General features: G+C 33.1%; 10 protein-coding genes and 1 pseudogene across 16 annotated transcripts; 7 read left to right on the top strand and 4 right to left on the bottom strand.

Moving 5' to 3' along the window:
• Positions 1–422: 422 nt before the first annotated feature.
• LOC100807847 (receptor-like protein kinase FERONIA) lies at positions 423–5,117 on the top strand. Of its 2 annotated transcripts, XM_006603526.4 has the most exons (2): positions 423–1,299; positions 2,878–5,117. In XM_006603526.4, the coding sequence occupies exons 1-2, from the start codon at positions 945–947 to the stop codon at positions 4,947–4,949; spliced, it is 2,427 nt and encodes an 808-aa protein (XP_006603589.3). In that variant the 5' UTR covers positions 423–944; the 3' UTR covers positions 4,950–5,117. The 2 variants fall into 2 exon arrangements, with proteins under 2 accessions (XP_006603589.3, XP_040868126.1); XM_041012192.1 differs by lacking the exon at positions 423–1,299 and having other exon boundaries at positions 2,077–5,117.
• Positions 5,118–8,866: 3,749 nt separating this feature from the next.
• LOC100777930 (uncharacterized) lies at positions 8,867–9,604 on the top strand. Its single transcript, XM_003552544.5, has one exon. It carries the CDS (start codon positions 9,030–9,032, stop codon positions 9,387–9,389), a length of 360 nt encoding a protein of 119 aa, XP_003552592.1. The 5' UTR covers positions 8,867–9,029; the 3' UTR covers positions 9,390–9,604.
• Positions 9,605–12,764: 3,160 nt separating this feature from the next.
• Positions 12,765–15,328, bottom strand: LOC100807313 (PI-PLC X domain-containing protein At5g67130). The gene is made up of 7 exons (XM_003551717.4): positions 15,251–15,328; positions 14,346–14,483; positions 14,134–14,232; positions 13,695–13,998; positions 13,363–13,586; positions 13,174–13,260; positions 12,765–13,075 (listed from the first exon to the last, which is right to left on the bottom strand). Exons 1-7 carry the CDS (start codon positions 15,326–15,328, stop codon positions 13,040–13,042), a joined length of 966 nt encoding a protein of 321 aa, XP_003551765.1. The 3' UTR covers positions 12,765–13,039.
• A 9,695-nt stretch (positions 15,329–25,023) lies between these two features.
• LOC100776868 (receptor-like protein kinase FERONIA) lies at positions 25,024–28,109 on the top strand. The gene has a single exon (XM_014770334.3). It carries the CDS (start codon positions 25,271–25,273, stop codon positions 27,878–27,880), a length of 2,610 nt encoding a protein of 869 aa, XP_014625820.1. The 5' UTR covers positions 25,024–25,270; the 3' UTR covers positions 27,881–28,109.
• A 2,468-nt stretch (positions 28,110–30,577) lies between these two features.
• Positions 30,578–31,218, top strand: LOC100500577 (uncharacterized). Its single transcript, NM_001249401.3, has one exon. It carries the CDS (start codon positions 30,635–30,637, stop codon positions 30,989–30,991), a length of 357 nt encoding a protein of 118 aa, NP_001236330.2. The 5' UTR covers positions 30,578–30,634; the 3' UTR covers positions 30,992–31,218.
• Positions 31,219–34,188: 2,970 nt separating this feature from the next.
• On the bottom strand, positions 34,189–37,495 carry LOC100806782 (PI-PLC X domain-containing protein At5g67130). 2 transcript variants are annotated; one of them, XM_003551716.5, is made up of 8 exons: positions 37,245–37,495; positions 37,017–37,139; positions 35,765–35,902; positions 35,553–35,651; positions 35,114–35,417; positions 34,782–35,005; positions 34,593–34,679; positions 34,189–34,494 (listed from the first exon to the last, which is right to left on the bottom strand). In XM_003551716.5, the coding sequence occupies exons 1-8, from the start codon at positions 37,326–37,328 to the stop codon at positions 34,459–34,461; spliced, it is 1,095 nt and encodes a 364-aa protein (XP_003551764.1). In that variant the 5' UTR covers positions 37,329–37,495; the 3' UTR covers positions 34,189–34,458. The 2 variants fall into 2 exon arrangements, with proteins under 2 accessions (XP_003551764.1, XP_025982471.1); XM_026126686.2 differs by having other exon boundaries at positions 34,782–35,417.
• Positions 37,496–38,514: 1,019 nt separating this feature from the next.
• Positions 38,515–39,364, top strand: LOC100806251 (probable serine/threonine-protein kinase PBL7). The gene is made up of 3 exons (XM_041011857.1): positions 38,515–39,028; positions 39,107–39,267; positions 39,356–39,364. Exons 1-3 carry the CDS (start codon positions 38,515–38,517, stop codon positions 39,362–39,364), a joined length of 684 nt encoding a protein of 227 aa, XP_040867791.1.
• Positions 39,148–43,074, bottom strand: LOC100776336 (isoflavone 7-O-methyltransferase). The gene is made up of 3 exons (XM_003552541.4): positions 42,199–43,074; positions 41,664–41,938; positions 39,148–39,533 (listed from the first exon to the last, which is right to left on the bottom strand). Exons 1-3 carry the CDS (start codon positions 42,958–42,960, stop codon positions 39,422–39,424), a joined length of 1,149 nt encoding a protein of 382 aa, XP_003552589.2. The 5' UTR covers positions 42,961–43,074; the 3' UTR covers positions 39,148–39,421.
• A 3,548-nt stretch (positions 43,075–46,622) lies between these two features.
• On the bottom strand, positions 46,623–51,283 carry LOC100805727 (putative disease resistance protein At1g50180). Of its 3 annotated transcripts, none has more exons than XM_006602885.3 (3): positions 51,139–51,283; positions 49,363–50,388; positions 46,623–48,374 (listed from the first exon to the last, which is right to left on the bottom strand). In XM_006602885.3, exons 2-3 carry the CDS (start codon positions 50,372–50,374, stop codon positions 46,627–46,629), a joined length of 2,760 nt encoding a protein of 919 aa, XP_006602948.1. In that variant the 5' UTR covers positions 50,375–50,388; positions 51,139–51,283; the 3' UTR covers positions 46,623–46,626. The 3 variants fall into 3 exon arrangements, with proteins under 3 accessions (XP_006602948.1, XP_006602949.1, XP_006602950.1); XM_006602886.3 differs by having other exon boundaries at positions 49,363–50,391; positions 51,139–51,254; XM_006602887.4 differs by having other exon boundaries at positions 49,363–50,384; positions 51,139–51,254.
• A 928-nt stretch (positions 51,284–52,211) lies between these two features.
• LOC100775786 (receptor-like protein kinase ANXUR2) lies at positions 52,212–56,408 on the top strand (annotated as a pseudogene).
• A 657-nt stretch (positions 56,409–57,065) lies between these two features.
• Positions 57,066–59,366, top strand: LOC100775244 (receptor-like protein kinase ANXUR2-like). 3 transcript variants are annotated; one of them, XM_006601721.4, is made up of 3 exons: positions 57,066–57,215; positions 58,095–58,764; positions 58,922–59,366. In XM_006601721.4, the coding sequence occupies exons 2-3, from the start codon at positions 58,113–58,115 to the stop codon at positions 59,206–59,208; spliced, it is 939 nt and encodes a 312-aa protein (XP_006601784.1). In that variant the 5' UTR covers positions 57,066–57,215; positions 58,095–58,112; the 3' UTR covers positions 59,209–59,366.
• Positions 59,367–60,948: the final 1,582 nt, after the last annotated feature.

Below are 60,948 nucleotides of genomic sequence, written 5' to 3'. Positions count from 1 at the left end.
AGAAAGATAGAAATAGAAAAAAAATTAAAGTCGTTAATGAGGTGTTTGATATTTAAGAGTGTTGAAATATAAACAATCTTTCTTAGTATGAATATTTTTTTATAGACAATAATATATCATTAAATGAGATGTTCCACATTTTTCCTATAACTTAATAAAATAACACGGTGCTTTCGTCATCTAAATGATAAAATAAAATGGAAGTTTCTTCTATATCCTAATGACACAATAAAAAAGTTCTTTTTCGTTTTTAAGATAATTTATAGAAATTTATATTTACAAACAAATAACAACATAAAAGTAATTAAATAAAATACCGATCTACCATATTCAATAATGTTAATTGTTTTATGTTTAAATAATGCATAAACAAAAATCACAACAATTTTTTTTTTCTCTAACAAGAAAGGCTTAGACTAGATATTAAAGAAACGAGGAAAACTAACACCTATATGAAGCTTCCCACAAAACACCTATGACTCAGGCAAAAATCACAAAACTCATATACGGACACTCTAATATATATAGGTTTTTCCTATTTGACATTTTTTAAATCTCTTTATTTTTTTCTCTCTCTTTCTTTTTTCTTAATTAATGTCTATTAACATCGTTGTCTACAAATCATATATTATTCTTTTTGTCGTGGCTGAAATTTCCACACACAGTCGCTTGACTTGTAGCAGCCAGTTCATAAAACAAACAAACAAAAATCAAAGGCAAGCGTATACTTGAAATCTCATGCTTGCTTAGAACGAAAGAAAAAAAAGACACGAACAATCCTGCACAAGTAGTAAAGGAAATCTTGATAATTTTGAGCTCACTGTTTTGCAACTGTGTGCTGCTTCGATTACAGCTTATTTCCATGGACACAACTAGCACCCAAATTGCTTCAGGGACCATCCTCTTCCTTCTGTTGCTGTTCTTTCCTTATCTTTCCATAGCAGATGTTATTTATAGTCCCGTTGAACTCTTCAGCATCAACTGTGGCTCTAACAGTAGCTTGTCCACTCACTCGTTTCTCTCACTCCCAACTCACTTACTCTTTCCCTGTCTCCACTGGCCCAAAGTTTCTTCGCCTCTTCTTCTACTCAACTTCCTACCAAAACTTCCATCGCTCCAAAGCCTATTTCTCAGTCAAAGCAGGCCCATACACCCTCCTTCAGGATTTCAACGCTTCCCTCCATGCTGACGCTGGTAACGACCCTGGCGACTACTTGTTCAGGGAGTATTGCACCAACCTCAAAGATGGCGATCGGCTCAACATAACCTTCATTGCAAGCAAAACATCTCAGAATCCAGATTCGTACGCTTTCATCAATGGAATAGAGATTGTTTCAATGCCCCCTTTTACTACACCAATCCTGACGACGTCGACATCACTGGATTGCCTCAACTCGTTGGTGTCAATATCAGCGGGAACAAAATACTCTTAGATTCTTATATATTTAGTTGATTGCTTTTGTTAACATGTTTATTAAATATATTAAAATATTATTATTATTATTATTATTATTATTATTATTATTATTATTATTATTATTATTATTATTATTATTATTATTATTATTATTATTATTATTATTATTATTATTATTATTATTATTATTATTAAAAATCATATTTTATTTTTAATTATAATAATTATTATGAGTATGTTATTATCTGCGAATTCAAATTGAATTCTATTTTATTTTTAATTATACTAGAAAATAAAACTTTATGGGAATCAAAATTATTAAAAAAAGCTACAAAGACTAAAACATAAAAAAAAGTTTTAAAAATCCCAAACCATTTTTTTATGTTTAAATAATGCAACATACACAAAAATCACAACAATTTTTTTTCTCTAACAAGAAAGGCTTAGACTACATATTAAAGAAAGGAGGAAAACTAACACCTATATGAAGCTTCCCGCAAAAGACCTATGACTAAAGCAAAAATCACAAAACAGATATCCGGACACTCTAATATGTAAATAGGTTTCTCCTATTTGACATTTTCTAAATCTGTTTATTTTTTCTCTCTATTTTTTTTAAATTAATGTCTATTAACATCGTTGTCCACAAAACATATATTATTCTTTTTGCCGTGGCTGAAATTTCCACACAGTCCATTGATTTGTAGCAGCCAGTCCATAAAACAATCAAAAATCAAAGGCAATCGTAGACTTGAAATCTCATGCTTGATTACAAAGAAAGAGAAAAAAAAAAAAAAAAAAGACACGAACCGCACTGGTAGTAAAGGAAATCTTGATAATTAAGTATATTCATACTTCATAGCTGATTTCTATCGTTTGAGCTCACTGTTTTGCAACTGTGTGGTGCTTCGATTACAGTTTATCCATGGGCACAACTTGCGTACGATTTGCTTTAGGAGCCATCCTCCTCCACCTCCTATTCTTGTCCCTCCCTAACCTTTCCATAGCAGATGTTGTTTATAGTCCCGTTGAACTCTTCAGCATCAACTGTGGCTCTAACAGTAGCTTGTCCACGCGCGATGGTCGCAATTGGACTGCAGACATCAAATTCCTCTCAGAAAACAAGGACTCAGTTGCTGCTCCTGCACTCACACCATCTACCCTGGAAGGTCCTTACACCGATGCTCGTTTCTCTCACTCCCAATTCACTTACTCTTTCCCTGTCTCCACAGGCCCTAAGTTTCTTCGCCTCTTCTTCTACTCAACTTCCTACCGAAACTTCGATCGCTCCAAAGCCTATTTCTCAGTCAAAGCAGGCCCATACACCCTCCTTCAAGACTTCAATGCTTCCCTCCATGCTGATGCTGATGATGACCCGGAAAATACCTTATTAAGAGAGTATTGCATCAACCTCCGAGATGGTGAGAGGCTCAACATAAGCTTCATTGCAAGCACCGAAGATTCGTACGCTTTCATCAATGGAATAGAGATTGTTTCAATGCCCCCTTTTCTCTACTACACCAATCCTCACGACGTCGACATCACTGGATTGCCTCAACTCGTTGGTGACAGTATGAACCTGCAGTTCCCCATTGAAAACAACTTTACTCTGGAGACAAAGTATCGGTTAAGAGTTGGAGACCAAGAAATCCCGGCCTCACAGGACACGGGTATGCTCAGGTTCTGGGATGTGGATAGCAAATATGTAACGACTCAAAGTGTACTATCTCTAGATATTTCCACTGGAATTAAGCTGAGATTCACAAAGAAGACTCCTAACTACACTGCACCAGACACAGTGTACCGATCCGTAAGGAATATGGGAAGTAATGGTACCTTCAACATGGGTTTCAACCTCACATGGCAACTTCCCGTTGATTCAGGCTTCACCTACTTGCTAAGATTACACTTTTGCCAGCTTGACCCGAATATTAGCCTTCCTGGTGACCTGAGCTTCTTCATCTTCGTTCAGGATCAGATGGTTGAAAAGTGGGCAGACATTCTCGGTTGGAGCGATAAACAGAAGGGTGTCCCAGTGGTTAAACAGTATGTAGTTTTCATCCCAGGGAATCAGCAGGAAACGCTTAATCTTTCACTGAAAATGCATCCTAACCCTCAAAGCTTGGCCAAGGACGCTCAAATAAACGCAATTGAACTCTTCAAAATCAACAACTATAACGGTAGTCTTGCTGGGCGAAATCCAGACCCAAACCGTCTTCCAGAAACCCCCATTGTTCCCCTTCAAAGACCAAACAATAAAAGCAGCGGCACCACAAGGAACCTTGCCGCCGCCGTGGCAGGTGCAGTTTCTGCTGCCGTTTTGCTCTCCTTTTTTGTCGCTTTCTTCCTCATCCAACGCCAGAAGAAGATGGGTTCCAAGAAAAAAGACGAAACTCCTCTGGGCGGTGGCTTATCATCACTACCAACCAGCCTTTGTCGCCACTTCACGATTGCGGAAATCAGGGCCGCCACCAACTACTTCGACGAACACTTCATAGTTGGCATGGGAGGCTTCGGCAACGTGTACAAAGGCTACATCGACGACGGTTCAACCCGAGTCGCAATCAAAAGGCTCAAACCGGATTCTCGGCAAGGTGCGCAGGAGTTCATGAACGAGATCGAAATGCTGTCTCAACTTCGCCATCTCCATCTTGTCTCCCTCGTTGGTTACTGTTACGAGAGCAACGAAATGATACTGGTGTATGATTTCATGGATCGCGGAACCCTCCGTGAGCATCTCTACGACACTGATAACCCTTCCCTTTCATGGAAACAAAGGCTCCAGATATGCATAGGTGCTGCACGAGGACTCCACTATCTGCATACAGGTGCAAAGCACACGATCATTCACCGTGACGTGAAGAGCACCAACATCTTATTGGATGAGAAATGGGTCGCCAAGGTTTCAGACTTCGGGTTATCCCGAATTGGGCCCATTGGTTCTTCAATGACCCATGTGAGCACTCAGGTGAAAGGTAGCGTTGGATATTTAGACCCGGAGTATTACAAACGACAGCGTTTGACTGAGAAGTCTGATGTGTATTCCTTTGGGGTGGTGCTCTTGGAGGTATTGTCTGGGAGGCAACCTTTGCTCCGTTGGGAGGAGAAGCAACGAATGTCACTTGTTAATTGGGCAAAGCATTGCTATGAGAAGGGAACTCTAAGTGAGATTGTGGATACAAAACTGAAGGGCCAGATAGCGCCTCAGTGTTTGCAAAAATATGGTGAGGTTGCGCTGAGTTGTTTGCTTGAGGATGGAACTCAGAGGCCTTCCATGAACGACGTCGTTCGGATGCTGGAGTTTGTTCTGCATCTTCAGGAGGGTGCTGTTAATGAAGTGATGGAGAGTGAAGATACCGAGGACGTATTTAGCAGTAGCCATAGTAGTCTACATTTTTCGGATTATAGTAAGAGCACTGCATTGAGTATGGCTACAAACGTTGGAGATTGTAGCTATGGAAGTAAGGACTCTGAGGAGAGGTCGATCCCGGACAATGTTTTCTCTGAGATTAAGGATCCAAAGGGACGATGAAGTTAGAGCAGTCTACAAGTTCAGATCCTGTTTGATCTTTTAGGTTAAAAGTGTTTGGATTGTTTGAAGCATGTAATTTGTTTTTGTTTTTTTTTTTTTTGCAGCTTGTATGTAATTTGATATTTGATGAATGTGAATGTGATGAGTAAAAATCTAGAAGTTCTATAATTTTGAAAAGTAGAAAATATTTAGAAATTTGTATTGATTAGGAAGATTGTAAGAAGACAAAAATTAGAGTTCTCTAATACCTTTAAATATTATCAACTTATCTATATATTTTGCAATTAAAATCAAACAAGTTTGAGTTCTCTCTTAAGAATTTTCCTTTACTGGAACAAATTATCATAAAGAATTGTATAATACTAGAAAGAAGAGTTGATCGAGAGATGACAAACCATTACTAAACTATTTTTCAATTTTCTTTTCTTACAAAACATAATTGTGAAAAAATATATTTCTGGGCGAAAAGTTTACTGGATTTAAGAGGTTTATAGGATTGTAGAGAAAGACTATGATAAGCCATAAAGAGAGTGACTAACGAGATCATAACGAGAAGAAGAGTGGCTATGATAAAACGGAGGAGCACAGGAGAAAGTTTTGTATTTGTAGTGAGAATCTGAGAGAGTTCATAAAGAACGTGCAAAAGAGAAAAAAATAAAATAAGATTCTTCCATATCAAATGTTTCTTAGAATCCTTTGGTTTTACATTAAATATTAATTCTTTGTAAAATTTTCATTATTTTTAAAATTCTTTAAGTTTAATTGCTAAAAATAAGACATTTTAATATATGATTTTAAAATTCATATAAAAAGTTTAAGAAATATTTAGTGATTTTGTACCTCTTTCTTGAATAATTGTTTGGTTGTTACAGTACGTGACATATTTTAAACATTTACTAATATAAAAACTAGGGAGTTTTAATAACTCGATGCATTATTGCACCTATAATAAAATTCATTAATAATTTATTTAAATGCATGCAAAAAAATTGTTAAACTAATCTACAATTAAAATGTTAACATCAGGAACAAAATTGCGTTTTTGTTAACAGTCCATGCAAGCCTGATTGTTTTACGTTTTGCGTGTGATTAGTCAACGAAACAAACTTTGGCCGACACACAGCGACAAAATTTTAAATATATTAAACTGAAACAAGCATCCCAATAATTTAGGTTAAATAATAATAAAAAAAAGACTGATGCGTAGTATCTAATAAAAAAAAGTGATGAAATTGAAATGTATACATGTACGTTACATATTTCATCAATATCTTTTTTCTTATATCATTTTATTTATTATACTTACATTTTTTTTCTTCTTTCTTTCTCTCTAAGGAATTTGTTTTACAGAGTAAATTGTTATTTCCATTAATCATATTTCTAAAAATTTTATTTTTGGGTATATTTAAAAATGTATTTGATTACATTTTAATTTTTTAGAATTATTTTTTAAACTTTAAAATAATTTAAATAAAAAATAAAAATGAAAGTTACATGTTTACATATTAGGAATAACTTCTCATGTTGTCATGAGAATATCACATTCTCATCATCTTCATGAAAATAAAAGTATAGGAAAACATAATAAATAAGGAATCTACAATATTGCAAGAAATTAACAATGCTTATCAATAAATTTTAAAAACTTTTAACATATATAAGAATATTAATGACAGAGTATATCTAGATCCTATGAGTGTCACAAAAATATTCATAAGCAGAAGGAATAATTACGGGTAATATTGAGTTTGGATACAAGATGAATATATAATATCCAACCCACACACACATAATTTATTGTGAAAAATAATTATTTTTTATGACTAATATTTCAAATCTTTAATCTCTAACAATATCACTATCATTATCAGAGAATGAAAAATATTAAATTAAAGTTTTTATCAAAGATTGTAATATTAACTTTAATAATCTTTATGTTAAATAATTATTTTTTTAATTTTATTTATTTATGGTTTGAATTTGGATGAATCAATGTTATAATTGTTAATATTTGTTTATTTTTTATATTAAATGTGTATGTTTTTAATATTATATTTAAATTATTTTAGAATGAAAGTATTATGATTATAGTAATTATTTTAATTAATTGAGTGTGTTAAGTATAAGTATATAGATACAAATGAATATGAGAGTAAAAATTAAAAATGCTATCCGGATGTATGAAACCGAATACAACAATTATTTTTAAATGGCAATATGAAAGCAGATACTATAGGTATAGGAATATAGCATCCTACCCAAATCTTAACCATTACCAATTTACCATTTCTAATATCACATTGTTTACATTTTCGATTACAAACTTTTAATCCACAAAACAAACAAACTATCTTCATAAAACATTTTTCAATATAGTCAACAAGATTTACTGTGCTTGGTTTGGCTTTGTTATGCACTTTTGCATGCTTTTACTTTCTTTCACGCTAAATGTCTTAAAAAGACTTAGAAGCTACCTGGTGACTTCAATGATATATATATGAATCATCAGTAGTAAATTAACAATTAAAGATATCATAGTTATTTGATAATGGCTAAGTAATTATGAATTAATAGTAAATAATTTTTCAAATTTTGGCCTGAAATTAATTATTTAACAGTTATTTGTGATTAAAAGTTGAAAAATTAATTAAATTGAATTTTTGGTTGCAGGTATGAAAATTGGAGTTACATTAAGCAAAAAAGGCAACAAAAAGTGAAGAAAAAGAAGAAGTCTGAAGCAGGCCCAGCCCAACACGCATGCTAAGCATGCAAGGCAGTACATGCGCTAAGCGAGGCGTTAAGCTCGAAGATGCAGAATCCGTCACGCACGCTAAGCGCGAGATCCAACAGAAACACACGTTAAGCCTGCAGCGCGCGCTAAGCGCGAGGTGTTGCGCTAAGCGCGCTTACGAAGGCCGAAAGTCCACTTCAGCAGCTATAAATAGAGAGTCACTTCAGCAGCTATAAATAGAGAGTCAGTTCAAGAAAAACAACACATCTCGCCTTAGAACAACACATCTAGGCCTAAAAAATCAACGATGTATGATATACTTCAAGAGTTATCAATGCAAAGAGGATTCATTCCAGGTTTTTCTATTCTAATTCTTTTCTTTTAATCTTGCATTCATTTCTTGAATTTCTTTTGGGTTTTATTCGCTCGGGAGAAGGTATTTCCTAATAAGGGTTTAAGAATTAATGCATGCATCAGTTTTAGGGGTTATACGCTTTGGAAAGGGTAACACCTAATAGAACATCTTAAGAAAAGAATCATCGGGTTAGCATTGCTAGGCATAGAATGATAACTCAATGTCCACGCATTTAGCAACATCTAGAATGTAACCTAAATGCATTTTAATTATTGAATCTTCGCAAAGACATTTGGAAGATAGGTAGTTAAAATAGGCTTGTCATCGTGAGGCATTAGGGACAAGTAAAGTTAATAGATGTGGGTAGAACTAATACAATTGCATTGGTAATGAATATCATATTTACATGCATCGTAGGCCAATTGGGTTTGTCCGGTTTTGACATTTCTATTAATTATCTTTCTAAAACTATTTGATCTAGTAATAGCAATTTACTTTTGCAACTATTTCTGTTTTTACTATTTGTTCTTTACTTACAAATTGAAAAGTATTCGATAAAGTACAATAAATTCCTGTGGAAACGATACTCAAACTTTCGAGGTACACTTATCAATACCTCAACATTATCATACATAGATAATGAATATTTCGAATGAAATAATTGTGTATAATAAGATCCATCATACTATGGATTAAATTAATCATTCAGTAAATAATAATTCATTGAAACATCTGTACTTATTATTAGAGAATTATAAATTTATTATCTCATTTTTACACTTATGAAACATCTGTACTTAATAAAAAAAATCTTCTTAATTCTTTAATCAATGTTCGGACAATGATTATCATTTCACAAATAATAATTTGCTTAATTAACTCGCACTCGAATGTAGCGGAACCTTGGTAGTCCATATATCAATATGAAGGGTGGATATTATACAGTGTGGAATTTATGAAAATAGAATCTCTCAAGACTTTCTAGCTAGCAGACATGAAGAAGCAATTAGCATCAAGGCGTTTCCTGATGTGGGTTATGGTACATTTGAGCATTTCAGGAGTGTTGTCCAAGTCCAACCACACCACAACTTCTCTAGTGTGCGATGGCTCCGTAGAGAACTGCCTCATCGTCCACCACTTGGACTCACAGCTTCCCACCATCTCCAGCTCCCACTTCCGCAGAATCCTCGCTGAAGGATCATGCCCCTCTCCGACTGGAGGTACAAGTAATCCCGGTAATGCCGCCGCCTGTTCGGGTCCCAGCGGTCATTATGTTAGTAATGGGGCCAAACCTGATTCGGTTATACCCAGCGCATGTGCTGATCCATATGCCTACCACAGGGGTTGCTATTAAAACAAGCTATTTATGTATTATTTCTAATGCTTTTGCTTCCTCCCTCCCTCTATCCACTGTTGTTGTCCTATGTCTCTATTGTTGTGCATGTTTTCTTTATTGCAACAATAACATCCGTCCCCTGAACTGGACAAATTCCGGGGAAGAGATTCTGAACATGTATATGCATGTATGCTTTTCTGCTTTCTATTTACTGATGGCTTATTGGATTCTAACTTCTACGCCTCAATCTCATGACGAATAAGTAAGGGAAGAAATAAAAAGGGCTAGATCGAACTTATTTTCTAAATGGCTCCTGCTTAACCACCATTTAGAGAGAAATATGCTTAATTATTTTATTTATTTATTAAATTTATAACACTAGTCAGAGAAATTAATGCTCAGTTAGAGTTTTGATAAAATTTAGTGTTGCTATATTTATTAATTATGGAATAACGGTTAGAGATCTCTCACCTGACTATAGAAACCAGCATACATTCTACACGATTCTAGTAAAACTTTCTCCCACCCGACTTAAATATGATTAAGCAAAATTAACTAACTTTGCATTTGCATTTGCATTTGCATTAAGTGAGCAAGTTGGTTAATGTTATTTGATTTTATTAATCTTGTTTAAGAGATAAACTTTTTTGTTCTTTCTAAAATGTGTCATTTGTTAGATCTTCATATCAAATATAACAGAGTCATTAAAACTAAAATTACAATTGATTGGAATGATATAATTAAATCAGATGAAAATAATTAAAATTACTTATATATTTGAGTCTATTTTTTAACTGTTTATATTTAAGTTCGAAGTAGGACAGATTTAAAAACAATCTCTAGTGTTTATCTTGTGAAAGTGAATGGTTTGATAAGAATATCCTTTTATAAAAAATGTTTGGAAAACATGCACTATAACATCTGTACATTTTTTTTAACATACTTTCTGTTATTAACTAATGAAATTTATTAAAAATTAACATTTTTAATATTTTTACTTTTAATTAGTGTCTCTTTTGATTTAAAATTTTAAATAAATTTTCATTAACAGTAAATGTTAGAAAAAATGGGTTAAAAGACTGTATTACCATAATAGTCCTTAGTAAGACAGAAACAAACATCTAATCCTCTTAATTTGGTAAAGGAAGTATTAGGTGAAGACAAATTGTTAGGTTCATGTAAATTAATTAATAGATAGGCTATGTTTAAGGAAAATAATTGTTGAGTTAGTTAAAAGTTGAAAGTTAATTAAAAATTGAAAAATTAGTTTTAAATTAAAATTTCAAAATTATTAAGTTAATTTACTGAATTAGATCAATTTAATAAAATTAATTATTAACTGGCTAGTAAATATAATATACATATAATAACATATTTATATTATTGTTAATATATCTTTGACTTTTTTTAGAAAACATTGTTTTAAAGTGAATAAATTTTGGGTTTTTAGTTCATTTTGAAAACTTGTTATTTTGTTAGAAGTTATATTACAAATTAGAAGCTTAAGTAATATAATAATTAAAATAAATAATTTAATATTAAAGGATAAACTTGAATAAAATAAATACTGAAATGTTACAAGAGGCTAAATATATAATTTTATTAAAAGTGGAGCTTCAATTGTTTGATAACAGTGGAGCTCCATGGACCATGGTCATCCAATGAGTGGTAGGTGACCACCAACAAAGTAATTAAGCACTCAACTAATTAAGCAATGTGTTCAATTGACAGATTGTGAAAACACAAAGGAGATCGAGAATATAACTTATAGCAATTGAAAGAGAAATTTATCTCGGTGTTATAATATAGTGATTTAAAGATAGTTCTTGTCAATTTGCATACCAGCTAGGGTCGTCTACGAATAGAAAGAGAGTCAAGACTCAAGGCACATCTCCATAAGAAAATATTTTATATAAAAAATGTTGGAAATGTATTAACTAGAAATTATAGTGGAGTACATTAATAATATTTTCTTAATAAAGTTATTAATTAACTTTTAATCTTTTAATTAATTAATCTCGGTGTTATAATATAGTGATTTAAAGATAGATCTTGTCAATTTGCATACCAGCTAGGGTCGTCTACGAATAGAAAGAGAGAGTCAAGACTCAAGCTTAAGATACATCTCCATGAGAAAATATTTTATATAAAAAAATTAGAAATGTATTAACTAGAAATTATAGTCGAGTACGTTAATAATATTTTATTAATAAAGTTATATATTGATTAACTTATAATCTTTTAATTAATTAATGTTATAGACATATTGCTTAAATCAAAATAAAAATAATAAGATGAAGGTGCCTGGTCGTTTATTATTGAACTAGGCTAGCTATATTCTATCCGCCTACTTCTTATCGCGCATATTTTTTATTTTTCCGGAAAGGAACCAAACACATGTGAATTCAAAAACTTGTATGTGCACATGTAAATCTCAACAATGAGTTTTGTCTTGACCTCTACTGCTTTTTTGGTAGGTCTTGAGCTCTACAAGATGATTATGCGTAATAGGCCAAAAAATGTATTTATATAAAATAAAATTATGTCCATGAAAGGCGTCTTAAAGTCTTTCGTTGGGAAAAAAACTTTTAATTTGAATTTGTTAGATCATGACCATTTGTTATTTGAAATGCAAAACAAACTTGCTTGCATGGACTTTAACATACAACTCCGTTTGGTCCTGATGTTGACATTTTACCTGTAGAATATAAGTTTAAATTTTTTTTGCATGAATTTAATAAAGCTTTTAATTGATTAATATTTTATTTTAGATGCCATGTAGTGAGTTATCAAAAGTTTCTAGCTTGTTAGCTTTTAAAATAATAAAAAAAAAAAGATCCTAGCTTATATATTAGATGTTTAAAATATATAACGTTTAAAAACAAAAAATGTATTGATGAAAAGGAGCTTAACAATCAGTGAACATGCCATAAACTATCATGTTTTAGTGTAAATAAATTTTCTGTCAATTTTTTTAATTATCTTTAGAAAGGAAGGAATTCAAATTTTGAGAGGATTTAAATTATATCGTATATTAATCGGTTTTGTTTGGATATCAAATTTAGAGAATCATTACTATTATGTAATGATGAGAACTTAAGTTTTTTTAAGTAAAATGAAAATATTTCGGTTAAAATATACTTTTGATCATTTTTCTTATTTGTTAAAATTTGTTTTAGTCCATTATTTTTATAAAAAAAATATTTTAGTTAACTTTTAAATTTGAGTCAATATTTTCTTCTTTGCTAGTTCAAAAATAGTAATGGTTTTTAGTATAACAGCGATTTTTAACTTGCCACTTTAATAATTTTATTTTATTGATGTGTGACTATGTAATGGGCCTTTGAATTTAGGAAATTGCTATTTGTATAAGACAAGAAAGTCTGCACGAAGTTTATCCGTGATTTCTGTCAAATTACTAGTAATATTTTTTTAATCACAAATAACCAATAAAATAAATACTTTTTCATACGAAATAGCACTGCTCTTGAATTTAATACCAAGGTCATTTCGTCAATGTAATGGATGTTCTAATTAATGCTGCCTTGGATTAGAAATCCTTACCAACGAGATCATGACAAGCAACAATGGTTTTAACAACTGAAAATTGACAACAATCTAATGCCTGAATTATTTCCAGATGGTCGGTCTTGTTACTATGATTTTTCCTATGATTGAGAGCAAGCTTCTGATGTTGATCCAGGCTGAAACATTAAAACCAACAGTGTTAGTAGAATTATACACTAACTTAATTGTGTAAGTGGGTTTATGCGTTCTAGAAAAGAAGTTAAAATTGCTATACCACGCATGTATGAACATCATCACATCCACATAGTAGCTTTCCATTGAGAGTGTCTACTGCTTGAAACGATCCTCCTCCCTCACTCCTCTGCATAACAACCCCCCATATTATAAGAATATAAAGATATTAAGGGTCAAAATTTGTTGCTTTGGCAACAAAATTTGGAATAAAATTTTCCTAAAATACTACCTTATAATAATCAACAGCAACAAAATTGGCCCACCGGTTGCCAGCAGCACCAAAACAAGTTTGTAGCATGTTAATTAGTTCTCCTGAGTTATCTTCACATGTGATTGGTTTAATTGGAGTTGATCGAAAATAGTTTACCAACACCAAGGATTTGCTTTTGTCGTTAAGGGGAGATGATTCTGCCCTATTTGGACAACTTCCTGCTTTTCTACCACCATCTCCATCTATAAAATTAAAGATAAGAACCTGATCAAAGAGTAAGTTGACAAGAGGAAACAAAAATAAATTAATTCTTAAGAATGAAATAGGTTTAATAGATGGTATCCTCTTACACTGATTTTCAACCATGAAATTCCACTGGTAAGCAATGCCTTCACTTTGTTCCTTAGACGCAATAGAAGTGAACACTAGTAATCTTTGGTTTTTGGCAACCATATCACTCACTAGAGGCCAATCTTGACCATTTCTTGGCATGCTTGGTAATGGAAACCAATACTTCATCAGACCGGCATCAGTGAAGACCTTTGTCAAACCATTTGGTGCATCAACATAATCTTCCAAGATGAGTGTGACAATTTCTGTTGGATTTGCTGATAGAAAAGCTTCAATTTCCTTCAATGTGTCTAGGGCAGGTTCCTACTTGTTAATCACAAGTTAGAATCTAGTACAAGTGATCCATTAATGATTTTTCACATCTTTTACTCCAAAAAAAAGTTCAGAAAGCATACACCAAAAACAAACATATATAATTGAGTGGATGATGTTACATACAAAAGCTGTGAAGTCATGGCATTGGCCTTCAAATGAATGGCATAACCACACATCTCCGTCAAAATCATATGTATCTAGCATTAGTCCACGTACTCCATTCTACAAAATAACCATTGTTGAGACACAAGGGTGACTTAAACATTGTTTATGAGAACCCAAGCATTGATATTTTAAGCTATAATTAATAGACTAATAGTACTGATATAGCATACATTTAGCTGTTGGGTGACACTGTCTTCCTGATTGGTAAAAGTTACTCGTGGCACGCCTGTGTGAGATGGCTCCCCATCAATGGCATAAGCGTTGTGCGTTGTCAAAAATGCATATTTGTTGAATGGAAGAGAATTATTCTATACGGAAAAAAGAAGCAATTAGCAAATAGATTAAGATCAAACACACCTATTTTTTCCCTCAACATGTAGAAAAAAGAAACAATATATTCATTCTGGTAATTATTTTCAAATTTATATGGCTTCATAAAACTATAATTGCTTATTGATATAATTTGTTTGCCTTTCTATATATTTCTAAGTAGGCCGTAAGCTTTTAAAAACTGGGCTGGCCCATGATCATTTTGAAGTTTCCGCGACGTTAGGTTACTTTGGGAGTGTTGCTAGGTGCACCCAACAAAGCTCTTAAATGGCAAAATTGTCCCTACTTGTTTTTCTTCTTACGGATCAAGGTGATCCGTACGTTGATCCGTAAGACACTTACGGATCAAGTTGATCCGTAAGAAGAAAAACAATTTATTAATTAGTTTGTTATATATAAAAATCTATTTTTTTAGTTGAGATTCTTGTAATTGAAAACGATTATGCAATACATGAATTCAAACAGTACATTAACTTCAACATAGTCAAACGAAATTAAATTTCCATAAAATACTACAACTAACTAACTCATGCTAATTTTGCGACAAGGACAACTCGTCTTCCATTTGCGGTAAAGGTTTACTGAAAACAGCTAAAATTTCTATTGGCTCAATCTTTTTCCAGTAGTTAGACTCAATGAGCACCTTCATCACGTCCTCGTTGGTTTTGAGTTCAATTATTTCAAATTTTATAACTTTTTCTGAATACTCATGGTGACTTGGTTTCCGAAAAAACAATTGTGTTACCATTTGTGTTTCATCAACACCATAAGGGGGAATCCCACGAGGCGCAACTTGTTTGATTAAATCCTTTAGTTCATCCATGGTACATCCGGTGGAAATGTCAAAGTTTTTGAGATTTTTTCCTGTGAACGAGTAACCTACAAACTCATTTTGGCGTGACATGTTCCACCTACCATTGTAATATAGCAGAGCATCATGAGTAGGGGTCATAGTAGTTTCAAGTAAGTTTAAAATACCATCTGGGGTTCTAGCAATGCTACATAATAACTCAATCGGACCAACAAACGAAAATTCATGATTACACATTAACATTGTGTTAACATCAGCATCATCTTTCAGTTGCATACATTGAAACCGAAATTGATTACCTGCATACGTGAAAGGCTGCCGATAGTAAATTTCATCCAAAAATTGCTTGTCGATTAGCTTAAGGGTATTGTGTATTCTGGTTTTTAACGTTTGAAAATCACACCCGTTAGGTACTCGAATGGGAACTGGAGTGGAAGCTTGGAAGGAAACACCACTGTCATTGTGAACAATGGATCCATTTGGAAAAATAAAACCTAATGTGGAGTTCACAACTGTCTGACTGTTTGTCTCTCCCAAGAATGCCATAGTTTTTTGTAAGACTTGGGTTGATACTGAAACTTGTGCTTTCTTACAAGGTTAGGTTGTGCCATATATATAGATGAGTTTTAATATTAGTGCTGCATTTTTTAAAGATTGAAAATATGCATGCACATGCTTTCTGTATGTGTTGTCAACTACATGAATGACATGACATGCTTTAGCTTGCATCAGATCTGCATGTGTAGTCATGTTGTGCAGGGTCCTTTCACGTGCTTTATGTTAATGCAGACAACAATTTATCAAACACGATTTTTCACAATGTGTAGTCAAGTCAGACAACGATATATCATACATGTTTTTTTAGAATTAAGTAATAATTTTGTTGTGGACGTAACAAATAAATTACATGTTCAAAACGATCAGGCATTTATAAATTACATGTTCAATCATCATTTAAGTCAACATAGTCTCTCTTGAACATCATGAAGTTCTTGTAATGCTGCATTCTGCTAATATATGAATTTGGTCATGACTTCGTTTGCGGATGACAATTCCTAGACCATAACAATGATACATGTGCTAAGGGACAACGTTCTTTTAAATAAACCTGTTGTGTATGCGAAAAAAATGTTAACTCAATCCTACAAAAGTCATTGCATAATCATAAAAAAAAAAAAAACACTTCATATCTACAATGTACCTCAACAAAATGATTGTCATACACATGACCGATACAAATTATACGATGCAATGAAGAATTTATCAGCAGTTGACTTCTAAGGGGAAAGAATGTCATGCTTTGTTGTTTAGACAAGGATACAACGATTACGTTATACCTTGATGCAATGACATGTCCCATGTCCGTTATATTCATCCACTTATCCGTTGTCACCTGAATATAACAAATATACACGTCAAACTTAATTTCAAACTAAAGTCTTAAAAATCAAATTCATAAATTACATACCTTGGTTAACCCATCAACAAGTAGTGACATCCTTAATTCCTCAAATCTCTCCGTGCCACCAAAGAGCTTGACATAGTCTTCTGAGAAATTGGCAAGTTCTTTAAGCAGATGGTTGCGGACCACCGACCAAGAGTCTTGACCCATACCTAATAAACCGGCAACCAGCCGATATCCACAATTACCATCACCTTTGACATCAACAATCTTATCAATGAAGTCGTGCATAAATGGCTGAAACTGGTCCAACATGGGCATCATCATTCTTCGAATCGGTTGCTCAGAGGATGATGCAGTACGTCTCACGGACGAATTGCTATTTTGTTGTGATTCAAAGGCATCTACATACTCCCAGTAAGATGGATCGCGCTTTGTTGACCTTGGGTTCCTACTCGTAGTTTTCTTCGGTGCCCCCTTTGTGTTAACCTTTGCTGGAGGAGGACACATCGAATTCTGATCAGGGTGTGCAATTTCCCAAAGTTTACTTCTTAGAGTAAACTTGCCACAAACATCAAGTTCTTCGAATTTTTGGTATATTGTTTCCATTACGTCCTTGATGCCCACCTCGGGCTCAGATAACTCTTGGTCTGAAAAACTGAGTCTCCTCCAAAACATATGAATTGAATCAAGTGGGATGCAACCACCAACATATTTGGATAGCTCACAAGCACAAGGAAGACCAAGCGTGGTTCTCACCACGCAACCACAACTTGAGGGATTCTTGCCAGCATAGTAAACACGCTCAAATTCAACAGCAATCTGATTTAAAGCATACCTTGAAACCATTCCAAGCAGCCTCCTGTATAAGGTTTTTTGGAACACATGTCCAACGACATGTGTACTTGTTTCAAATGATGCTTTAATCTGTGTGTGCTGCAACGTAATCATGTTGTTCACGGCATCCCACACACTGCATAAGTCTCCAATGCTATTTTGTAACAGTCTTTTTAAAGACGAGTGAGCAGATTCAACCCTACATTTCAAATACACAAATAAAAATAAACATATACAATAATACAATTCCATAAATTTTTCAACGTTAATAGAAATAGTTGAACAGTTTCATACCTGTTTGTTGTTGTGTTTCCTAAGTGCATCACCTTATTAGTTCAGGCGGAAACAAATTTTTCCTTGTGTGGTATTATCCATGTTTCCTTGACATAGTCAACAAATATTGGCCAAGGTGCGCAAGCTACTTCGAACTTCTTCAGGTATTCATCAAACTGCTATTCTGAAGGACAATCAGTCAGAGATCCCCAGCAATCCATGACATAATCCCAAGCATTTTTTTGCGCAATTAGTGATTTACATTTAGCCTTCACATTCTTGTTTATGTGAAAGATGCACAACAAATTTGTGCATTCAGGGAATACATCTTTCACTGCATTCATCAATGTTTGGTCTCTGTCAGTGACAATAACTCCAGGGAGGGCATCACGCTTTAAAAAAAGGCCTCGGAAGCGTTGTAAAGCACATACCAAATTATTAATACGTTCACCCTCCACATATGCAAAACCGGCAGAGAATGTCATCCCAGTCGGTGTCATCCCAACAAAATCGAGCAATGGGAGTCTATACCGGTTTGTTTTATAGGTGTTGTCTATCAAAAACACCAAAATGCATGCGTTGACTAACTTCACTGAATCAAGGTGACACCAAAAGATATCACAAACCACGTCTTCATCCTTTATTCTGTGCCAATAAATATATTGATCACGTTCAAGAAGCTTCATCAGATGTTGCATTTCAAGATCGCTTCCTCTTATGGAAGAACGGAATGCACTTCTTGCATTGTATATCTGTTTAATAGTCGTACAGCTATTGGCATTGTGTTCCTTCAGAGTTAGCAGAATGTTTCTTGGCTTCACCATGGACTTCGTCATATCAGCAATAAGTGTCTTTTCAGCTTTAGTCAATCGCCCCGCATATGGATGTTCAACTAATGACTTGGCCAATTCATGATTATGCACTCCACAAATCAACTTCACCATCCAGCCTTCTCCTCCAGCCACTGGCTTACAACGAAGCTTGAAGGGACACACACATTTCCTAGTCCCAGTGTCTCTTCTGATAAATTCTTTTTTCCTACACTTATACTCGTCACTCCTTTCACAGCCAATTAACATAAATGTACTTCTTCTTCTACTACCTGTGTTTGTGTCCAACCTTAAAATCACCACCACAAATCCGTTTTCATGAGCCAAGGATCGAGCCCACCGCAAAACATCCTCTCGGCACTCAAACACCTACAAAACCCACATAATTTAAGTTTTCTACCAGTATTCATTTTATTAAATATGAGACAAGCATTAACATTATAACCTGAGAAGTCTTGAACGCTTCCGAACAATCAACATGTGGTTCATTCGCACCACATGATTATGCATTTTCATAATTCATATTCGCTCGTTCAGACATTATTTCATACATCCACTCATCTTCATCCATCTAACCAAATCAAACAAAAAATGACCATACAAAAAAATTAGTAATTTAAAATAAAAAGGGAAAATTAATGGAAAAACAGATGCAAAAATGCAAAAACAGATGCAAAAACAACAAATACAAAAAAAATACACTTACGGATCAAGTTGATTCGGAACTTACGGATCAAGTTGATTCGGAACTTATGGATCAACTTGATCCGGAAGAATGTTACGGATCAACTTGATCCGGAAGTTACAAATCAAGTTGATCCGTAACAAGCTTACGGATCAAGTTGATCCGTAAAAAGCTTACGGATCAACTTGATCCGGAAGCCATCCGTACGTCCGCGACGCACAAACGCCATCTACGTACCTTGTTTGTCGCCACCGACCACCGCAAAGCTTCACGCCGGAAACTTCACCTTTACCGCTGCACTCAACCTTGCTACCCCCACGAACCAGAGACAATGCCACAGGAAAAAGTGGAAAACGAGAAGAAAGCTTTTTGAAAATGGAGTAAGAAACTGTTCCAGAAAAAGAAATGCCATTTTTAAGAAAGAAAGCTGATAGAGGCAATTTTGGCATTTCAAATTTTTGCTGGGTGCACTTAGCAACACTCTTACTTTAGTTATGACTTGTTCATAGCTTTGGACAAAATGGGCTGACTTCTCAACTACATATTTGGGATTCACAGAAATGCATAATTAGAATTTCGATAACATTTACGTGTCGCTATTAATTAATTACGCAATAAAGGTCAGAGATCACTCATCACCTGATTAGAAAAATAGCTGGCTAGAAAGTAGAAACCGACATGCACTCTACAACATTTTAGTATAAAATTATGGATTTAAGAGCAATATGTAACATTTATCTTGTGAAAATGAATGGTCTAAGAAAAATATCCATTGTCAGTAAGACGGATATTACATCCTTTTACTTTTGTGAGGGCAGTTTTAGGTGAAGACTGTAAATGAATTCTTTTCTTCGTTACAAATACTTTAATTAAAAGACAGGCAATGTTTAAGAAAAATAGTAGAAAACTTAATTGAAATGGAAAAATTAAATTTAACTAAAATTTTACAACTATGAAGTTAATTTACTTAATTAGATGTATTTAACCAAATTAATTATTATTTAGAAGGAGAAGCATCAACAACTATTTAGAAGGAGTTTGAAGGGAGTAGAAGCATAACTGTGATGTGGATGGATGACAAAGTATTCCCGGTCATTCTTTGTCCAATGTAAAAAAAAATTAATGAGCTAATTTGCATGCATTCGTGATATGTAAAAGATCAAATATGATTCCTGCTGCATCTAACTTATATTTATCACTTTATGCAGCGCCAAAGTGAATTATAACGAAATTTAGAGATATACTAGACTAAAGGGTTAATGAATTTGAAAATAACAAAGAGGAAAAACTAAATTGAAAGAAAAATAGCATGAAAAGATAATTATATTGATTGATTTTTCAAATGCTTTCAAAAACACACACACACACATATATATATATATATATATATATATATATATATATATATATATATATATATGTTAATCGTTTTATGTTTACATAATGCAACATAACCTTTTTTTTTCTAACAAGAAAGGCTTAGACTACATATCAAAGAAACGAGGAAAACTAACAGCTATGAAGTCGTCCCACGTGGACCATATAATTAAATGCTCACTGTGACGTTTTATTTAACTTATCTTCTTTCTCTTTCTTCCGCTTTTGAAAAATGCAACAAAAAGCCAATTCTTATTCATGCACATCGTGGCAAAAAGCCAAAAATGCTTTACCTTTATATACAAAGAGAACCAGCCAATAGATATAATTTATTATCTTCACATACCAACCAATAAATTATGTAAAATTTGTAAAATTTCTGGAAGGGCCATGACCCTCTCACAGTAAGCTAAGTTCCGCCACCAACTATTATATTGATAAATTTTGTCTTCAAATTTTAAAAATATGTAAGTTTAGTTTTTTATTCAATAATTCATTATTGAATAAAACAATTAACATTATTGAATATGGTAGATCGGTATTTTATTTAATTACTTGTATGTTGTTATTTGTTTGTAAATATAAATTTCTAAAAGTTATCTTAAAACCCGAAAGAGAATTTTTTATTGTGTCATTAGGATATAGAAGAAACTTCCATTTTATTTTATCATTTAGATGACGAAAGCACGGTGTTATTTTATTAAGTTATAGGAAAAATGTGGAACATCTCATTTAATGATATTATTATTTTCTATAAAAAAATATTCATATTAATAAAGAAAGATTTTTTATATTTTAACACTCTTAAATATCAAACACCTCATTAACAACTTTAATTATTTTTCTATTTCTCTCTTCCTATTACATTTTATTGTCTATCATCTATCATATTGATATTTCTTTCTTCTATTTCTCTTTTTCAAGATGTTAATTGATTTTGGATGTTTAAAAACTTTTTTTTGTTTACGTTTTAGTCTTTGTAGCTTTTTTTTTAATAATTTTGATTCCTATAAAATTTTATTTCACAATGTAATTAAAAATAAAACAGAATTCAATTTGAATTTTGTAAATAATAACATACTCATAATGATTATTAATTATAATTTAAAATAAAATATAATGTTTAAGATGATAATTTACAAATAATAATAATAAGGGTCATGTTCAACGCTACTAGACCAACAAGTCAATTATATTATGCTCCATCCAACATTTTAATTTTTTAAATATATTTAATAAAATATTTTAACAAAGGCCATCGGCTAAACATCTAAGAGCATTTGGATATATTTGCTACATACATGTTCCAGCTCATAAGAGATATGAGCTACAAGACAAGACTACAAGAAGAAATCTTCTTCAGATATAATACACAATCAAAAGGCTAGTGAGTCTATAACTTACAAACAAAGAAACTAGTCATTAGTTAAGATGTTGATGAAAGTACTTCTTGGAATTGGGAAGCAAGAAAAGTTTAACAAGTGACAGAAGAAGGTATGCTTCCGTCACCTCTACAACAAGATTCTTCTCGAGAGTCTACTCCAAAATGAATAAAATTCTTGGTGGACATATATGAAACTTGCAACACAGTTATACTTTACTTGAGCCTATATACTATGAAGAAACTTCAAAGAAACTACGCAAAAGCACATTGAGCTCGAGCACTACAGGATAAGAATGAATATTTAAGAAGACACTATTGATAACTGTTAAATATGAGTTATTTTGATGATAAAAATATATTGAAAATATCTTTAAAATATTTATTTAGCAGTTATCTTTGGCTTAAATATTAAGATTTGATATTTTTCTTATTTATAGCTTGCAGATATGAAAAGGAGAGATTAAAAGAGTAAAAGATTGGAAAAAAAATCTAAAATATCAACGAGTCTCAAGAAGATATGATTACAAGCCAAATAAATCCAAAAGATATCAAAATATCAAAAAGGAAGATTTTTAGCATTAGGCCTAAGTCCACTACAATAACTATAAAAATGGAGTCAAGTCAAGTAGAGGAGAACACCACAGAACCCCCTCTCCCAGGGATTTCATTTACTCCCTTTCTTTCACCCCTCTTATCCCATCAGTTTTTATACTTCATCCATTGTAAAGCTCTCAATGACGATGAGTGACTAAACCCCTAGTTACGGCCTAGCATGCCTAAAAGTAGACGATGTATGATGTACTCACTATTTATCAATGCAAAGGTGTTTTCTATTCTATTATTTTTTCTGCTTTTATCTTGCATTATTCATCTTTATATTCTGTTAGGGGTTAGATGCTCGGGAGAGGGTAACTTCTAAATAAGATTTAAAGAAGGTATGCATGCATTGGTTTTAGGGGTTAGACACTTGGAAGAGGGTAACTTCTAATAGAAAAAAAAGAAAGGATTTCATAAGAAAATCATTGCTAGGAATAGAATGATAATTTTATGCCCATGCATTCTTGCAAACATCTGGAATTCATACTTCATGCATTTTATTTGTTGAGTCTTTGCAAAGGAATGTGGAAGATAGATAAATAAAATAGGCTTGTCATTGTGAGGAATCAAGGGCAAGTAACAGATGTGGCTAGAAGAGAGTCACCTAAATTGACAAAGAAAAATTATGAACTCGTACATCCTAGGCAAACAAGGCAGGTCAGGTCCCAACATATTTTGATTTTATTTTATTTTTATCTTCTATTTTTATCTTTTACTTTTCCTTATCTTATCTTTTAAATATTTTATCTTCTCTATATTCTATTTTTATCTTTAAATCTTTTATCCTTTCTTTCAAATCTTTATCTTATCTACTATATTTTTTTATCTTTATTTTAAATTCTTTATCTATTGCTTTTAATTTGGGTTTGCATTAATCTAAGTACAAACAAAGTCCATGTGGATTCGACACTCGGACTTCCGAATACTTTATTACTTGTAACAAATTTGATATACTTACCAATGAGTTAACAACTATCAACAACAAAGTTCAAGTTATCATGGATCAAATTTGGAGTTATTGAAATTTGTATGAAGGAGAAGTGTTAAAATATGATACAAATTTTTAGAAAAAATAAGACAAAAGTCTTAGAAACTCATGATTTTTCTAGAAATTAAATATACGAGAAAAGTATAAAAGTATTATTAACAATAGTTAAAAGATTTAAGACCTAAGTAGACTATAGTATTCTAGACTATTGTATAAAATTTAAAAAAATCTATTTTTAGGAATATGATGTTGCCAATCTTGCTTGTTTATAAATAGGCTTATAACACCTTAATGTAATGAGTTTGAGAAATCAATGTAAACTCCTTCTATTGTGTAAAAATCTATTTTTAGGAATATGATGTTGTTTGACTCATTAAAAATCATATAAATTAAGTTTTAGTCCAAGAAATCCAATAGTTAAATTTTAATATCTTTTAAATAAATATAAAAAAATAATAAATTATTGAATAAAAAACTAAACTTACATATTTTTAAAATTTGAAGACAAAATTTATCAATATAATAGTTGGTGGCGGAACTTAGCTTACTGTGAGAGGGTCATGGCCCTTCCAGAAATTTTACAAATTTTACATAATTTGTTGGTTGGTATGTGAAGATAATAAATTATATCTATTGGCTGGTTCACTTTGTATATAAAGGTAAAGCATTTTTGGCTTTTTGCCACGATGTGCATGAATAAGAATTGGCTTTTTGTTGCATTTTTCAAAAGCGGAAGAAAGAGAAAGAAGATAAGTTAAATAAAACGTCACAGTGAGCATTTAATTATATGGTCCACGTGGGACGACTTCATAGCTGTTAGTTTTCCTCGTTTCTTTGATATGTAGTCTAAGCCTTTCTTGTTAGAAAAAAAAGGGTTATGTTGCATTATTTAAACATAATAATATAAAAAAATATTTCTTTTTTAATATGAATATTTTTTTTATAGAAAATAATAATATCATTAAATGAGATGTTCCACATTTTTCCTATAACTTAATAAAATAACACCGTGCTTTCGTCATCTAAATGATAAAATAAAATGGAAGTTTCTTCTATATCCTAATGACACAATAAAAAATTCTCTTTCGGTTTTAAGATAACTTTTAGAAATGTATATTTACAAACAAATAACAACATAAAAGTAATTAAATAAAATACCGATCTACCATATTCAATAATGTTAATTGTTTTATTCAATAATGTTAATTGTTTTATGTTTAAATAATGCATAAACAATATATATAGGTTTTTCCTATTTGACATTTTTTAAATCTCTTTATTATTTTCTCTCTCTCTTTCTTTTTTCTTAATTAATGTCTATTAACATCGTTGTCTACAAATCATATATTATTCTTTTTGTCGTGGCTGAAATTTCCACACACAGTCGCTTGACTTGTGGCAGCCAGTTCATAAAACAAACAAAAATCAAAGGCAAGCGTATATATACTTGAAATCCCATGCTTGCTTAGAACGAAAGAAAAAAAAGACACGAACCATCCTGCACTAGTAGTAAAGGAAATCTTGATAATTTTGAGCTCACTGTTTTGCAACTGTGTGCTGCTTCGATTACAGCTTATATCCATGGACACAACTAGCACCCAAATTGCTTCAGGGACCATCCTCTTCCTTCTGTTGCTGTTCTTTCCTTATCTTTCCATAGCAGATGTTATTTATAGTCCCGTTGAACTCTTCAGCATCAACTGTGGATCTTCCAGTAACTTGTCCACTCGCGATGGTCGCAATTGGACTGCAGACATCAAATTCCTCTCAGAAAACAAGGACTCAGTTGCTGCTCCTGCACTCACACCATCTACCCTAGAGGGTCCTTACACCGATGCACGTTTGTCTCACTCCCAATTCACTTACTCTTTCCCTGTCTCCACAGGCCCAAAGTTTCTTCGTCTCTTCTTCTACTCAACTTCCTACCAAAACTTCCATCGCTCCAAAGCCTATTTCTCAGTCAAAGCAGGCCCATACACCCTCCTTCAAAATTTCAACGCTTCCCTCCATGCTGACGCTGGTAACGAGCCTGGCGACTACTTGTTCAGGGAGTATTGCATCAACCTCAAAGATGGTGATCGGCTCAACATAACCTTCATTGCAAGCAAAACATCTCAGAATCCAGATTCGTACGCTTTCATCAATGGAATAGAGATTGTTTCAATGCCCCCTTTTCTCTACTACACCAATCCTCACGACGTCGACATCACTGGATTGCCTCACCTCGTTGGTGTCAATACGAACCTGTTCCCCATTGAAAACAACTTTACTCTGGAGACAAAGTACCGGTTAAGAGTTGGAGACCAAGAAATCCCGGCCTCACAGGACACGGGTATGCTCAGGAGCTGGGATGTGGATAGCAAATATGTAACGACTCAAAGTGTACTATCTCTAGATATTGGCCCTGGAATTAAGCTGAGATTCACAAAGATTCCTAACTACACGGCACCAGACACAGTGTACCGATCCGTAAGGAATATGGGAAATAATGGCACCATCAACATGGGGTTCAACCTCACATGGCAACTTCCCATTGATTCAGGCTTCACCTACTTGCTAAGGTTACACTTTTGCCAGCTTAACCCGGAAATGAAAAATCCTGGTTACCAGAGCTTCTTCATATTCGTTCAGGATCAGTTGGTTGAAAAGTGGGCAGACATTCTCAGTTGGAGCGATAAACAGGAGGGTGTCCCAGTGGTTAAACAGTATGTAGTTTTCATCCCAGGGAATCAGCAGGAAACGCTTAATCTTTCACTGAAAATGCATCCTAACCCTCAAAGCTTGGCCAAGGACGCTCAAATAAACGCAATTGAGCTATTCAAAATCAACAACTCAACTGGTAGTCTTGCTGGGCCAAACCCAGACCCAGACCGTCTTCCAGAAACGCCCAAGGTTCCCCTTCAAAGACCAAACAATAAAAGCAGCGGTACCACAAGAACCCTTGCCGCCGCCGTGGCAGGTGCAGTTTCTGCTGCCGTTTTGCTCTCCTTTATTGTCGCTTTCTTCCTCATCAAACGCAAGAAGAAGATGGGTTCCAAGGAAAAAGACGAAACTCCTCTGGGTGGTGGCTTATCATCACTACCAACCAACCTCTGCCGCCACTTCTCAATCGCGGAAATCAGGGCCTCCACCAACAACTTCGACGAACACTTCGTAGTTGGCATGGGAGGCTTCGGCAACGTGTACAAAGGCTACATCGACGACGGTTCAACCCGAGTCGCAATCAAAAGGCTCAAACCGGATTCTCGGCAAGGTGCGCAGGAGTTCATGAACGAGATCGAAATGCTGTCTCAACTTCGCCATCTCCATCTTGTCTCCCTCGTTGGTTACTGTTACGAGAGCAACGAAATGATACTGGTGTATGATTTCATGGATCGCGGAACCCTCCGTGAGCATCTCTACGACACTGATAACCCTTCCCTTTCATGGAAACAAAGGCTCCAGATATGCGTAGGTGCTGCACGAGGACTGCACTATCTGCATACAGGTGCAAAGCACACGATCATTCACCGTGACGTGAAGAGCACCAACATCTTATTGGATGAGAAATGGGTCGCCAAGGTTTCAGACTTCGGGTTATCCCGAATTGGGCCCATTAGTTCTTCAATGACACATGTGAGCACTCAGGTGAAAGGTAGCGTTGGATATATAGATCCGGAGTATTACAAACGACAGCGTTTGACTGAGAAGTCTGATGTGTATTCCTTTGGGGTGGTGCTCTTGGAGGTATTGTCTGGGAGGCAACCTTTGCTCCGTTGGGAGGAGAAGCAACGTATTTCACTTGTTAATTGGGCAAAGCATTGCAACGAGAAGGGAACTTTAAGTGAAATTGTGGATGCAAAACTGAAGGGCCAGATAGCGCCTCAGTGTTTGCAAAGATATGGTGAGGTTGCGCTGAGTTGTTTGCTTGAGGATGGAACTCAGAGGCCCTCCATGAACGACGCCGTTCGGATGCTGGAGTTTGTTCTGCATCTTCAGGAGGGTGCTGTTAATGAAGTGACGGAGAGTGAAGATACCGAGGACGTGTTTAGCAGTAGCCATAGTAGTCTACTTTTTTCGGATTATAGTAAGAGCACTGCATTGAGTATGGCTACAAACGTTGGAGATTGTAGCTATGGAAGTAAGGACTCTGAGGAGAGGTCGATCCCGGACCATCTTTTCTCTGAGATTAAGGATCCAAAGGGACGATGAAGTTAGAGCAGTCTACAAGTTCAGATCCTGTTTGATCTTTTAGGTTAAAAGTGTTTGGATTGTTTGTTGTAAGTTTTTTTTGTTGTCAGCTTGTATGTAATTTGATATTTGATGAGTGTGATGAGTAAAAATCTAGAAGTGCTATAATTTTGAGTTCTCTAATACCTTTAAATATTATCAACTTAATTATCTATATATTTGGCATTTTGAAATCAAACAAGTTTGAGTTCTCTCTTAAGAATTGTCCTTTACTGGAACAAATTATCATAAAGAATTGTCGACAAGTCATTACTAAACTATTTTTCAATTTTCTTTTCTTACAAAACATAATTGTGAAAAAATATTTTTTTGCGCGAAAAGTTTACTGGAGAAGTTTATAGGATTGTAGAGAAAGACTATGATAAGCCATAAAATGAGGAAGAGAGTGACTTACGAGATCATGACGAGAAGAGTGGCTATGATAAAACGGAGGAGCACAGGAGAAAGTTTTGTATTTGTAGTGAGAATCTGAGAGAGTTCATAGAGAACGTGCAAAAGAGGAAAAAATTAAATTAAATTCTTCCATATCAAATGTTTATTAAAATCCTTTGGTTTTACATTAAATATTAATTCTTTGTAAAATTTTCAGTATTTTCAAATTCTTTAAGTTTAATTGCTAAAAATAAGACATTTTAATATATGATTTTAAAATTCACATAAAAAGTTTAAGAAATATTTAGTGATTTTTTACCTCTTTCTTGAATAATTGTTTGGTTGTTACAGTACGTGACATATTTTAAACATTTACTAATATAAAAACTAGGGAGTTTTAATAACTCGATGCATTATTGCACCTATAATAAAATTCATTAATAATTTATTTAAATGCATGCAAAAAATTGTTAAACTAATCTACAATTAAAATGTTAACATCAGGAACAAAATTGCGTTTTTGTTAACAGTCCATGCAAGCCTGATTGTTTTACGTTTTGCGTGTGATTAGTCAACGAAACAAACTTTGGCCGACACACAGCGACAAAATTTTAAACATATTAAACTGAAACAAGCATCCCAATAATTTAGATTAAATAAAAAAAAAGACTGATGCGTAGTATCTAATAAAAAAAAGTGATGAAATTGAAATGTATACATGTACATTACATATTTCATCAATATCTTTTTTCTTATATCATTTTATTTATTATACTTACATTTTTTTTCTTCTTTCTTTCTCTCTAAGGAATTTGTTTTACAAATTAATTTTTTATTTTCATGAATCATATCTCTAAAAATTTTATTTTTGGGTATATTTAAAAATGTATTTGATTACATTTTAATTTTTTAGAATTATTTTTTAAACTTCAAAATAATTTAAATAAAAAATAAAAATGAAAGTGACATGTTTACATATTAGGAATAACTTCTCATGTTGTCATGAGAATATCTCATTCTCATCATCTTCATGAAAATAAAAGTATAGGAAAACATAATAAATAAAGAATCTACAATATTGCAAGAAATTAACAATACTCATCAATAAATTTTAAATTTTTTTAACAAATATAGGAATATTAATGACGGAATATATCTAGATCCTATGAGTATCACAAAAATATTCATAAACAGAAGGAATAATTACCGGTAATATTGAGGTTGGATACAAGATAAATATATAATATCCAATCCACACACATAATTTATTGTGAAAAATAATTATATTTTTTATTCTAAGTCTTTAATCTCTAACAGAGAGTTGAAAAATACTAAACTTTTAATTAAAGTTTTTATCAAACGATTATAATATTAACTTTAACGATTTTTATGTCAAATAATTATTTTTTTAATTTTATTTATTTATGATTTGAGTTTGGATGAATCAATGTTATAATTATTAACATTTGTTTATTTTTTATATTAAGTGTATATTTTTTAATATTATATTTAAATTATTTTAGAATGAATTTATTATGATTATAGTAATTATTTTAATTAATTGAGTGTGTTAAGTATAAGTATATAGATACAAATGAATATGAGAGTAAAAATTAAAAATGCTATCCGGGTGTGTGAAACCGAATACAACAATTATTTTTAAATTGCAATATGAAAGCAGATACTATAGGTATAGGAATATAGCATCCTACCCAAATCTTAACCATTACCATTTCTAATATCACATTGTTTACATTTTCGATCACAAACTTTTAATCCACAAAACAAACAAACTATCTTCATAAAATATTTTTCCATATAGTCAACAAGATTTACTGTGCTTGGTTTGGCTTTGTTATGCACTTCTGCATGCTTTTACTTTCTTTCACGCCAAATGTCTTAAAAAGACTTAGAAGCTACCTGGTGACTTCAATGATACATATATATATGAATCATCAGTAAACTAACAATTAAAGATATCATAGTTATCATACATAGATAATGAACATTTCGAATGAAATAATTGTGTATAATAAGATCGATCATGGATTAAGTTAATCATTCAGTAAATAATAATTCATTGAAACATCTGTACTTATTATTAGAGAATTATAAATTTATTGTCTCACTTTTGCACTTATGAAACATCTGTCCTTTTTAATTCTTTATTCAATGTTCGGACAATGATTATCATTTCACATATAATAATTTGCTTAATTAACTGGCACTCGAATGTAGCGGAACCTTGGTAGTCCATATATCAATATCAAGGGTGGATATTATACATGCAGTGTGCAATTTATGAAAATAGTAGTATCTCTCAAGACTTTGTAGCTAGCAGACATGAAGAAGCAATTAGCATCAAGGCGTTTGCTGATGTGGGTTATGGTACATTTGAGCATTTCAGGAGTGTTGTCCAAGTCCAACCACACCACAACTTCAGTACTGTGCGATGGCTCCGTAGAAGACTGCCTCCACGTTCACCACTTGGACTCACAGCTTCCCACCATCTCCAGCTCCCACTTCCGCAGAATCCTCGCTGAAGGATCATGCCCCTCTGGGACTGGAGGTACAAGTAATCCCGGTCCCGCCGCCTGTTCGGGTCTCAGCGGTCATTATGTTAGTAATGGGGCCAAACCTGGTCCGGGTACAGACAGCCGATGTGCTGATCCATATGCCTACCACAAGGGTTGCTATTAAAATAAGCTATGATCGCCACAAGCTATTTATGTATTATTTCTAATGCTTTTGCTTCCTCCCTCCCTCTATCCACTGTTGTTGTCCAATGTCTCTATTATTGTGCATTTTTCCGTTATTGCAATAACAATAACTCCGTCCCCTGAACTGGACAAATTCCGGGGAAGAGATTCTGAACATGTATATGTATGTTTTTCTGCTTTCTATTTACTGATGGTTTATTGGATTCTAACTTCCACGCCTCAATCTCATGACGAATAAGTAAGGGAAGAAATAAAATGGGCTAGAGCTTATTTTCTAAATGGCTCCTGCTTAACATTTGAGACATGGAGGCAATTTATAACGACCATTTAGAGAGAAATATATACTTAGAGGGGGTAAATTCGTGTTCTAATTTACAACTAGCTAGGCTGCTTAATTATTTTATTTATTAAATGTATAACACTAGTCAGAGAAATGCTCAGTTAGAGTTTTGATAAAATTTAGTGTTGCTATATGTATTGATTATGGAATAATTAAAGGTTAGAGATCACTCTCCTGACTATAGAAATACCAGCATACATTCTACACGGTTTTAGTAAAACTTACTCCCACCGGACATAAATATAATTAAGCAAAATTAACTAACTTTGCATCAAGTGAGGAAATTGGTTAATGTTATTTAATTTTATTAATCATGCTTAAGAGATAAAGTTTTTTGTTCTTTCTAAAGTGTGTGATTTGTTAGATCTTGATATCAAATATAACAAAGTCATTAAAACTAAAATTAGATTTGATTGGAATGATATAATTAAATAAGATGAAAATAATTAAAATTACTTATATATTTGAGTCTCTTTTTTAGCTGTTTATATTTAAGTTCGAAGTAGGACAGATTTAAAAACAATCTCCAGTGTTTATCTTGTGAAAGTGAATGGTTTGATAAGGATATCCTTTTATGAAAAATGTTTGTAAAACACTATAACATCTGTACATTTTTTTTAACATACTTTCTGTTATTAACTGGTGAAATTTTTAAATTAAATTTTTTAATATTTTTTACTTTTAATTAGTGTCTCTTTTGATTTAAAATTTTAAATAAATTTTCATTAACAGTAAATGTTAGAAAATGTGTTAAAAGACTGCATTACCATAATAGTCCTTAGTAAGACAGAAACAAGCATCTTGTCCTCTTAATTCGGTAAAGGAAGTATTAGATGAAGACAAATTGTTAGGTACAATGTCAATTAATTAATAGATAGGCTATGTTTAAGGAAAATAATTGTTGAGTTAGTTAAAAGTTGAAAGTTAATTAAAATTGAAAAATTAGTTTTAATTATAAAGTTAATTTACTGAATTAAATCAATTTAATAAAATTAATCATTAACTGGCTAATAAATACAATATACATATAATAACATATTTATATTATTGTTAATATATCCTTAACATTTTTAGAAAACATTGTTTTAATTGGGTTTTTAGTTCATTTTGAAAACTTGTTATTTTGTTAGAAGTTATATCAAGAATTAGAAGTTTAAGTAATGTAATAATTAAAATAAATAATTTGATATTAAAGGATAAACTTGAATAAAATAAATACTGTAATGTTACAAGATAAAAATAAAGTAATAATAAGTTGGTCAAACACTTCTAAGTTAAGAACCATATATATTGTAAAAAAAATAAATTATTACCCCGTACTTGTTGAGCATTAATCATGAAATTAATAATAAAATATGGTCAGTTTGAACATAATGCAAGAAGATTCACATGCTTTCATTGGGTGAGTGCTTCAATTGTTTGATAACAGTGGAGCTCCATGGACCATGGTCATCCAATGAGTGGTAGGTGACCACCAACAAAGTAATTAAGCACTCAACTAATTAAGCAATGTGTTCAATTGAGAGATTCTGAAAACACAAAGGAGATCGAGAATATAACTTATAGCAATTGAAAGAGAAATTTATCTCGGTGTTATAATATAGTGATTTAAAGATAGTTCTTGTCAATTTGCATACCAGCTAGGGTCGTCTACGAATAGAAAGAGAGTCAAGACTCAAGGCACATCTCCATAAGAAAATATTTTATATAAAAAATGTTGGAAATGTATTAACTAGAAATTATAGTGGAGTACATTAATAATATTTTCTTAATAAAGTTATTAATTAACTTTTAATCTTTTAATTAATTAATGTTATAGACATATTGCTTAAATCAAAATAAAAATAATAAGATGAAGGTGCCAGGTCGTTTATTATTGAACTAGGCTAGCTATATTCTATCCGCCTACTTCTTATCGCGCATATTTTTTATTTTCATTTTTATTTTTCCGGAAAGGAACCAAACACATGTGAACTCAAAAACTTGGAGTTATGTGCACATGTAAATCTCAATAATGAGTTTTGTCTTGTTTTTTGGTAGGTCTTGAGCTCTACAAGATGATTATGCGTAATAGGCCAATATATATATATATATATATATATATATATATATATATATATATATATATATATATAAATGTCCATGAAAGGCCTCTTAAAGTCTTTCGTTGGGAAAAAAAAAACTTTTAGCTTGAATATGTTAGGTGATGACCATTTGTTATTTGAAATGCAAAACAAACTGGCTTTTGCATGGATTTTAACACTCCGTTTGGTACTGATGTTCACATTTTACCAGTAGAATATAAGTTTAAATTTTTTTACATGAATTTAATAAAGCTTTTAATCGAGTAATATTTTATTTTAGATGTCATGTAGTGAGTTATCAAAAGTTTCTAGCTTGTTAGCTTTTAAAATAATAATAAAAAAAAGATCCTAGCTTATATATTATAGATGTTTAAAATGTTTAAAATATATAACGTTTAAAAACCAAAAAGGTATTAATGAAAAGGAGCTTAACAATTAGTGAACATGCCATAAACTATCATGTTTTAGTGTAAATAAATTTTCTGTCAACTTTTTTAATTATCTTTAGAAGGGAAGTAATTCAAATTTTGAGAGGATTTAAATTATATCGTGTATTAATCGATTTTGTTTGGATATCAAATTTAGAGAATTATTAATATTAAGTAATGATGAGAACTTAATTTTTTTTAAGTAAAATGAAAATATTTCGGTTAAAATATACTTTTGATCATTTTTCTTATTTGTTAAGTAATGGGCCTTTGAATTTAGAAAATTGCTATTTGTATAAGACAAGAAAGTCTGCACGAAGTTTATCCGTGATTTCTGTCAAATTACTAGTAATATTTTTTTAATCACAAATAGCCAATAAAATAAATACTTTTTCATACGAAATAGCACTGCTCTTGAATTTAATACCAAGGTCATTTCGTCAATGTAATGGATGTTCTAATTAATGCTGCCTTGGATTAGAAATCCTTACCAACAAGATCATGACAAGCAATAATGGTTTTAACAACTGAAAATTGACAACAATCTAATGCCTGAATTATTTCCAGATGGTTGGTCTTGTTACTATGATTTTTCCTATGATTGAGAGCAAGCTTCTGATGTTGATCCAGGCTGAAACATTAAAACCAACAGTGTTAGTAGAATTATACACTAACTTAAATGTATAAGTGGGTTTATGCGTTCTAAAAAAGAGGTTAAAATTGCTATACCACGCATGTATGAACATCATCACATCCACATAGTAGCTTTCCATTGAGAGTGTCTACTGCTTGAAACGATCCTCCTCCCTCACTCCTCTGCATAACAACCCCCCATATTATAAGAATATAAAGATATTAAGGGTCAAAATTTGTTGCTTTGGCAACAAAATTTGGAATAAAATTTTCCTAAAATACTACCTTATAATAATCAACAGCAACAAAATTGGCCCACCGGTTGCCAGCAGCACCAAAACAAGTTTGTAGCATGTTAATTAGTTCTCCTGAGTTATCTTCACATGTGATTGGTTTAATTGGAGTTGATCGAAAATAGTTTACCAACACCAAGGATTTGCTTTTGTCGTTAAGGGGAGATGATTCTGCCCTATTTGGACAACTTCCTGCTTTTCTACCACCATCTCCATCTATAAAATTAAAGATAAGAACATGACCAAAGAGTAAGTTGACAAGAGGAAACAAAAATAAATTAATTCTTAAGAATGAAATAGGTTTAATAGATGGTATCCTCTTACACTGATTTTCAACCATGAAATTCCACTGGTAAGCAATGCCTTCACTTTGTTCCTTAGAAGCAATAGAAGTGAACACTAGTAATCTTTGGTTTTTGGCAACCATATCACTCACTAGAGGCCAATCTTGACCATTTCTTGGCATGCTTGTCAATGGAAACCAATACTTCATCAGACCGGCATCAGTGAAGACCTTTGTCAAACCATTTGGTGCATGAACATAATCTTCCAAGATGAGTGTGACAATTTCTGTTGGATTTGCTGATAGAAAAGCTTCAATTTCCTTCAATGTGTCTAGGGCAGGTTCCTACTTGTTAATCACAAGTTAGAATCTAGTACAAGTGATCCATTAATGATTTTTCACATCTTTTACTCCAAAAAAAAGTTCAGAAAGCATACACCAAAAACAAACATATATAATTGAGTGGATGATGTTACATACAAAAGCTGTGAAGTCATGGCATTGGCCTTCAAATGAATGGCATAACCACACATCTCCGTCAAAATCATATGTATCTAGCATTAGTCCACGTACTCCATTCTACAAAATAACCATTGTTGAGACACAAGGGTGACTTAAACATTGTTTATGAGAATCCAAGCATTGATATTTTAAGCTATAATTAATAGACTAATAGTACTGATATAGCATACATTTAGCTGTTGGGTGACACTGTCTTCCTGATTGGTAAAAGTTACTCGTGGCACGCCTGTGTGAGATGGCTCCCCATCAATGGCATAAGCGTTGTGCGTTGTCAAAAATGCATATTTGTTGAATGGCAGAGAATTATTCTATACGGAAAAAAGAAGCAATTAGCAAAGAGATTAAGATCAAACACATCTATTTTCTTACCTCAACATGTAGAAAAAAGAAACAATTCATGCTGGTAATTATTTTCAAAATTATATGGCTTCATAAAACTATAATTGCTTATTGATATAATTTGTTTGTCTTTCTATATATTTCTAAGTAGGCCGTAAGCTTTTAAAAACTGGGTTGGCCCATGATCATTTTGAAGTTTCCGCGACGTTGGGTTACTTTGGTTATGACTTGTTCATAGCTTTGGACAAAATGGGCTGACTTCTCAACTACATATTTGGGATTCAGATTTTTTATTTTTTATTTTTTAATCAAGCATGGTCAATTAAAAAGAATAATGAAGTGGTAACATGAAGAAGGAACACCAAAATTTTGAGTCCCTCTCCATTCTCCAACTTAGGACTTTGGCAATAGTCAATTACAAAACCTCATTATTTCAAGCCACTTCTTTTTACCCTCATGTTTAAACCTGTTACGAAAGCTTCATTACGCTTTGGATAATTTAATAGTAAAGAGTGTAAAGGGAATAAAAAAATACGTAAGATAAATATTTTTCACAATAAAAATAATAATTCAAAGAAATGTATCAACCAAACAAACAATTAATATTCAGATAACGTATAATGGTGAAACTAATCTCGGCCTATCTCACCAAAACAAGAACCATGCAACCTAACCACATGGTTGCTACCTTGTTGGTTTATAGCAATACTAAGAAATCTTGCTAACATTTAGTGCATGTTTGATTTTCTGGTAAAAAAAATACTTTTAATTGAGACAAAAATAATTTTGTCAAAAAATTAAGATCATTATTTTTGTTTTTATCTGTTAGATCTGTATTAGATCACGCATAGTATTTTCAACCACAATCCAAAAATGCACTCTAGTTTTTCATAACTCAATTTGTTTCTCCATTTCTCTCAATACCATCACTTTTTATCTTACAAATCTTTTATGCTTCTCTTTCAATCTTTTCCCTTGTTTTAGAATTGTGAGATGAATAACATTACTCTTTCTAGATATGCCTTTGTCAAACTCTGTTTGTGAAAATTAATTAGGCAAAAAGTAGAGAGATAGATGTCTTACTATGAGCTTGAATTGATTTGTGACAGTAGATCTCACACACCTAGAGCCTAAAAACCCAAATGGACAGGAAAAGCAATAGAGCCCAGTGCCACAATCTCCATCGGACGAGCACTCATCAAGAAGCTAATAAAGTATTATTAGTTTGAAACCAACAAAAACTGAATAAAAGAAGAAAAGGAAACATAACGGTATGATTCGACAAAGTAGTAGTAGAATGGGGATACAAACCTTGCACGTTCCATCAGAACAAGCAGCTGCAACATTGTAAAAAAGTGGAAGAATAACCACAAGCAAGCCCGGAAGAGAACTCATTTGGACAATGATAAAGAAAATAACAACCAAGGAGAATAGAATCACGAAAGGAGGATCTAATTATATATGAATGAATTATCAATGACGGATTTTCTATCTCGATCGGCTGAGAAAACTAAGGAAATTCATAGGAGGCGATCGACTTTGTTCATGGAATATTCCTAGACTTTAACCAAAATAAAGACAAAGCTATTGATACTATGGTGTATAATTACAAGGCTATTTATTTGTCTATTAAAGGATACTTAATTAGAAGAAAATATTAGTCAAAACTTCAAATTTACAATCATTGACCGGATGTATGAATTTAATTGTATTTAATGAAAAATTAAATGTCTAACATTAATATTATTTATTATAAACCAAAATAGTATTGATTGAGTACCAAAATAAATGGCCTTTCAGGATTTTTTTCCTAAGGAAAAAAGACTTCGAATAATTCGAAATTCAGTTTGGAGGTAAATAAAGTTTGTCAAAAAAAAATATTTTTGTGAAAAACAGGTATTATCCAAACTATTTAGTCTTTCTTTCACGTATTAACTATTTGTGAATTGAAGTAAGTGGGTCCAATTATAAAATTAAGAGAAACAAAATATAACAATATTAATAATATTTTTATGTTTTTCTAAAATTGAGGGGGCTGCAGGTCCACCCCTACTTCTCCATACAAATACCACACTGTATTTACCATGTCATTACGAATGAAAATATGACTACCAAAAAACAAACGAACTTAATCGCTTTTCATAGAGTTCTGCATACTACTTTTGCAGAAGTACGTGAATAACGGATCAAACAGACTTGGTTCATTAGGCATTCCAAGGTTGACAATTTGATGCAATGTCGTTCAAAGCTCGGGGTGTAAATAACGTAAATATAATATTATTCCACAAAACGTTACCACGGTGCCAATCGCTGCAAGACCAGGAACCTTAATGACCAAGTCCAAGACTTCATGTGGCTTAGTCTATACTCTAATTGACACAAAGACCAAGACTCAGCAACATGCATGGAAGATTTTCTATGTACACAATAAAAAATTTCAAATAACGCGTGACCAATTCCAAAACCATGGCTTTAGTTAGCAAATAACTGTAGTTAGCAATTTAAGGGCAATCTTACGCACGTATAATAGTCCATTACATATGGTTTATTTATGCCTTAGACTTCTTCAATCATTGCACAAATGGGTCTTTTTCCACTTTTGTCGTGTTTCTCTATCAATGATCCAGGGGAAAACAGACTACTCGGGACAACAACCTTCAACATCCTGGAAGAACTTTGCACCCACTTTTCACTTGCAGAGATAAAGTCAGCAGTGAGAAACATCAAGAAACCTTCGGTGATTGGAGAAGATTCATTCGGGGTTGTGTACAAAGGTTATCTGAAAAAAGGTGCTACCACTGTTGCAATTAAGTGGTTCAGGAAGGGTTCTCTTTCTGGTCTCTCAGAGTCTCAGTTGAAGAACGAGGTTCTCTTCCTTTGTCAGCTCCACCACCCCAACATCATGCCTTTAATTGGATTTTGCATTGAAAGAGACCACCCCCATCTGATTCTTGTCCATGAATACATGCTTAACGGTGCCCTCAGTGATCACCTTCATCCTAAAAGCAATCACAAAGTTGATCCACTACCGTGGAAAAGGAGGCTTCAAATTTGCATTGGTGTTGCACGTGGATTGCACTATCTACACACAGGAGGCAAGTGTTCTGTCATACACAATTTTTTCAAAACATGTTACATCCTTTTGGACCAAATCTGGGAGCCTAAAATTTCAGGCTTGTTGTTGTCCAAAAGGGGAAGTATTGATGTCGCAAATTCATCTCTTGTTGCTAGAAACCATGACACTTTCGCATATTGTGATCCTGAGTATTTGGCAACCGGCATCTTGACTGTGAAATCAAACGTGTTTTCATTTGGGGTGGTTCTATTGGAAGTGGTGAGTGCAAAGCAGGGGAAAGATTTGTTTTTGGAACGTAATCGACTTATGAATGATGAACCGAAATATTCGCTGGAGTTGCAAACAGAAAAAATAGTTGATCCGTTTATTAAGTCCAGAATTGCTCCAGATTGTTGGAAAGCGTTCGTTGACATTACTGAGAGGTGTTTGCATAAGCAGGGAATGGAACGACCAAACATGGGCGAAGTGGAGATGCAACTTGAGCTTGCGCTTCAATTGCAGGAGGAAGCAGAAACCTAGATTGACTGCAATGTTGATTTTGAGCAAACTGTTTTAATACAAAGATGAACGATCCTAATATGATGTTAATGGAAGTCCTAATTAACGTTTATGAATATATTGACTTATGTATTAATCTGAGTTATATATAATTTGGAAGTAGATGAATCTAGAATTATTTGAAGATCAATAATAGACATGTAAAAATTTAGAAGTGTTTTATATTCAGAAAAGTATAAAAAATATCAAGATGTGGGTTTTAATATTCAAAAAGATCTTAAAATTAAGTCTAGAGTTCTCTAACTCTATCTATATATCTCATGTACTTGGCATTTAGGATTAAGAAAAGTTTGAGTTTCATTTTAGAAAACACTTTTCTTGCGTGGTATCAGAGCCCTATAATCACTAATAGAATAATCGGCCTAATTCATCCCTACGTTTTCTCAGTTAAAACACCAGATAAAGGTAGTTAGCAAAAGGCAGCATTTGTAACGTTGTTTTTTGGGATAATATTTTACTGGTAACTTGTGGTCATTATAATATGTCATACTCTTGTTATACACAATTATATTTAACTCTTATATGCTACCTACCGGTGAGCTTGTCCTCAATTATTTTGAAATCAATTTGTCTAGGCTACAAAACTATGTTGCTCAAAGTCACTGATGATTACACAAGAAGTGAAATGTTTATTTATGATTTAGATTGTAACTCTGCTTTTATTTCTCATGTGACTAACCTTCTGAGTGAGGTCATTGTCAATCACGTTGTATGTTGATGAATCATAGCATCTCCGCCAGTTGCGTGATGAGTTTCTTAATATGAAGAAACGGGTTTTTGAAGAAATTGTGTATTAGAGATAATCTATCTAGAAGGAACCATTCCTTCAAAATAAAATGAGTTCCTTATATAAGAAACGGGTTCTTAACATTAAAAAACTATTATCCAACATCAGTCACCTTCAACAATTCACCCATGTACAAAAAAGAGGAAAAATAATTGCAAAAAGAAGAAAAATGAACAAATATAAAAAAATACAAAGGGGAAAAGGAATATTAAATAAATATGAAAAAATCCCATGTCGTCATCAGCGACAGTGGTGGTTCATTGACTGACGATGGTTCTGCAAGCGAGCGGCGATGATGGCTCGAAAGGGAGTTGAGGTCACGCAAGAGAGTGACGTTGGTGGCTCAACAGGTGGCGGTGAAGGGTGGTTACGAAATGAAAAAGAAGAAAAATGAGAAAAAAAATAAGAAGAAGAAGGAAAATGAGAAAGAAGAAGAAGTCATTGAGAAAAATAAAGGAGGGTGATTTTTTTGTTTTTAAAAGAAAAAATGAAGTTGGAAGGGTGGGAAGGGGAAGGAAGATTCTGGAGTTGGACGGGAAAGGGGGAAAGGCAAGTGTGGGGAAGGGGAAGGTTCTCATTGGAAAAGAAGAGGGGTGAAGAAGTGGAAAAGACAACATGGAAAAGGGAAGGTTATAGAGTGAAAAATTCAAGTGGAGTAGTTGAAAAAAAAATGAAAAATAGTGACAATAAAAAGTGCAGAATTAGAGTAAAATAAAAAATTAAATTAATTATTTTATTATAATAATAATTAAGTTATAATAAAAAAAATTATTAAATGTGTCGATTTTTTTATGATTATTATGGTTTCTTGTGATTTTTTGGGTTAGAGTAAAAATTTGTATGAGTTTTTTATAAATGATATGATACCGTGAGATCAAAAAAAGATAATTAAGAAATCCAAAACTTGGGCCGAGATGCTCTTACGAGTTGAAGAAAGAAATAGAATAATCAATTCTCGCAAACCAAATTCAATTGATGTGAATTTCTTTCTCACGAGTTAAAGAAAGAAGTAGAATAATCTCTGTAGGTCGTCAATCTGAATCCATTGATTCACAAAACCCTGAGTATTGCTGCAAAAGCATTGGTGAATTTTTGGAGTGAGAGTGAGGCAAAGAGACAGAGAGAGGAACCCCAACAGATTTTATTATCCTATGCCTTTGCTCCACACTAGTTCTTCCATATTCATAAGTTTTAAAACTAATATCAAATACATATTACTACAACATCATTCAGTTCATAACATGAAACTAATAATTAAATAAATCAACACATAATTGTCTAAGGATAGATCTCAATAAGAGACAAATACCCGGTCAAGGGAGATATTTTGTAGTCTTGGAGCCCGGCTTCCATGAAGAGTTTGTTCCATTCTTCTTCATTTCTCTCTTTTCCATTGAATGCACATGCCATGCTTACATCCCAAAGGAGCTTTAGTTCAGTAATTTTTTGCTCATCTTGTTTTTCGTTAATGACCATATCTATGACAATTATTTTTCCTCTTTTGCCATTATTTGAAGAAATAGCTTCTTTACAATTCTCTAATATCTTTCTGCAATCTTTATCAGCCCAATCATGAAGAATCCACTACAAGAATAACAGATAGAACAAGTTTAGAATGGTGTCCATAACTTTATGTGAGAAGTGAACTATATATATGGTATGAAATAAACAAATTTACAAAACTTAAGATGAGTTGGTTGGTTAAGGGAGAAGAAAAGAGGAGAAAAGTCGCGGGTTCGATCTTCTCAACTATAAAAAATTAACATTCTAGCAAACCAACGTATGCCAATAAAAAAAAAAAGTTAATTAACAAGTCCTCTGGATCATTGTTTACATATACATACCTTAAGCAGAACAGCATCAGCCTTAGGAATAGTTTTGAACATGTCCCCAGCAACATATGTCAAATTGTTGTTTCCTGACAAGTTCTCCACAACCCGAGGACGGTCAAGAACAACGCATTTCAAGTCAGGAAATGCCTCACTGATCATCTTGGCAGTGGCTCCAGTTCCACCACCAACGTCCACAATGGATTCCAGTCCCTCAAACACCAACTTGCAATCTCTCAATGCCAAGTTACTCACTTGAGAATCTCTAGTCATTGCCTCATTGAATAACTCATTGTATGAAGGGTTTTTGTTAAGAAAATCCCACAAACTACAGCCTAAGGAGATATCAAACACTGAGAGATCTTCCTCATAAACCCACTTCTTCATTTGATGGAATGAAGCTGAGAGAGTTGGGTCAAGCACTTTCTCAACCATTGGAGTTAAACAAAGCTCACTGCTTTTGACAAGTAGCTCTGAAGCAGCAGTGAGAGCATAAGATTCTTTTTCAAGATGGATTCTTAGTCTTTCAAAGAATCCATGGTGTGCAAGGTAGCGCATGAGACTTTGCACGTGACCAACTCTAGCTGGTGGAACATTCAGAATTGACACCAACTCAGAAAGAGTAATGGGTTGGCCATGCTTGTGGATTATGTCTGGTATGCCAAGCTCAATAATCGATTTGAGACACATGGAATCTAGGAAGGCAAACATGCATCTGTATAAGATAGCTTGTCCTTGGAAGATCTCAGTTGCTTTTCGGCCATTGCTTGAAGCCATAGTTGCTTGTAAATTTTTGTTGTGTTTTGTGTTGTTTCAGAATTTGCTGCTGCCCTTTATAAAAAAGTTTCACTAACACCCTAAACTGGCCACTTTGGAATTCTAATACTACTATAAATCTACCACCTATTCCTTCATGAAATTAATGTACGTATAACGTTCCTAAATACAACGACTATTTATAATTGAAGACATATATACGAAAAATAATTAAATAAAAACAGTAGCATACATAGGCACATTAAATTCATTAGAATTACCATATACATATGAAATAAATAATAGCATTTAAAATCCCATTAATACATTGGAGTGGTGCGGACAATGGCGAAGCTTGAAAACAATACTTGGAGGAGTCAAAATAATTAAAAGTCTAATGTATTAATTAAATATAATAGTCTTGATAATTATGTATTTTAAGTATTTAGTTACATTATTCAAATTACATTTTTTTTCATAAAGTTTGGGGGGCACGCCTCCCTCGGCCATAACTATGCTATGCTCCGCCCCCCGGCGGACATTAGAGTGATTGCAAATAATTTTATATATAAAGATTCTCTACAAAGCACAGCACAGCAAAAGAAGTGCCAATTAATGTAGATCATCAAATAGAGTACGTATGTAAAAACTGAGAAGAAGAACATGTCGGTGCTTCCCTCGAAAAACAATAACATGTCCCTTCCCACACATATTACACGATCACCAGTGCATCATACCCATGACATGTGTGGCACTAACCTAGCAACTCCACAATACAAATTGTCCACTTGGTGATTCATTTGGAAAACTTGTTATTTTGTTAGAAGTTATATTACAAATTAGAAGTTTAAGTAATGTAATAATTAAAATAAATAATTTAATATTAAAGGATAAACTTGAATAAAATAAATACTGAAATGTTACAAGAGTCTAAATATATAATTTTATAAAAATGTTTAAGATAAAAATAGAGTAAGTAATAATAAGTTGGTCAAACACTTCTAAGTTAAGATAAAAATAGAGTAAGTAATAATAAGTGTGGCACTAACCTAACAACTCCACAATACAAATTGTCCACTTGGTGATTCAAGGAAAGTTATTAAGGCCACTTGGATGTGCTTTGTTAGCCACGGGTCGGGAGACAAAACTGATTGGAGTACTATTATTGATGTACTAGTGTTTTTGGGAGGGGCCTATGTACTTTTACGTACTTTTTTCCAAGACGGTGTATTATTTGCTTAACAATTATATTAATACATTCCATTTATCTACTCTTCCCAACAAATGAATAAGAATTACTAGCTAGTAATACATAATTTCTGTTAATGCTATTTTGTTGAACACTTTTAGTAATACTGATCTAGGAGGGATCATGCAAATGTGTAAGAATAATTTTATCTCTTTTCAAATTTTAATTTGGATTAAGTTTTATTAGGAGACAAGTGAATTGTTTTGTTCGTGTTTTAATCAGGAAGACACAATTTTATGACGGTTACCAGATATTTGAGCATATATATATATATATATATATATATGAGATTGGATAACATGAGATCTCATGTTATCTCACAGGTGAACCCCAAAATCAGAAGCCTATAATACTTACCTCCCTACAAGAAACTGTGCTGCAAAATCAAGAGCCTTCAACCAAAATTAATTAATTGTAATGTAAATCTTACAATTGAACCAATTATGCGTCATTTTCAATCTATTATTCACGTTTAGAAGCACACACAAATTGAGGGTATAATAGTATTTTTTATTTTATTCAATTTTTCCTCTCATTTCATTCAAATCAAACAACTTTACTACTTAGTTTTCACTCAATTTCTCTTGAAGCCAGCAACTCAACATTCAATTTTATTTCCACTCTATTTTTATTTTTCTAATCATTTTTATTTTATTTTTATCTACTCTATTTTTTCCTCACAACCAAACAAAGCACAGGTTAGTTACATGAAACGAAAAATTTACTATAAGAAAAATTATTCACTTAAATATGTTTTTTATTTCTCAATTTAGAATCAATTTTTTTGTCCTCTAAACTTAAAAAAAAATTTAGTCTCTCCAAATTAGAAATGTCTACTTTAGGCAATATTAAGTAAAACTATTTTATAAGCTAGCAGTGTATAAGTTATAAACTAGAGCTGAACAATTAAAAGTTACTTAAAAACTTATAGGTAATGATTAAAGTGTTTGATAAAATAACTAATAAATTAATTGATAAATATTAAATGACGTAAAAAGATACATATTTAATATTTTTAATATTTAAATTTATTTCTTATAATTTATCGTCTTAAAAAATAGAATAATAATTTTCTTAATTTGATTATTTTACTCGTATTATTTAAAATCAAAATTTTCATTTTTTTAAGAATTAAATCATTTATCAAAATTATACTGTTTAAAATTATTTTTTTAGCATTTAAATACTTTCCTCTGAAACAAGCATTTAAATACTTTATTAATAATATTATTTTAAAAAAATTATGAAGTTGATATGATTAAGTAAATAATTGTAAAGTTAATAGATTCAAAAGATTTCTAATATTAAAAAATATTATAATGATAACAATTGTCTAATTAACTATCATATAAATATAAAAAAAATTGTTAAATTAGATAAGAGGATTTTTCTAGACAAAAAATAACATTTTTAAATTTAATATAAAGATAAAATAGGATTTTGAATAAAATAATAAGAATAAAATAGAAAACAATGGAAAAACTAATAACTTTTATTTTTCATACTTCAAATATCTTATAAAAATAAACTAAGTTATTCAAAAATTCTTACCGGAGGGCGAGCCCTGGTGCAGCGGTAAAGTTGTGCCTTGGTGGTCATGGGTTCGAATCCGGAAACAGCCTCTTTGCATATGCAAGGGTAAGGCTGCGTACAACATCCCTCCCCCATACCTTCGCATAGCGAAGAGCCTCCGGGCAATGGGATACGAAGAAATTCAAAATTCTTACCAAACTTAAAGATCCTCAGAAGTCTTTAGGGAACAACACGCAGTTCAAAAGTCCAAGATATCACTCCCCCCGCGAGAATGATAAAGATAATAATGAAAACATTATTATATGTCTATCATATCCACGATTCACTATATATTCATCCATAGAAGATCAGGTAATCTTTATTATTTCCTTAAATAAGAGGGGTTTTCTCACTAAATATGAGTTACAAGCTAGTTTCGCATTACACTCGGAAAATCTATTCTAAAAACAATCTTGCAAATATAAAAGCATATTAAATAAGTGTATCTGAATCCATCAAGACACAATGCAAAGTACGAACATAGAGGCCCACCAAATGGATGGGATATGCTTCTGGAAGTTAAGGGTTTACATGGAACCTTAGCTTCTGGAAGCACGAGAGGAGAGGATATTGCTTCACTGCAAAAGTACAAAAAATTGTAAGCAGAAATTATTGTGTAAACAACTCATAACAAATAACTTATTCCTTTTTCATTGAATAATAGAAAACAATACTCTAAAAGTTCAAAGAGCATAATCAATAATCATTGGAGAACAGCAGTGCCCTACTTATTATTTGTTTGTCAGTAATGAGATCATCCAACTACATAAAAGACAGACGAACATACATAACAGAAATCTAATAAGAAAGAAATTTGAGAAAGAAAGTCACTTCAACATGAAATTTAATCTTTTCAACTTACATCCTTAGTTCAAAAATACAATAGATGGCACATGTTGGACTTTGTGGTAATCCTCCCCAGCAGTTCCAAGCCTGGTCTTGAATGATTTAGGCATCCATCTGATTTCTAGCTCCCGAAGAGTAGTGATAAATTTTAGTCCATCAGGAACCGTCTTTAAATTGTTGCAATCAGATATGCTCAATCGGTAAAGATTGGGCATGGCTTGATCCTCTATTGTCCACTGATGTAAATTAGGCAAGCCGCGAAGTACTAAAACCTTCAGTTGAGGAAAACCATTTGGTGAGCATGCCATTTTCTTTCCAACAAACATATCCCACCCATTTAGAAACTTCAAGTTAGGAAGCTTCTCTAATGTTACCATTGGGTCTTCCACAAGTCTACAGCCCCATAAAGTCAACTTTGAAAGCTGTGGAGGAAACAGTGAGGCTGCTGGCAGCCTTTCCATCCGCCCTTCGACCTGCAATTTTCGGAGGAAAGGACAGCCCAGCACCAATTTTTCAACATCTACTACATTTTCAGGGAAGGAAAGCATGTCAGTCCTTAAAGACAAGGATAGAAGGCAATCCAACCTTTTATTAGGGGGACTGAAACTTTCACTAAATTTTTGAAAATGTCTAGGGTCATTCAGTACTAACTTTCTGAGTTTTTTCAGCTTCAATAGATCTTTTACATCACATTTGCTGGCAGGAAAATTTACTAATGTCTGTAAATTGGTCAAATTTTCTAGTTGCAGGTTGTTAGTAACATTCCCACACCAATTTGGAAGATATAGATGCCTCAACCGTTTCAACTTACATATTACATTTGGAATTTCCACGGTTGAATCCCAGCTCACTTTATTGACAGTTTGCAAATTTAGGAATTGCAAATTCTCCAAATTTCCCAAGGAAGATGGCAGTATTTGTATGCGAGTCCTTTTCAGACTCAGAAACTTCAACCATAAAAGATTTCCCACTTCTTTAGGCAATGACTGTCCCTTCAGCCCCTTAATTCCTTCAAGATCTAGAACTCTAAGTAATTTGAACTCGACAAAAACACCTTTCACTAGGTCCCAATTTTCCATCCTACACTTCTTGTCGTGAAAAAATACAAGGGACCTGAGGTGTTCATTCACTTGCTTGTCCTGTGGAATCAATTGATCAACACGTTGATCCAAGAAGACAGCAAGCCTACGAACTTCATCAATTCGTCTTGCATCTGATAAATTAGATGAAGAAGCAACATCAATGGTACTATTTTGTTGTGATCCATTAATAATGTAAAGAAAATTTTCTTTTCTGGCCTTTGACAAACACAGATCACGCATTAAATCATGGAGCCTACAGGTTTTAATCCTACCAGTAGACCCCATCTGACCAACTTGAACCATGCAGCGGCTAATTAAGTTACCTAGGTAGCGTTCTGCAACATCCTCCATTGTCTCATCCCGTTCAGTCTCATATTGAGATGAAACAACACCTTCTGCTACCCATAGCTGAATTAGTTTAGTTCTTGGTATCTCAGAGTCTTCAGGGAATTGACTTAAATAGAGAAAACATGGTTTCAGTTGACAAGGCAAGTCCTGGTAACTTAAATCCAAGACTTCCTCTACTTTTCGCTTTTCACGTACCTCTCCTCCTATTGTAGCCCAGTCACTAACTCTCTCCTTTGTAGCCAAAAGCCCTCCAAGAACAATGATAGTCAAAGGCAGACCAGCACACTTTGCAACCATTTCTCTGCCTAATCTTATAAACTCATCAGAAACCGTGGATTCTGCATAAGTCATATGCTAATTATCACATTAACACAAAATGGTACCATAAACAAGCATACAGAAATTCTTTCATATAGATATATGAATAAAAACAAGACGAGAAGTTTTTACACATTTCCATGTTTCCATACAATATATGCAGAAGCTTATACAGATACAACTTTGAATTGAACAATAATTATTACTCAGTAAATTAGAAAATAATTTAAAATATATAAATAAAATAAAAATAGTTTTAAATTAAATAGAATTTAAAATAAATTAAATCATCTATCTGCACTACGTGGGGGTGATATCTAATTTCATATGCAAGCAGGGCAACCTTATGTTTTCTCAACACTAATTCCCTTTGTTTTTCAGATTACAACATATGGCCTTAACATGGTTTTTCTATTCCTTAGACACCTGAACTATCACTTATTACAGCCAATTAAACTACAAAGCATAAAATCAACTTATGGCCCATTTATTTATGCTTTTTAAAAGAGAAAAAGCATTATAAAAACTTCGTACCCCATTGCCCAGAGGCTCTTCGCTATGCGAAGGTATGGGGGAGGGATATTGTACGCAGCCTTACCCTTGCATATGCAAAGAGGCTGTTTCCGGATTCGAACCCATGACCAACAAGTCACCAAGGCACAACTTCACCGCTGCACCAGGGCTCGCCCTCAGAAAAACTTCGTACCCCATTGCCCAGAGGCTCTTCGCTATGCGAAGGTATGGGGGAGGGATATTGTACGCAGCCTTACCGCTGCACCAAAGCACTATATTTACTTAAAAATATATGCTTAAAATAATTTATAAGAAGTATGTGAATTCTTCAAAAGATAAAAGAAAGTGCTTTTCTCACTTTCTTCTGGTGATCACATAACTGATAAATATGAAAGATAAATGAGAGACTTGGGGAATTAGAGATGAAATAATGAAACAAATTATATGGAAATTTCTAGTTAAATAAGTTTGCTCACTGAAGACATTTCTAGGTACCTGGGTTATCTTGTCTTGGAAAAGCTTTTTTCTTAAACAATGCCCAACTGTCCTCTGGATTTAAGCAACTTGGTTCGTGGAGCAAGCCTTCAGGATCTACATGCAATGAAATGTCTTTATTGCGGGATGTAAAAACTATCTTACTCCTTGTATTTTGTGATGGAAAGGCAGGACTTAACATGTCCCATGCCTCATTGCTCCATATGTCATCCAGGATTATCAAACACTTTTTATCTTGCTGAACTTTAAACAACTTCCTTGCCAGTTCATCATCTGTCATATTCTTAATCTCATCCCTTTCCTCTTTGGTAGGAGAAATAAGCTTCAGTAAAATTCCCTCCCAAACATCTCTTTTCTTGCATTTCTGAGATATATATGCCCAAGCAAAACCATCAAAGTTTCGCCTAATAGCATTGTAATGGTAAATGCTTTTGGCAAGTGTAGTTTTACCAAGACCACCCATTCCACAAATATAAACAAATTGACAATGATGATTTTCATTTAATAGCCATTCCACCACTTTGTCTATGTCCTTATCTAAGCCAACAATGAACTCTTCAACTATGTGAGAATAAGACCATCGCAATTGTCTTTGCACCTCAGATACCTCTTCATTGTCTTCTGTTGCAATAAAACCATAGTTTTGTAGGCTTCTTGTGAGGTCATCAATTCGAGAATTTATTGATGTGAGCTCAGTGCCAACTTTGTGAAGATGTTTAGTTTTGGTGAGTGGATTTTTAGTTCCAATACTTATGCCTAATGCAACCTTAATAGCATATATTTCTATCACATCCTCTGCATCATAGGCTAGTTTTCTCACCTCTGAAATATAATTCTTTATAGTATCATTTTTATCCTGCTTTCTCTCAGCATCTCTTAGGAAGCATTGCATCCTCTTTAGTTCATTTTGCATCCTTTTGACTTTGTCACTCACCCCAATTAACAATCTGGCCTCTTCCGTAAGTAGGTCGTGAAGCCTTTCAACTGCAAAGGACACAACTGCCTCAACCATCTTGATTTTTCTGTCTACTTCAAGAACAAAATCATGAGTTAAAACTTCTATCTTCTTCACATATATGCCAAGCATTACATTGAGTCTGATACTTCACTCTTGTAAAAATTAGCCTACTATTTTACAACTAAAATAGATGAATATAATTCCTTTCTATACAGGTGATATATGAAATTATGAATGTGTATCGATTAGTTAAACTTTCACATGATTTTGACTCTAATACTTAAACACTTGGCAATCAAATAAACATTTTCCTAATTCTTCCCCCATTTTCCATTTCAAATTGCAAAAGGGGGATTAAAAACAAAACTGGGAAAAATTAAAATATTTAAAGTTCAAGTACAAAAACAGGCTAAGATTGGAAAGGATAAACTTAATGTCGAAAAGCAGCAAGAAGAAGAAGAAAACAGGGAAAAGGATCTTGAAAGAAGTTGAACTTTGTATAAAAAGATAAATCTATAGTATATTTCACCGATCCATGTTTCAGAAACCATAAAAATCTAGTTTTTGGTGTACTTTTGTGCCTAGTTACTTCAACTATTACAAGTAAAAATCCCTACACTATCTGAAGCAGAGCGGGGTTGACTTCATATGAAGCATGATTCTAAAGCTAGGAATTTGTTGTAAGCATAAATTTAAACCCGGAAAGTATAAAAGGGAAACTAGATATAGAATCAATTTATAGGAGCATAATTAACTAGATCCAGTAAATAATAAACATATCATGGAACACAGAAAGAGATTAGAAGAAAAAACACCACCTTCAATTCAGTTCAGTACAGAATTTGAAGTCCTTATGGTCAACCTCTTGTTCACCCAAATGTGAGGTTCTGCAACTGAGACACTCTTGTGATGCTCCATTGAAGATATTTTATTACATATATAATATATATAAGAGATGTTAGGAAGACAATAATTGCGTCTGCAAACTGCTTGTGTTTTTTTCCTTAAAAAATATATTTCGATTACAATTTACTTTAAAATAAAATAACTTATAAGAAAAATAGTTAACAGTAAAATTTATATAAAATATTTCAATTTAAAATTAACTTTAGACTCGTAACTAATTTTTTAATATAAAACTAAACATAGAAATATTTATTTAAAATTACATTGATTAATATTTTAATATGGTTTTAGAAGAGTCGACAAGAATCTAAATATAATTAAAGTACAAAAAAAGTATTAAATGAACTGTGTTAGAAAGCATCACACTAACATTCTTTATATAATAATTTAATAAGTAATGATAATTTTAAAAATATTATTTCAACTTGTCTAATGTTAAGTTAGGTTTTAGTAAATAACTTCAATAGTACTTATTTAATAAATATTTTATCACATAAGAATTTATGTTGTAAACTTAATCATAAGATTTAGTAAAATAAATTTAAAAAAGGTTATAAAATTATAAACCATTTTTGTTTATAAGATCTGATAAGTTCTTTTTAAACTATGGAGACATGTTCTATGGATGCTATGAGTCACCTTTTGGATACTTGGATCATATGCACTGTGCACACATACTTCCAAAAAAAACAATCATTAGTATACCTTCAAAGTTGAGCATAGCTAGCCAAATTATCACTGCTTCCTTTATCTGATGTACAGAATTTATCTCTGATTGAATAAAATCCAGAGTTTTTAATCAGAAAAAAATAATTACGTTCAAAGAAAATAAGCACAAGAAGCAGCATCATTTCACCGAAAACTGTTGCGTGGCATGTTAAATTGTTAATAGCTCAACTCTTTTATTTTTTTTGGAATAAAAGGTTTATGTCCTGTCATATATATAGGCCGTGGCTAAAATAAAATTATCTGAACTCAACACTTGGACAGGATAATTGTGAAGAACCGGATAAGACAAGATACAGAAGCAACAGAATTTTGAAGCATTGTGTCTGCCTTGCCTTCATCTCCAGGTTCTCAACCTATGAAATCTTATGTGGTATTCAATATCGATCTCTATGAACTGATTGTATTTTATTATTTTGGGTGTCTATTTTTCTTTGTTTTTATGTTAGTTTTACATCACATATGCAACATAGAAGATTAGATGGCCTGGTGTCTACTTTAAATTTAGTCTAGTTGTATAAACCTTGCGTCTGTGTAACAGTGTAAGTCCGTATAGAAATAATCCCCCAAACAAAAGTTTGGTACCAACTAGTGTTTACTTTTAGCCTCGTCCTCTGTTTACTATAGTCCTATTCTATTCTGGATCTATAGCAGTTCAGGAACAATCAACATTTCAGAACATACAATGTTTAATTACTAGCTGGTAATAATCTAGTTCATATAAATTAAAAACTGGATGCTGATTAACAAAGCATGTAAAATTAAATTGCAAAAGACTATACAACAGCTAGTTGATTTTATGCACTAATTTAAGTTCATTTATTTTAACCAAATTTTAATTGTTGTCGTAAAGAAAAAAATGATAAAAAAAAAAAAACAAATTCAATTTGGTTGCTTCATGAGGGACGACAATAAAGTTCCACATGTAGTAAATAAAGAGAAGTTAAAGTATAATATAAGCATAAAGGAGTTAAATCTAATTGACACCTATTCCGTCAAACCACATTCCTTGAACTACAAACTGTAGTGATGAAGTTTGTACACATGAACGGGTAGTCTATAAATTACTCCTAATTTGTAAATTCATCATTATAATCCTCATACATTAGAGTCAAAATTAGATAGCCATATATAAGGAATCTCCCAAAGGAAAGTGCGTTCTATTGTATTTAATTTCGATTCCAAAAGATGAGAATTCGTGTTCATGATCAATTTAATTAAGTTCAGATAAAGCTAGCTATCAAGAAATGAAACTTGAATCTTATTGTGATTGAAAACAAAACAGGCATCTAAAATTGGGATACATGTTCAAAACTTGAATCATATCAAATATTTGAGCTTCTGCTGTTCAAAGCATATAAGTTCACCAATACCAACAGCTTTAAAGTTCGTATTTCCCACAAAGCTCAATCTTTTCGTTAAAACCCCTTCAGAATTAGACCTAATGCTCTAATCTCTGAGTTCCACTATGATCAACCCAAGCCAAATAAAGTCGTGTTCAAATAGTTTAGCATTTTAGTTAGTCTTAACTCACTTTATCACTGGACACCGTATGCAAACCCAAACCCATATACCTAGTTATATACACATACCTCCTAAAGTGTATGATTTTTTTTTCTTAAAGTAGGGACTTCTAATTTACCTTCAATGAAAATAAGCACAAGAATCACTAGTATTTCACCGCCACACCAAACCAGACTATATAAAGTTGGCCTAAAAAGAATCAAGCCCAATTTGGCCCAGCCTAAAGGCCAAACAGAGTAGGCTAAACACTGTTAGGTCCATTTGGTCCGATATTATTTATTATTTTTTCCTTTTAAAATAAGTGTAAATTTAAGCAAACAAATGAATAGGTCAATTTGATCCGGTCAAAAGCTGGACCAGCTCGTTTTCATCATTGTCATGACGAGCCTGGTCAGCATATTTGACAATTCTACCAAAAACTGTTACATGTTAGTAGTTCAACTATTTTTATTTTCCAAATTAAAGATGCAATTTCAGGACACGTAACCTTAAAAGGCTCTGTCTGATCAAACCGTAGCTCAACTCTTTGATCAGCTTATTGAGAAAAGAAACACAAAAAACTAAAACGCAAGATTAAATTTTTTGACACTGGCGTAAAACAAGACAGTGGGAGAGGAACTTGAGTGCAGTGTATATTTATGTACAATAAACCATACATTTACACTTATTGCTTCAAAGTTCAAACCACTGTCCTGAAACCATAAAAGGCAGTAATGAAGTTTGTACATATGAATGGTACTCTATGACTTACTCTTAATTTGCAAATTCATAATTGTAATCCTCATACACTAAAGTCTAAATTAGATACCCATAAATCATCCCCCAAAGAAGGTACGTTCTATTGTTCTTAGTTTTGGTTCCAAAATGAGTATCCATGTTCGTGATGTATTTACGTTCAGATATAGATAACTATTAAGACTGAAAGTTGAATCTTATTTTGATTGAAAACAAAACAGGTATCTGAAATTGGGAAAATGTTTATCAAATATCTGAGCTTCTGCTGTTCGAAGCATACAAGTTCATCTCAGCGACAGTATCCAACTGTGATAGAAGAGCTACGTCATCAATTTCTGTTGGCTGATCTTAGGAAATCAACCAACAACTTCGATGAAAACCAAATAGTTGGAAGTGGAGCCCTTAGTATTGTAATCCTCATACACTAAAGTCTAAATTAGATACCCATAAATCATCCCCCAAAGGAGGTACGTTCTAATGTTTTTAGTTTTGGTTCCAAAAGATGAGTATTCATGTTCATGGTGTATTTAAGTTCAAACAAAAATCAGCTATGAAGAAAATAAATTTTTTATTCTGTTGAATGAAAGTTGAATATAATTGTGATTAAAAACAAAACAGGTATCTAAAATTGGGACAATGTTTATCAAATATTTGAGCTTCTGCTGTTCGAAGCATACAAGTTCATCTCAGCGACAATATCCGACTGTGATAGAAGAGTTATGCCATCAATATTCACTGGCCGATCTTAGGAAATCAACAAACAAGTTTAATGAAAAACAAATAATTGGAAATGCAAGCTTTGGTACTGTATATAAAGGTTCTCTCCAACACAACGGTGTTAGTGAGTATACAGTTGCAATGAACACCAACAAAGCACTTAAGCAGTTCAAGAACGAAATTGAGTTGCTCTGCCAGCTTCGGCATCCTAATTTGGTCCATCTATTAGGATTTTGTAATGACAGAAAAAAAGATTACTGTATATGAGTACATGGCCAATGGATCTCTCCATGATTGCTTATACTATAGTGATGTGAAAAAGGAACCACTAACGTGGAAGCAAAGGCTAAAGATATGCATAGGAGCAGCACGAGGACTACACTACCTTCACACAGGAACCAAAAGAACCATCTTTCATCGTGACGTAACACCATATAACATTCTTTTGGATAGCAACATGGTGGCCATATCAAAAGATGGCTTTCTAGGTATTTACTTTTCTTTTGCTGTTAGTTTACCGAAAAGAATTTTACTGAATATTTCAACTGATACTTTCACTTATAGGTACATATGGTTATGTAGCTCCTGAGATTTCAGAAAACAATACATTAACAGAAAAATGCGACGTTTACTCCTTTGGCGTAGTTCTATTAGAAGTGATATGCAAAGACAAGCTAAAAGATGTTGCGAAGAGGCAGAAGCATCCAGTTGAGGAGAATATTGATCCAAATCTCAAAGGAAAGATTGCACCAGAGTGTTGGGAAGTATTTATGGATATCACAGAAAGATGCTTGAAGTTTGATCCAAATGAGAGACCAGCAATGGGTGAAGTGGAGGTGCAACTTGAGCTTGCTCTGTCACTGCAGGAAGAAGCAGATATAAGAAATACTTGTGATGATTATAACCTATTATCTATGACCATTATTAATTAATCCTCAACCAGAATAGGTACCATCTTTAGCTGGAAACGGAACTGATGGATTATGGAACTTCCTAGGTTGTCTCAATGATAATTGATAACAGTTCAACAGATTGTTCAATCACAGTAAAGCAGATGAATGGGAAATCATGGGAAAAGATTAATTTTTAGTTCAAGAATGAAATTGAGTTATTTGCCAGTATGACCAATGCATTTTTTTTGTTTCTCTAGTAAGATTTTATGGCCCCAAAGACAAGAAGATTGTTGTGACTTGTGAATGAAAACACTGGCACTGCCAATGGATCTCTCCATAATTGCCTAAACTGTCATGATATGAAAATGGAATAACTTTTGTGGGTACATAGGCTAAAAGATCTTCAATACATTCAGACAGGAGCAAGCCACCAATATCCTGCAACATCTTAGCCCCGTTAGTGGTTGCACAGAAAACAAATTAAATCCCAAGTAATCATAAAATAATAATTGATGCTAAAAAAGTAAATGGTTCCTAAAAAAAAAATACTCCGTCTGTGGTCTGGTTTGATAACTTGCAAACCCCAACCCGTGTAACCGACTGGTTAAACAAATTAAATCAAATAAATGCGCTTTAAATGATTTTAATTAGTCCTAACTCCTAACCTACTTGTTAAATTCCCCCACACCTCATAAAGTGTATGGAATTTTTTACAATTTATTGTTTTTCTTAAACTATTCCACTAAAAACTCTTACATGTTGTTTTTGGATTTATGCATTCGATCTGGATCAAAGTTGTGAAACTCAATCGGTTTTGGAGAAACCCAATGACCCGAATGAGTTTGAGAGACAGGATGCACCACATTGCAACTTTGGAAAATTTTAAAAACAAAAGTGAGATTTTTGTCTAGAAAGGTCCCTTAAGTTACTAAAATGTTAACTTGCCACTAGACCAGTGTATATTATTAGGTAATTGATGACAAAAATAATATTTATACTATATTGTTAAAAAATTCTATACTATTAGAGTAAGAAATATGAATTAATCCCATTTTACTAGTTATATTATAATATATTTTTTTAATATATAATAAGCTATTCATCATATGGACCTCTGATCCAATGTCTAGATCAGATTTATGATGGGATGATTTTTATAACATTGGTTAATGGCATACTAGTAGGCAGACTCTTTTATCCCAAATAAAAGATGGAATTTCAGGACACGTACCCTTAAAAGGTTCTGTTCTGTCTGGTCATAAAGTGGGCGGTGGCAATATTAAATTATCTGAACTCAACTCAACTAACTCTGACAAGCTTATTGAGAGCCGAACGAGATAAAGAAGCAACAGAATATTTTTGAAGCTTTGTTTCTGCCTTGCCTTTATATCCAGGTTCCCAAATCCCAACCTTTAAAATCTTATGTGATATTCAAGATATTCTCTACTTCTATAAACAGGCAATCTCCCATTCAACTGTTTTTTTTCTCTATTTTTTTAGGTATCTATGTTGCTACGTCTACAATTCATATATTCGCTTGATCGCAACTGTACACTCGTACATATGAAATTTTCTTTCTATTTTTTTTCCATTAAATGGATGGATGGCATATTGGCATACCACTTTTACTGATATAAGGGATATGAAGTTGTATCTATGAATTTATCATCGCTCTTGGCATAACAAATGATTTTGATTGTAATACGCAAAATATGAGAATGAAAGAAACACTTCCCTTATCTTTTCTATATTTTCCATTTTGAAATGAAACACAGGGAAATACGAAATCAAAACTTGGTTTTTAATACTTGTGGTACAGAGGCGGGCTTAGATTGAAAAGGAAAGTGTTAGAACTATGAAAACAAGAAAGTGAGAGAGGATCTTGAGTGCAGTGTATGTTTGTGTACAATAAACCACACATTTACGCCTATTCCTTCAAAGCACTTCCCAGAAACCATAAATTGCACCAAAGAAATTTTTACTTACTCTAAAACTTTGTAAATTCATATTTACAAATTACTCCAAAAGATGTTCTGTTGTTTGTAAATTAGAAGTGCTTCACATTTACGCCTTTGCTTATATTTGAGGGGAAAAATCGAGTTTTGTCACTTATAATAGAGAACAAAGGGAGTAATAAGAGCAAGTTAGAAGTATGTTATATTGTTTTTAGTTTTGGTTCTAAAAGATGAATATTCATGTTCATGATGCATTTAAGTTCAGTATTCAAGCTCATGAATGAAAGTTAAATCTTGTTCTGATTGCAAATGAAACAGATATCTAAAATTGGGATAATGCTTATTAAATATTTGGGCTTCTGCTGGTCGAAGCATGCAAGTTCATGTCAGAGGCAATATCCAACGGTGATAGAAGAGCTGTGCCATCAATTTTCATTGGCCGATATTAAGGAATCAACCAAAAAATTTGATGAAGACCAAATAATTGGAACTGGAGATTTTTGTATTGTATATAAAGGTTTTCTCCAAAACAATGGTGTTACTGATGATACAGTTGTAATCAAGCGAATACGTGGGAGCGGTGAGAAAGAGCTTAAGCAGTTCAAGAACGAAATTGAGTTGCTCTGCCAGCTTCGTCATCCAAATTTGATCACTCTATTAGGATTTTGTGTCCACAAAGACGAGAAGATTGTGGTATATGAGCACATGGCCAATGGATCTCTCCATGATCGACTATACTGTAGTGATGTGAAAAAGGAACCACTAACATGGAAGCATAGGCTAAAGATATGCATAGGAGCAGCACATGGACTACACTACCTTCACACAGGTGCCAAGCGAACCATCTTTCATCGTGACATAACACCTTATAAAATTCTTTTGGATAGAAACATGGTGGCCAAACTCGCGGATTTTCGGCTTTCCTTAAAAGGACCGCATTATGCATCAAAGCCAAAACCCAAGACAATATCAAAAGACGGCTTTATAGGTATTTATTTTTGTTTTGTTGTTAGTTTACTGAAAATAAATTTACTGAATAGTTTAACTGATACTTTCACTTATAGGTACATATGGTTATGTAGCTCCTGAGATTTCAGAAAACAATACATTAACAGAAAAATGCGATGTTTACTCCTTTGGTGTAGTGCTACTAGAAGTAGTATGCAAAGACAAGCTTAAAAATGTTGACAAGAGGCAGAAGCACCCTGTTGAGGAGAATATTGATCCGAATCTCAAAGGCAAGATTGCACCAGAGTGTTGGGAAGTATTTATTGATATCACAGAAAGATGCTTGAAGTTTGATCCAGATGAGCGGCCGGCAATGGGTGAAGTGGAGGTGCAACTTGAGCTTGCTCTGTCATTGCAGGAAGAAGCAGATATGAGAAATACTTGTGATGATTATATCCTATTATCTATGACCATTATTAATTAGTCCTACTCCTCAACCAGAATAGGCACCATCTTAGGCTGAAAACAAAACTGATGGGTGATGGAACTACCAAGGTTGTCTCAATGATAACAGTAGATCAAATGAATGGGATATCATGGGAAAACATTTTAAGTTTAAGAATGGAAATGAGTTATTTGCCAGCTTCGCCACTCTGATGCATATTTTTTTCTCTCTAGTATGATTTTGTGACTGTAACATCCCAATTTTTCGTAAATAAATTTAAAAAGCTTTTTAGTAAAAAATAAATAAATAAATAAATATAGAGCAAATAATAGGCTGAGTATCCTAGGTATCCTTTTGGCCTCATTTTCGTTTTTCCCCTTCTCCTCTCAAAACCCTTTCTTTTTCCCGCAGCCCACCAAACCAGTCTCAGAAAAACGACGATCTCGAACTCGTTCAGCGTTGGATCGTCGTGAAATTTGAGTATCATGTTCGCAACACAATTCCGAGCATTCTCACCGTTGGGAATTTCGATATCATGTCTGAACTGAGAGAAACACCCTTCGCATTGTAGCCTTTTTCTTTTCCGCAGAAACCCAGAGCTGTCTTGGTAAAACTACGATCCCGGTTTCGTTAACCGTTGGATTATTGTGAAATTTGGATATGTTGTTCGAAATTCAATTCCGCACGCTTCTACCGTTGGGATTTGCGAGATAATATTCGTGGAGGGAGAAAAAGGAATCGTATGAAGACAGTACAAGTGGAGGTTCCAATCTCTTCTCCGTCTCTCTGACGTTTGGGAATTCTATCGGAGCAGGCGGATGAATGATTGAAAGAATTTTCGGGAACCATTAGAGATGTTGCTATGGCTGGCTGAAGACACGTGAGCCCACTTAGAGGTAAGGGATGAGTTTATTGCAACTGGGGATTAGAATGAACATGTGTAGGTATCCTTAGAGAACTAAATTTGAGTTTATTTTGGGATGTTTATTGAATTATAATTTTCTCTTTATGATTATAAATATAATATTATTGTGTTCTATGTACCAATTGATGTCCTGATGAGAATTGATTGATAAACTTGAGTGCTCTTGATGTCTTTGTGTTTAACCCATGAATTTGATTAATTGATTGTGATATAATTATGAGAAACTATTTCAGGGGTTTTACACTCCATGTTGTGATGAAATCTTTTGTATAAATTGTTATGTTGAGGTTATGAAATGATGATTCAAACTGTGAGTATGTGATAAATTGAACATGTGACGGATGATGAAATACATGTGTATTGAGATGAGATGTGTGTATTGAGTTGTGAACTATGAACTGTGCAATCACACAATTGTAAGACCCTTTAAGGGCGGCGAGTATTGTGATGGGATCCACTGTGGGAATCCGACGAGTTAAAATGATTTTGAAAACAATTGAGTAGATGTGTGTATTGCATAGTTCATAGGTAAAGTGTACATGATTCATGAGGTGTGATAACATGTTAAATTGAGATTATATCATTGTGATTGGGATTAAGTGTATGTGATAATTTGAGTATGTATATGATTGAGATATATATGTGCATCGAGTTGTGAACTATGAATTGTACAATCACACGATCATAAGTCCCTTCAAGGGCGACGAGTTAATGCTAAGTCCCTTTTAGGGCGACGAGTTGATGTTAAGTCCCTTTTAGGGCGACGAGTTGATGCTAAGTCCCTTTTAGGGCGACGAGTTGATGTTAAGTCCCTTTAAGGGCGACGAGTTAATGATAAGACCCTTAAAGGGCGA

Source organism: Glycine max, chromosome 18 (assembly GCF_000004515.6).
Source record: "Glycine max cultivar Williams 82 chromosome 18, Glycine_max_v4.0, whole genome shotgun sequence".
Taxonomy (NCBI): domain Eukaryota; kingdom Viridiplantae; phylum Streptophyta; class Magnoliopsida; order Fabales; family Fabaceae; genus Glycine; species Glycine max.
This window is presented reverse-complemented; position numbering and strand designations above follow the sequence as displayed.

Bases quoted from the DNA above. Each gene is read 5' to 3' on its own strand.
- LOC100807847 (XM_041012192.1), top strand. From the start codon at position 2,343: ATGGGCACAACTTGCGTACGATTTGCTTTAGGAGCCATCCTCCTCCAC.
- LOC100777930 (XM_003552544.5), top strand. From the start codon at position 9,030: ATGAAGAAGCAATTAGCATCAAGGCGTTTCCTGATGTGGGTTATGGTA.
- LOC100807313 (XM_003551717.4), bottom strand. From the start codon at position 15,328: ATGGATGAACTAAAGGATTTAATCAAACAAGTTGCGCCTCGTGGGATT. The intron at 14,484-15,250 runs GTAACACAATTG...TTTTCCGTATAG, and splicing joins GTGTTGATGAAACACAAATG to AATAATTCTCTTCCATTCAA. The intron at 13,076-13,173 runs GTATAGCAATTT...TTAATGTTTCAG, and splicing joins ATGATGTTCATACATGCGTG to CCTGGATCAACATCAGAAGC.
- LOC100776868 (XM_014770334.3), top strand. From the start codon at position 25,271: ATGGACACAACTAGCACCCAAATTGCTTCAGGGACCATCCTCTTCCTT.
- LOC100500577 (NM_001249401.3), top strand. From the start codon at position 30,635: ATGAAGAAGCAATTAGCATCAAGGCGTTTGCTGATGTGGGTTATGGTA.
- LOC100806782 (XM_026126686.2), bottom strand. From the start codon at position 37,328: ATGAGTTCTCTTCCGGGCTTGCTTGTGGTTATTCTTCCACTTTTTTAC. The intron at 37,140-37,244 runs GTTTGTATCCCC...ATACTTTATTAG, and splicing joins GTTCTGATGGAACGTGCAAG to CTTCTTGATGAGTGCTCGTC. The intron at 35,652-35,764 runs GTATGCTATATC...GTTATTTTGTAG, and splicing joins GTGTCACCCAACAGCTAAAT to AATGGAGTACGTGGACTAAT.
- LOC100806251 (XM_041011857.1), top strand. From the start codon at position 38,515: ATGGGTCTTTTTCCACTTTTGTCGTGTTTCTCTATCAATGATCCAGGG. The intron at 39,029-39,106 runs GCAAGTGTTCTG...CTAAAATTTCAG, and splicing joins GCACTATCTACACACAGGAG to GCTTGTTGTTGTCCAAAAGG.
- LOC100776336 (XM_003552541.4), bottom strand. From the start codon at position 42,960: ATGGCTTCAAGCAATGGCCGAAAAGCAACTGAGATCTTCCAAGGACAA. The intron at 41,939-42,198 runs GTATGTATATGT...TTATTCTTGTAG, and splicing joins CTGATGCTGTTCTGCTTAAG to TGGATTCTTCATGATTGGGC. The intron at 39,534-41,663 runs GTATTTGTCTCT...TCAACATTGCAG, and splicing joins AAAATATCTCCCTTGACCGG to TCAATCTAGGTTTCTGCTTC.
- LOC100805727 (XM_006602885.3), bottom strand. From the start codon at position 50,374: ATGGTTGAGGCAGTTGTGTCCTTTGCAGTTGAAAGGCTTCACGACCTA. The intron at 48,375-49,362 runs GTACCTAGAAAT...TGACTTATGCAG, and splicing joins TCCAAGACAAGATAACCCAG to AATCCACGGTTTCTGATGAG.
- LOC100775244 (XM_041011597.1), top strand. From the start codon at position 58,113: ATGCTTATTAAATATTTGGGCTTCTGCTGGTCGAAGCATGCAAGTTCA. The intron at 58,765-58,840 runs GTATTTATTTTT...TTTCACTTATAG, and splicing joins ATCAAAAGACGGCTTTATAG to GTACATATGGTTATGTAGCT.